We start from the raw sequence: 72,089 nt of genomic DNA, 5'->3' as shown, positions 1-72,089 counted from the left end.
CTTTTTATTGTATTTCTATAAGAGATACTTACGGTACTTGATTGTTAATTACTTTTTCAGCATTTATATGTGTTAAATAAGTTTCTAGTTTGATCGTTTACTAGTGAGATCACCATTTCCATATTGACCAAAGCACGAGAAACAAGAGCCATCAAAATGTCTGCACACCACCGAAGTTAAAATAATATAAGCTTTATTGGGAACATAATTAAAAACATCTAAAATCACACATACCCTCCGTGCAGATGCCCCTGTGAACACTGTATGCCACTATATATAGGTAAATAAACATATGAAATCTTACAGACGTGTCCCTGCCCTCTGCACTTAATATTATAATATAACTATATGTAGACAAAATGGAGAATGAACACGCTGTATACAACCATATAACAGCAAATATGCACACAGTCAAGTATGATACAAGCCACACAGCATGCAAATAGCATGCAACACCCCAACACAATATGCAGCTTTCAAAGGGAGCAGATAAAATAAACTGCCCTAGATATCCAAAGAAAGGGACAGAGGAAGATGTCCAAATATATAACCTGAAATACCCTGCATAGTCTGGTCCTAGGAGTGGTCAAAAGGTGAGGATAGTGCTGGAAAGAGCAACCTAGGATGAAACCTGCTGCAAGAGGCTGTGAGGCTGAATAGTCACAGGGCAAATGCGACCGGAGGGGAAGCCCAACGCGTGTCGCTGTTCTAAGACAGCTTCGTCAGGGGAAGTAGTGCAAATACCCCCAATAGCACTTAAATACCTTATAATCAATTGTGTGGTCAGGTCCGGTGTGTAGCTGGCAGAGCATGGGGGCCGGAAAACCGGAAGTGACTCACCAGGAAGAAGGGAAAATGAAAGTGTCCTGAATGCCACACTGAGCATGTGCCAATGGAAGGTCAAAACAGCAGAATGGATATAGGCAAAAAGTCTGAAGAAACGTAAGTGTTTGTGACAGCGCAGCTCCCGGGAGCAGATGTGGTGACAGTCCTGCGATGCATGACTGTCAGCCCATCAGATTTTAGATGTTTTTAATTATGTTCCCAATAAAGCTTATATTATTTTAACTTCGGTGGTGTGCAGACATTTTGATGGCTCTTGTTTCTCGTGCTTTGGTTAGTTTGCATTATTAGCCATCAGTCTTGCACCCCCTCTATATATCTACACATTGTAGTGGTGCGTCAGCTATCCCATATGTTACACCATTTCCATATTGACCGCGTTGACCATCCCCAAGCATTACTAGCTCATGGACAAATTATCCTTCATTACCTGGGATGAAAGTACTTTGGTTTCCCTAGATCAGATTTGCAGAGATGTAAATTTGTCTATTGGAATTGATTTTTAAATGCAATGTGTTGTCCAGCCTTAGTTTTTTGGTCTTTTATATGTGGTGCAGGCTTATGGAAATGATATCGATTATACTCACCTGTAATTGGATTTTATTATGAGCTGACAATAGCACATCCTTTCACATTTTGTGGTCTTTATATTTTCTATGATGATTGTATGATCAAGGGGCTATTCATTCTCTGCTTTCTATGCTTAAAGAGGCATGTAATTCTTCCTTTTATTACTGTTATCATGGTTACAGAACATTTGATTTCTTATTGCTATAATTATAATTTTTTTTGCAAATATTTCACAAAAGCACAAGTCTATGTAACAGATTTATTATAACTTCACTAAAATATTTGCCTTCAAGAAGTGTAAATGCAGTATTAAAAACAAGTAATATTTTAAACTTCATTGTTTATAAACTGTGGTGGTTTGTTTAATATTCTTGCCATAGTTGATAGAATACATAGATGCTCAATATGATTACGCCAAGTTTTTGTTCTTTTGTGGTTTCAAACATGATATGTATTAATAGCGCCAAAAAATAACTTTGTGTAAAGCAAAAGGTTACACATAGTCTAATGCTATATTCCCACAGTGAGCTTTTGGTCCGTTTTTGATGTTGCAGATTTTCTGCATGCACCCATGAAGTAAAATAGGTTCTTGCATTATTTAAAAAATAAGCAGCTTAAAAAACTCAGCAAAAACACATCGAGGGTACATAGCCTAAAGATTTTATGGAATAAATCTATGTTTAATGCACAATTATGCATAGTCTCAAAAAAAGTATATAGAAAATCAGGCTACTGCTTATGGCATATCAAAAACAAATAGAGTCATATTTACCTTTTCAAATCTCAAGCTAATCTAGCAACCAGCAAGGATCGCAATGTAATGAACTATGCTTGGCTTTCTATGGCTGTCCCATAGACAATGAATAGTAGGTCAGATCTTGATTGCTGCTCGATCAAGATCTGGCTCCATGTTCCAGAGTTTTAATTTTAGTTGTTGGGACCCCCAAGCAATCAATGAGCTGTTCCCGATCCGAAGATAGGGAAAAACATAATATATTGAAATAACCACTTAATTAAATACAAAATTGTGTTTGGTACTGTATATACACTGCTCAAAAAAATAAAGGGGACACTTAAACAAGAGAATATAACTCCAAGTAAATCAAATTTCTGTGAAATCGAACTGTCCACTTAGGAAGCAGCACTGTTTGACAATCAATTTCACATGCTGTTGTGCAAATGGAATAGATAACAGATGGAAATTATTGGCAATTATCAAGACACATTCAATAAAGGAGTGGTTCTGCAGGTGAGGACCACAGACCACATCTCAGTACCAATGCTTTCTGGCTTATGTTTTGGTCACTTTTGCATGTTGGTTGTGCTTTCATGATAGCATGAGATGGATTCTACAACCCACACAGGTGGCTTAGGTAGTGCAGCTCACCCAGGATGGCACATCAATGTGAGCTGTGGCAAGAAGGTTTGCTGTGTCTGTCAACGTAGTGTCCAGAGGCTGGAAGTGCTACCAGGGACAGGCCAGTACACCAGGAGACATGGAGGGGGCCATAGGAGGGCAACAACCCAGCAGCAGGACTGCTACCTTAACCTTTGTGCAAGGAGGAGCAGGAGGAGCACTGCCAGAGCTCTGCAAAATGACCTCCAGCAGGCCACAAATGTGCATATATCTGCACAAACGGTTGGAAACTGACTCCATGAGGATGGTCTGAGTGCCCGACATCTACAGATGGGGGTTGTGCCCACAGCCCAACACCATGCAGGACGATAGGTATTTGCCACAGAACACCAGGATTGGCAAATTCGCCACTGGCGCCCTGTGCTCTTCACAGATGAAAGCAGGTTCACACTGCACACATGTGACAGACGTGACAGAGTCTGGAGACGCTGAGGAGAGTGATCTGCTGCCTGTAACATCATTCAGAGTGACCGGTTTGGCAGTGGGTCAGTAATGGTTTGGGGTGGCATTTCTTTGGAGGGCCACACAGCCACACAGCCTTCCATGTGCTCGCCAGAGGTAGCCTGACTGCCATTAGGTACCGAGATGAGATCCTCAGACCCCTTGTGAGACCAGATGCTGGTGAGGTTGGCCCTGGGTTCCTCCTAATGTAGGACAATGCCAGACCTAATGTGGCTGGAGTGTGTCAGCAGTACCCGCAAGATGAAGGCATTGAAGCTATGGACTGGCACACCCGTTCCCAGACCTGAATCCGATTGAACACATCTGGGACATCATGTCTCGCTCCATCCACCAACGTCACGTTGCACCACAGACTGTCCAGGAGTTGGCGGATGCTTTAGTCCAGGTCTGGGAGGAGATCCCTCAGAAGACCATCTTCCGCCTCATCAGGAGCATGCCCAGGCATTGTAGGGAGGTCATACAGGCACATGGAGGCAACACACACACAACTGAACATCATTTCCTTGTCTTGAGGCATTTCCACTGAAGTTAGATCAGCCTGTAATTTGATTTTCCACTTTTATTTTGAGTATCATTCCAAATCCAGACTTCCATGGGATATTCATTTTGATTTACATTGATCATTTTTATTTTTTATTGTTCTCAACACATTCCACTATGTAATGAATAAAGATTTGAAACTGAAATATTTCATTCAGTGATATGTAGGATGTTGGATTTTAGTGTTCCCTTTTATTTTTTGAGCAGTGTATTTGCTATATAATATTATAAATATCTGGGATACAGGTCAATTGTATTATCTGTTTAATGGTGATTGAATTGAACATATAAGAGAGTGACTTGACTATATTTACACAGTACTCTTTAACTGATAATCACCGCTATGCAATTTATAATATACTAGCTGAAGAGCCCGCTGTTGCCTGGGCAAAGTAAATATCTGTGGTTAGTTATAGCACCTCACTTCTCTTATTTTCCCATCACACCTCTCATTTAGCACCTCACTTCTCTCATTTTCCCATCACGCCTCTCATTTTCCCCCTCACATCTCTCATTTTCTCCCTCAGGGCTCATTTCCACATGCGAGGCACACGTCCGTATCTCGCATGTGGAAACCAAGCTGTGGAGTCGGCACTACAGAGCGGAGCGTGCGGCCGCATAGGAACACATGGAGCTGCACGCTCTGCTCCAAAGTGCCGGCGCCACAGCTTGGTTTCCACATGCGAGATACGGACGTGTGCCTCGCATGTGGAAATGAGCCCTCACACCTCTCATTTTCCCCCTCACTCCTCTTATTTTCCCCCTCACTCCTCTCATTCCCCCCTAACACTTGTCATTTCGACCTCACATCTGTCATTTTCCGATCACTCCACTATTTTCCCTCATTCCTCTCATTTTGCACTCACACCTCTCATTTTCACCTCACACCTCTCATTTTCCCCTCAGTGTATACATGTTTGTCATCTCCCTTATATATAGTATACACCTGTATGTCATCTCCTGTATATAGTATATACCTGTATGTCATCTCCCCTGTATATAGTATATACCTGTATGTCATCTCCTCTGTAAATAGTATATACCTGCTGTATGTCATCTCCTCCTGTATATTGTATATACCTATGTGTCATCTCCTCCTATATATAGTATATACCTGTATGTCATCTCCTGTATATAGTATATACCTGTATGTCATCTCCCCTGCATATAGTATATACCTGCTGTATGTCATCTCCTCCTGTATATACCTATGTGTCATCTCCTCTTTTATATAGTATATACCTGTATGTCATCTCCTCCTATATATAGTATATATCTGTATGTCATCTCCTGTATATAGTATATACCTGTATGTCATCTCCCCTGTATATAGTATATACCTGCTGTATGTCATCTCCTCCTGTATACACCTATGTGTCATCTCTTTTATATAGTATATACCTGTATGTCATCTCCTCCTGTATATAGTATATACCTGTATGTCATCTCCTCCTATATATAGTATATACATGTATGTCATCTCCTCCTGTATATAGTAAATACCTGTAAGTCATCTCTTCCTGTATATAGTATATGCCTGTGTGTCATCTGCTCCTGTATATAGTATATACCTGTGTGTCATCTCCCCTGTATATAGAATATACCTGTATGTCATCTCCTCCTGTATATAGTATATATCTGTGTGTCTTCTCCTCCAGTATTAGACCTCGTTCACACGTTATTTGGTCAGTATTTTTACCTCAGTATTTGTAAGCTAAATTGGAAGCCTGATAAATCCCCAGCCAACAGGAAGCCCTCCACCCTGGCAGTATATATTAGCTCACACATACACATAATAGACTGACAGCTGCCATATTTCCTATATGGTACATTTGTTGCTCTTGTAGTTTGTCTGCTTATTCAGATTTTTATTTTTGAAGGATAATACCAGACTTGTGTGTGTTTTAGGGCGCGTTTCATGTGTCAAGTTGTGTGTGTTGAGTTGCGTGTAGCGACATGCATGTAGCGACTTTTGTGAGATGAGTTTTGGATGGCGACATGCGTGTAGCAACTTTTTGTGTGTTGCGTTGCATGTGAGAGGTTAGTGTAGCAAGTTGTGTGCAGCCAGTTTTGCGCATGGCAAGTTTTATGTGTGGTGCGTTTTGAGTATGTGCAAGTTTTGTGTGAGGCAACTTTTTGTATGTGTTGCATCTTTTGTGCATGTGGCAAATTTTCCGCTTGTGCAAGTTTTGCGTGTGGCGAGTTTTCCATGAGGTGAGTTTTGCACATGTGGCGAGTTTTGCGTGAGCCTAATTTTGCATGTGGCGGGTTTTGCATGTGGCGAATTTTGCGCGTGGTGAGTTTTGAGTGGCGACTTTTGTGTTTTGACTTTTATGTGGCGAGGTTGGTGTATGTGTGGTGAAATGTGTGCTGTATGTGTTCAAGCACGTGGTAATGTGTGGTGCATTTTGTGTGTATGTTCATATCCCCGTGTGTGGTGAGTATCCCATGTCGGGGCCCCACCTTAGCAACTGTATGGTATATAATCTTTGGCGCCATCGCTCTCATTCTTTAAGTCCCCCTTGTTCACATCTGGCAGCTGTCAATTTGCTTCCAACACGTTTCCTTTGATTTTTTTTCCCCATTATGTAGATAGGGGCAAAAATGTTTGGTGAATTGGAATGTGCGGGGTTAAAATTTCGCCTCACATCATAGCCTATATCGCGGGGTCCAGACGTGTGACTGTGCAAAATTTTGTGGCTGTAGCTGCGACGGTGCAGATGCCAATCCCGGACATACACACATACATACATACATACATACATACACACACACACACACATTCAGCTTTATACAGGTCCTTCTCAAAAAATTAGCATATAGTGTTAAATTTCATTATTTACCATAATGTAATGATTACAATTAAACTTTCATATATTATAGATTCATTATCCACCAACTGAAATTTGTCAGGTCTTTTATTGTTTTAATACTGATGATTTTGGCATACAACTCCTGATAACCCAAAAAACCTGTCTCAATAAATTAGCATATCAAGAAAAGGTTCTCTAAATGACCTATTACCCTAATCTTCTGAATCAACTAATTAACTCTAAACACATGCAAAAGATACCTGAGGCTTTTAAAAACTCCCTGCCTGGTTCATTACTCAAAACCCCCATCATGGGTAAGACTAGCGACCTGACAGATGTCAAGAAGGCCATCATTGACACCCTCAAGCAAGAGGGTAAGACCCAGAAAGAAATTTCTCAACAAATAGGCTGTTCCCAGAGTGCTGTATCAAGGCACCTTAATGGTAAGTCTGTTGGAAGGAAACAATGTGGCAGAAAACGCTGTACAACGAGAAGAGGTGACCGGACCCTGAGGAAGATTGTGGAGAAGGACCGATTCCAGACCTTGGGGAACCTGAGGAAACAGTGGACTGAGTCTGGTGTGGAAACATCCAGAGCCACCGTGCACAGGCGTGTGCAGGAAATGGGCTACAGGTGCCGCATTCCCCAGGTAAAGCCACTTTTGAACCATAAACAGCGGCAGAAGCGCCTGACCTGGGCTACAGAGAAGCAGCACTGGACTGTTGCTAAGTGGTCCCAAGTACTTTTTTCTGATGAAAGCAAATTTTGCATGTCATTCGGAAATCAAGGTGCCAGAGTCTGGAGGAAGACTGAGGAGAAGGAAATGCCAAAATGCCTGAAGTCCAGTGTCAAGTACCCACAGTCAGTGATGGTGTGGGGTGCCATGTCAGCTGCTGGTGTTGGTCCACTGTGTTTCATCAAGGGCAGGGTCAATGCAGCTAGCTATCAGGAGATTTTGGAGCACTTCATGCTTCCATCGGCTGAAATGCTTTATGGAGATGAAGATTTCATTTTTCAGCACGACCTGGCACCTGCTCACAGTGCCAAAACCACTGGTAAATGGTTTACTGACCATGGTATTACTGTGCTCAATTGGCCTGCCAACTCTCCTGACCTGAACCCCATAGAGAATCTGTGGGATATTGTGAAGAGAAAGTTGAGAGACGCAAGACCCAACACTCTGGATGAGCTTAAGGCCGCTATTGAAGCATCCTGGGCCTCCATAACATCTCAGCAGTGTCACAGGCTGATTGCCTCCATGCCACGCCGCATTGAAGCAGTCATTTCTGCCAAAGGATTCCCGACCAAGTATTGAGTGCATAACTGAACATTATTATTTGATGGTTTTTTTGTTTGTTATTAAAAAACACTTTTATTTGATTGGACAGGTGAAATATGCTAATTTATTGAGACAGGTTTTTTGGGTTATCAGGAGTTGTATGCCAAAATCATCAGTATTAAAACAATAAAAGACCTGACAAATTTCAGTTGGTGGATAATGAATCTATAATATATGAAAGTTTAATTGTAATCATTACATTATGGTAAATAATGAAATTTAACACTATATGCTAATTTTTTGAGAAGGACCTGTATATTAGATTATAAAATACTTTTCAGCTATCTTATTATTGTCAGGAGTGATTAGCATCCCCTTTATGAAGTATTCCCTTATTTTATTGACCATGTTTTAATTATGATTAACCTTCCTGACCAGGCCAGTTTTTTCTATTCTGACCAATGTCAATTTATGAGGTAATAACTCTGGGACGCTTTAATGGATCCCACTGATTCATGAAAGTTTTGTTCTTCATGATAGTGGCAAAATTTGTTCCATATGACTTATTATTTCATTATTTCATTTATTTGTGAAAAATATCGGAAATTGGCGAAAATATTTAAAATTTTGCAATTTCCACTTTTTTAATTTTTATGCCCTTAAATCAGAGCATTATGTCACACAAAAAAGTTAATAAATAACATTTACCACATGTCTATTTTACATCAGCACAATTTTTCAAGCACAATTTATTTTTGTGTTAGAAAGTTAGAAAAGTTAAAAGTTAATACACCATATGTGGTCAAAAACTAGTTTTGAGGCACAATGCAAGAAGCTCAGAAGGGAAGAAGCGCCATATTACAGTGCAGATTTTGCTGGACTGGTTTGAGGATGCCATGTCAAATTGGTAGATCTCCTGAGGTGCCAGAACCACAGAATCAACCATAAGTGACCCCACTTTACAAACTACACCTCTCAATTGGGGGTGCACCACAGGTGTGTCACAGAAATTTATACTGTTGGGCAGTGAAGAAAAAATAATTACATTTTTACCACCAAAATTTTGTTTTCGCCCCAGGTTTTACTTTTTCATACTGAGAAATGGGTAAAAATGGGACCACAATTTGTCCGACAATTTCTACTGAACGTGGCAATACCCCATATGTGCCTGTACAGTACTGCTTAGCCACACAGTGAGTCTAGGGAGGGACGGAGCGCTATTTGCCTCCTGGAGTGTAGATTTTGCTAGAATATTTTGCGGACACCATATAAAGAGCCCCAAAGTGCAAGAAGAGCAGAATCCCCCCTCAAATGACCCCTTTTTGGAAATACCCCCTTGGGAATTTATCTACAGATGTACTGACGATTTTGACTCCATGGGTGTTTTCCAGAAACAAGCAGAAGTGGTTGTTGCTGAGTGAAAATTGCAAACTGCCATTGTAATGTCCGTACATTGTAGCGTCCAGTACGTTGTAGTGACCAGCTCATGCTTCTGCAGACATGCATCTGTAAATTAGGCAGGCTGTCATCACTACAGAAATGCCAAATATGTGGGCGCTAAATGTGGCTTACGCACAGGGCCGGACTGGGACTAAAATTCAGCCCTGGCATTTGAAGTCACACAGGCCCACTTGTCACATGGTGACTGTATAATATCTTTGTACACTTGTAGGTTACAAGAAGTGAGGGGAGTGTAACATGACTATATAACATATAATTACAGCTGTATCCAGCATTACAGCTCAGTCCCCATATAATGTAATACAGCCAGCCCCCATAGAATGTAATGCAGCACAGCCCCCATAGAATGTAATACAGCCAGCCCCCATAGAATGTAATGCAGCACAGCCCCCATAGAATGTAATACAGCACAGCCCCCATAGAATGTAATGCAGCACAGTCCCCATAGAATGTAATGCAGCCAGCCCCCATAGAATGTAATGCAGCCAGTCCCCATAGAATGTAATGCAGCGCAACCCCCATATAATGTAATACAGCCAGCCCCCATAGAATGTAATACAGCACAGCCCTCATAGAATGTAATACAGCCAGCCCCCATAGAATGTAATACAGCACAGCCACCATAGAGAAAACTACTTGAAAGTGGGCACCATCTGTATCTATCTATGTGCTCAACCTGCTGCATGTCAACAATACCTCATAGACAAAACAGAAAAAGAAACATGCAAAAACTGCAGGGATCAACAAATATAACAATTTTTATTAGTTACAAGTCCTAACACAATACACTAGAAAAGTTAAAAACATTTAAAAAATCAATAGAAGAATTACCCAAGAAGACTAGTTTTTTCACACGGGGCCTAAAATCCTACAAAAATATACCTCTATAATACTGGGTTTATAGCTATAGCTAAAAGTCTGTAACTCAATACAAGCCACAAGATGAAGAAAAAGTAGCTGTAAGACCAAAATACAATTGTTGCATGAATATGCTCGCAGACTACTAGGCCTAGCCCCCATATAATGTAATACGGCACAGCCCCCATAGAATGTAATACAGCATAGTCCCCATAGAATGTAATGCAGCCAGCCCCCATAGAATGTAATGAAGCCAGTCCCCATAGAATATAATGCAGCACAACCCCCATAAAATGTAGTACAGCACAGCCCCCATAGAATGTAATACAGCCAGCCCCCATAGAATGTAATACAGCACAGCCCCCATAGAATGTAATACAGCACAGTCCCCATAGAATGTAATGCAGCCAGCCCCCATAGAATGTAATGCAGCCAGCCCCCATAGAATGTAATGCAGCACAGCCCCCATAGAATGTAATGGAGCCAGCCCCCATAGAATGTAATGCAGCACAACCCCCATAAAATGTAATACAGCCCCCATAGAATGCAATGCAGCACAGCCCCCATAGAATGTAATGCAGCACAGCCCCATAGAATGTAATACAGCACAGTCCCCATAGAATGTAATGCAGCCCCCCCCCAATATCCAGTTATTACTCATTGATATATAATAACAATAAAAAAAAAACACTCTACTCACCTTTCCTCGTGCCCTGTGCTGCTTCTGGCTCCGGTCTCCGCAGCTGTAGTCTGCCCGCCCAGTCACACAGCAGGTGCGTGATGATATGACGTCATCGCGCACCCGCAGTGTCAGCGGCAGGCAGATCGGGAATGATGGGAGAGGGAGCATCAACAGACGCTCTCTCCTCCATCATTACATTCAACTGTACCGGCGTCATTGACGCCAGTACAGTTGAATGAGGGACAGGAGTGTTCCGACAGCGGGGGGAGTGTGCCGACAGCGGCACACTCGAGCGGCCCACTACTGCCACCGGCCCTTCTGGCATTTTTCAGAACCGATGGCCAGTCCGGCCCTGCTTAGGCACACTGTGGGGCTCAGAAGGAAGGAAGGGGGCATTTGGATTTGTGAGCGCAGAATTTCCTGAATCTTTTTTGGGGGGCAAGGAGGCATAACGCTTTTCCAAAACCTTTGTGCTACCAGTAACATGGAAATCCCCTATATTTCTGTTAACAGATGACAGGGCTTGCTTTTTTTTGTGGATTGAGTTGAAGCTTTTGTTGAAAACATTTTACATAATGTAAAGGATTACATTTATCTGAATCATAGAAGGAAAAACGCAGCACTCACCGTTACCGTGGTCAAAATCTTCTTTATTACGGCATATATTGATACATCTTCACGGCACGGGGGAGTTTAGTGAGGCAGGAACATGTGAGGCGGGGATCATGAGAGGCCAAATGGATCATGAGAACACGAGCCACCGGCCCTGCCGGCTTTAACGACAGGACAGATATGTCTATTTTCCTGTAATTTAATATGCGTGCTATAAAAATGGATTGTCAATAATTCTCAATGTATCCCCTAAACTTGCGAACTAAGGTGGACTATAAATAGTTCTATGAACTTATATAAGTAATATATTAATTCCTAAATAGCTTAGAATGAAACTACCGAAGTAAGTTGCTTTTTCACTATGTTGCTGCAACCCTCTATTGCAGGAATGGAGATCTGCGTTTGTCCTGCCGGCTTTTAAGACAGGACAGATATACTTTTTCTGTTATGCAATACGTATGCTATAGACATGAATTGTCAGTAATTTTCTACGTATCCCCTAAATGTGCGAACTAAGGTGGATCATAAATAGTTTTATAAACTTATGTAACTAATATATTGACTCCCATATAGCTAAGAATGAAACTATCAAAGTATGTTGCGTCTTTACTATGTTGCTGCTAACCTCCATTGCAGAGACGAAGGTCTTTATTTGTCTATCTTCCCCCCCCTTTTTTGTCCTTTTTTGTATTTTTCTCTTTTTCTGCTTCTCCTATTCGCTCAGGACTCGGAATTATAGAGAGGTGCTTTATGTGACCTGTACTGCGTATTGATAGGTATGTTGAAAACGTGCATGTCTATGAGAAAAAAATACCGGTGTATGTTCTGTAGATTCACGAGATAAAAATATTGTTATATGTCCTGTTATGATTTAGTTTTTCCAACGTTGCTTTTAAAATTGTTTTTAATCTTACCTTTACACGTTGCACTTTTTTTCAGTCTGATCGGAGGTGACGCTGGAGGGGAGGAGTTTTCTCACCTTTTCTCCCGGCGGATCTTCCTCTCAGACTCAGACCCGTAGAAGCGCAATTGTCTAGCACGAAACGGCAGTCCCCGCCTCACATGTTCCTGCCTCACTAAACTCCCCCGTGCCGTGAAGATGTATCAATATATGCCGTAATAAAGAAGATTTTGACCACTGTAACGGTGAGTGCTGCATTTTTCCTTCTATGATTCAGTATTTGAGACTGTTATTCCAACGCTAGCACCGCTGTTTAGAATACGTCTGTGGATTTTCCGTTTACTCATATACACCCTGACAGATCCTCCGAAGTTGAGTTGTGCCACTTTACTTTTTTCCTGTGACTTTATTGGATTACATTTATCTTTCGCTCTGCACTAAGCACTTACATTAGGATTTACATCTAAATGCTGTTTTCAACCATATCATTTTTGATCATATTCATCTTTTTTATCAGGTTTTTTTCCATTTTTTAGTCGCGGATATGATCATAAAGCATACATTTTTGCCTAGTTTTTAATTATTTTTTTAACAGTGTTCATTGAAGGGGTTTACTAGTGGAACAGTTTTATAGGTCGGGATGTTGCTGATGCGGCAATATCAAATATGTGTATTTTTTATTTTTGTTTTTAAATAAATAAATAAATGTATTTATTGGAATATTTTTTCTTAATTTTGTTCATTTTGTGATTTTTTTTTTAATATTTTTACAACTTTTAGAACCTTTTTTCACTTTTTTGCATTGACCCAAAATGGGATATCAACTTTATACTGACGGATTGTCGATCTATTACTCTGCAATGCTTTTGCATTGTAGAGCATTAGATCAGTGTCTCTCACAGAAAAAGGAGTCGTTTCAGCTCCTGTTTTGAGCATGGGCTGACAGACCACCGTCCATGGGTGACCCTGCTGTCATCTTTTGGCCCTGGGTTTCCATGGAGATCTCAATCACATTGTGCCTATCTAAGGGGCTGGCCAAGGGCTGTAGTCATGGCCAAACACTCTGGTACATCAGTGCCCTGGTCTCCCAATACATGAAAACATTGTCCATTACTTTGTGTACCTGTGGCTCCATTCTCTGCGCCGTCAGGGTCACCTCTGCTTTGCTGCAGGTTCCCATCAATGGATGCAACAAAGATTGAGACACAGTTGTTTCCAACTTTCAAATCAAGAACTTTACTGCAAGCTTTACACACCACATCCAGACTCTTCACAGCATCAGAATCAGCATTACAGATTTCCCCCATCTTTCCCTGCACCTTCCTTCCTTTCACATAACACATACCCGTGTCGGACCGTGCCGCACGGGTCCTCAGTGTCCTCCCAATTCAGCTCTGCCATGGTTAGGCCTTTCTCAGTCTGCTTCACCTCAGACAAGAGTTTCCACCTCCGAAGCTAGCTGCCTTCTGGTGAGTGACCTGCCCTTCAGTACTGTGTTCTGTGGAGTCCCAACGATGTCCTTTTCCCAGCTTACTGCTTCTGGGTTCTGCTGCAGCCACCGTTTCACCCCTGTACTGAGGACATCTGCCCAAGCTATAAGCTGCCACATTCTAGGGCTATCTGTGCCCACGTTCTGTCCTCTTCAATAATGCTGTACTGGCCTCCGCTTTTCTGGCCTGATGCTGTGGATGGCTGGGCTCTCTCCTTTAGGTCAAATAACGTTGCATGGTAGCTGCTAATGTCCTGGGCCTAGAGCCCATGTGGACTGTCTGGGCGCCCGGCCCTTCTGACTAGATACAGGAAACACTCCGTCCCTTAGATGCAGCTGACCCCTCCTACAGTAACTGGTATTATGTACACTGAAGCACAACCATGCTAACCTAGGTGTACTAAAATGCCCCCATCTAGTGGTCAGAATTAATACAATATTGCCCTATATAACAGGCACACCATATGCAATATATACGTTTAGCAGAACAAGACTTGGTAATACACTTGATTGTGTAGCAGTACCAGTACAATTATATAAGAGGTGGTAATACACTTAAATCGTGTAACAATACCATCACACGTAACCCTCTATATAAACACTGATAACATACGGCACCTGGACGAGAGGGTGAGGCAAAGGCAATGACATATTTTACAATACCCCCTACACCTATGGGAGCTCAGAGGGAGCTCTCTCCCTCTGCGATGCCCCGTGATGTCGCTGTAACTATTGACAGCAATATCACAGGGGTTAAACACCCATTATCCTCTGAGCCGTATATATAAGGTCATCTGTGGGAACGCAGCTACCGCAGCACCATATATATGTCAGGAAAGAGTTAATAAAGATTGATTTTAGTATATTAATGGATTTCTTCTTTATTCTGGATAGTACGGGTTTAAAGTTAAAGTATGGGTTTAATTAGTTGCATGAAGTGCTATTAACCTAATTATATGGACATGGTGGTCATTTATATTATGATCATAGTAGTAATGAAGATGGCATTACTGACTGGAAACAATCTACTTTTAATATTAAATAACTTAAACTAAAGAGAGTGATACATTGATGGATTAGTAATTCAAATGAAATCAAGGAGACAGCATATAATTACAATATTGTTTTACAGAATATTCAACTGAGCTAAGGTTTAATATAAATATATAATAATAATTTTTATCAGTACATATAGAAAAAAAGAAGAAGAAGCTAACGCGAAACGTGTGTTAGGGATGTGCTTCTCTGATCTCTCCCTGGGTAAATGTACCATTTTTGGTCTCATTTGGAGTCTGTCTATTGTATATGTGTATGTGATTCTGTACACTATGTGCCTTACGCCTGCTACACCCCATATGTACATGATGATTTCGCCAATATACATGGAATTGCTTTCAGCATTTAATCTTATTGCACTGCTGTCACTTTATTTCATGCACACTAGATGAATGCGTATACATAGTGATGGTGTAACGTTACTCTGTATCTCTATTTGTGCCAAAATGTATACACCACCACAATGATATATTTGTGGCTTTATACACCTTAGTTTTTTATAGCTTTTTTTTTCAAAGTTTTTTCAGGATAGCCTTAGTAATTTTTCAGTTTGTTTAATGGTTTTTAACACTTGCAAATTGAATTTTTAGTAATGAATGCACATTTCGTGTGATGTTTTTATAACCAGCAGTTATTTAGACCTCCAGTAAATTTAGTACAGATCCTTCCATGTTATCTGCCTTGTTACTTTCATATTGAGTCATAATATATAATTGTATAACAAAATGTTTAAAGGTAATGTGCCTGTGGTTACATATGTGAGGATATGTCATTATTTAGATCTTCCATTTCCTAATAAAGAAATAAGTAAACTTTACATGAAATTAAATTATTAATTATATTTTTTATTGCAAAATATATTTCAATTTTTCAGTGACACAACTTCCAATAATAAAATAAAGAATATGTATAATTTAATAAATAATAATAATAATAATAATAATAATAATAATAAGTGATTTGGACATGTAACCTAGCAGACATCAAACAAGGTTTTGGTGTGCTTTTATGACAATTTAAATTGAGATCTACATATATGTATGTATGTGTGTGTATACACGCAAATATATTCATATATATATATACTGTATGGTGGAATTACTAGACACAAAGGGGGTTATCTATACATAAACAAAACGAATGTATGTGTATGTATGTGTGTATGATGTCACAATGGTTGCCATGGTGACGATGATGTCATAAAGGTTGCCATGGCGATGATGATACCATAATAGGTTGCAATGGTGACAGTTATGTCAGAATGGTTGCCATGGTGAAGATGATGTCATAATGGGTATATGGGTACAGAACTATGGGATGGAGGATGTGTGATGGGTATATGGGCATGGGACTATGGGATGGAGGATGTGTAATGGGTGTTTGGGCACGGGACTATGGGATGGAGGATGTGTGATGGGTGTATGGGCACGGGACTATGGGATGGAGGATATGAATGATGTGTATATGGGCACATGACTATGGGATGAGGATAATCATTATAATTTGTTATAACTAACCACAGTTAGTTACTACGCCCGGGCAACGCCCGGCTCTTCATTATAAGTGTCATCTCTAAAAAACTGGTGAATAGCACTTTGAAATGCAGAATTGTATTAAAAATGTGCATCTTTTGGCGTTTTCACACCAGTGTGAAACAGCTCTGCCAAAATGTGTGGAACTGGCGAGGGGCCGTAGATGGGATCGGGCATGATTACGCTCAAATTCATCAATATCAATAGAGCCGGTAGCTCCTTTAGAGATGCACAGAGATGCACACCACAGAGAAGATGCGCCACATTCATTAAGTGAAGTGCGCCATTTAATGAATTTGTAGCATCATACTGTAGGAAGCCCTTCATTTAAACTGGAGTGTGCAAAGCCAGAATTAATAAATCAGCCCCAAAAGGTCTACTGGTTGTAGGAGACAATGTAAGATAAATTGAGGTATGGAGGGAGCTATTGGCATGGATGACAACAACATGCTGATGTCTCTCCACGTTCTTACTGGTAAGATATTAGCAAGGATATCATGAGACACATTTACAAGATTGGGCAACCTATTAATACACAGCTATGCTATTTATTCAGTAGAGCATCCTGATTGCCTTGTGTGACATCCATATGCCTTTGGTCACACACACAATAGTTATCCAAATGAGAGAAATATTTTCAGCAAAATTCTCCAGTAAAATACATTTGATTGGAGTCCTTTAAGACTAATCGTACTGGAGTTATATGTAGTCCTTTTAATACTAATAATAGTAATAATATGATGAGATCTCAATGTATTGGGCCAAATAAAAAACTCAGCCCTGCTTATTTATAAATTAATGAGTAGTTATATCATGCATTCAGAATCACACCTTCCATAATTGTATTGCCACTACTTCCAAGTTTAAAAGTTACAGAGATAACCACAATAGTAATAATAATAATAATAATACAAAGTCATAATAAATAAAATAAATTAAAAGGTTGACTTTTTTTTCATTTTGCCACCTGTAGTGATGGGTCAAAGTAAATTTTATAAAGTTCATTAATTAAAAAATGAAGAAAAGTCCAAATTCTTGATTCATATAGAGCACTATAAGGTAATTTCAAAATAAACATGAAGACATGCTATTCTCCTAAACATTTTTTTTTCAGAAAATTACACCTATTAAATTTTGTCTCATTGGATGATCCACAATATCTTGTGTTTTGATAGCTTGAAATCATTTGCAGCTTTTACCAAGTTTTGTAAGAAACCAAATCAGTCTTTCAAAAAATATTCCAAGATTATTTTCTTCAGTTTCACATTCTCCCTGAAACAATAATAATTATAACTGTTATTATTCATCATTTCTTTTCATTATCAGGTTTCCACATTTTACAACTGGAAAGGTGAGGAAGGGAATAAGAAGAAAAGGAAGGACGCTTTTTCTAGTGTATGTGTTAAATGGAAAATGTACTGAATTACAATGACATGTTTTACTTATTATTTGCCTTAGTGCAGCCATAAAACTAAATTATTTCCATAGATTGCTTCACATTTTCATCCAGTTTTAAATAGATAAGCAGAACATGTGGGGCGAATAGAAAAAAGATTGATTGCAATTAGACAAATAGCTTATTACAGTAAAAGATATAATACATCCTCATCATTGTCCTGTGACTAAAATGTGATCCAGAGGATCTCGCTGTTCTAGAAGATTCATTAAGCCCATTTATTTCTTTAGACATTGAAAGCAATTCTCTACTCAAGAAATCTCCATGTTCTCAAAATATTTTCCTTTGCGCTCTTCATGGGGGGTTTCCAATGCTGAGTAGGTATCAAATGTCACAACTGTCGATGTAATGAATCACGATGTGACGTGCATTATGACAACACAACACATATTATGATGTGTCAGTTGACACACAGACTAAGCCTTGGATATGATGTCACAATGCACATCGTGAAAGAAGCCCAGTACCAAGTGGATAAGATGCAGCACTGAAAAGCCGACAAAGCGCTGGAGGAAGGGGAAAGATAAGAATGTTGAACCCATAATCCCCTGATAACACACAGTCTAGAGGCTATCAGGCACATCACATTTGCCCTTAATATGGCCTAGTGCCACTGCACAGCCTATTGAATTTTCTGTCCAAATGTATACTTACCCTGGTTATTGTTAATTTCCTTGATGAGGCCTTTGTAACAGGGACAAAACGCATAGGGAAGATTGACATTAATAGGGTTTCACTTGGGTACTGCCCTTTTTAGGGCAGTAGTCCTCACACGGGGCACAACAGGGGATTATAGGTTTAACATACTTATTTTCCCAAAGCTCCGATGCTTTGTTCCAATTGCTAAAGGATAAGAGTGAGATCTTCTCAATTTACTCTACCTGCACTGTTATTGCTATGGGCACCTTAGGGATTACTGTGTTTTGTATTGGCTGTATGTGTAATATGCATTGTTTTTTGAGTATTACTTTTAAACTATATTTGTTAGGATTAAGTTCTATGGCACTCCCTCCTTTCTATTGATAGAGACATTACCAGAGATTCTTTTGGTGATTATGATTATTTCTGATCACTTTTGCTCAACACTAGGGGTGTACTTACAGTTCTTTAATCATCAATGTGATATACCATGTAGGAATAAGGGTTATGTCATATCAGCCAAATGGTGGCACTAAAAGAGCATAGATCATCTACATGTTTATACAGGCAGACATGTGCATTGTAAAATCTGCAATAGATTGTTCACTGCACATAGGCTGCCATTGTTCTCAGTAGAGCAGGTCCTGTTTATTCAGGAGGATGAGCTGCCCAGAACAATGATCTTTTGGGAAAACCAAAAAATAAATTTGCCGAAAGAACAATTGTTTTGCTTATTCGCTGTGTGATCCTCATTCTGCTCAGACAGCACAATTATAGTGATAATTGTGCAGTAGAAATAGCCCCAATATGGAAGATAGTGAATAGAGTACATGAATAAATGCTTTTTCCACCCTCCCATATGATATAAAGGCATTTAAAATAGACTCACCTTGTGCTTAAGGTTAATTCTCAGAGTTTTTATTAGTCTTTGCAGGTTAGTGTTATTCACGTTTACTAGTCCATCATGATATAGTCCATTATGATATACCTCAACACATTTTAAACTCTGGAAGAAGAAAAAAAATCACATTAACAGAAAAACTATATCACTATGCTTGATGGCTACATTGTTCAAACTCATGTTTTTCAACTAACGGAATAAGTGACAGCTGAGTAATAACTCTTGAAAGATCTGTAATTGCGGTTGATTTGGTTGTCATCCATTTTCCCCCAAAATAATTATAAATAAAGGCAGTTACATTTGTATTTTATTATGAAATACATTTCCATCAAACTGTTATCAATTAGTCTTAAAGGTACACTCCCCTGATTTTTTTGTTTTGCATTTGCTGCTGGCAGCAATAGTTACCATATCAAACAGAACTTCGGAACAGTCTATTTAGTGTTCCTAAAATCACTTGTTCCTTAATGTACAGAGGGAAAAAAAGCATTTAGTCAGCCACCAATTGTGCAAGTTCTCCCACTTAAAAAGATGAGAAAGGCCTGTAATTGACATCATAAGTATACCACAACTATGAGAGTCAAAATGAGAAAACAAATTCAGAAAATGACCTTGTCTAATCTGGCAAGATTTATTTTTCAAATTATGGTGGAAAATAAGTATTTGCTCACTAACAAACGTTCATCCCAATATTTTGCTATATATTCTTTGTTGGCAATAACAGAGGTTAAACTTTTTCTGTAAGTCTTCACAAGGCTGGCACACACTGTTGGTGGTATGTTGGCCCATTTCTCCATATAGATCTCCTCTAGAACAGTGATGTTTTGTGCCTGTCGCTGGGCAACACGGACTTTCAACTCCCTCCAAAGGTTTTCTATGGGGTTGAGATCTGGAGACTGGCTAGGCCACTCCAGGACCTTCAAATGCTTCTTACGAAGCCACTCCTTTGTTGCCCTGGCGGTGTGCTTGGGATTATTATCATGCTGAAAGACCCATCCACATTTCATCTTCAATGCACTTGCTTGCTGATGGAAGGAAGTTTGCAATCAAAATCTCATTATACATGGCCCCATTCATTCTTTCATGTACACGGATCAGTCGTCCTGGTCCCTTTGCAGAGAAACAGCTCCAAAGCATGATGTTGCCAGCCCCATGCTTCACAGTAGGTATGGTGTTCTTTAGATGCAACTCAGCATTCTGTCTCTTTCAAACACGTCGAGTTTTGTTTCTACCAAACAGTTCTACTTTGGTTTCATCAGACCATATGACATTCTCCCAATACTCTTCTGGATAATCCATGTGCTCACTAGCAAACTTCAGATGGGCCCAGACATGTACTGGCTTAAGCAGGATGACACATCTGGCACAGGAGGATCTGAGTCCCTGGCGGCGTAGTGTGTTACTGAGGGTAGCATTTGTTACGGTGGTCCCAGCTCTATGCAGGTCATACACTAGGTCCCCCGTGTGGTTCTGGGATTTTTGCTCACCGTTCTTGTGATCATTTGGGTGAGATCTTGCATGGAGCTCCAGATCGCAGGAGATTATCAATGGTCTTGTATGTCTTCCATTTTCTTATTATTGCTCCAACAGTTGATTTCATCACACTTCCCAGCCTGGTGCAGGGCAACAATTTTGTTTCTGGTGTCCTTCGACAGCTCTTTAGTCTTCAACATAGTGGAGTTTGGAGTGTGACTGTTTGAGGTTGTGGACAGGTGTGTTTTTTACACTGATAACAAGTTCAAACAGGTGCCATTAATACAGGTAATGAGTGGAGGACAGAGGAGCCTCTTAAAGAAGAAGTTACAGGTCTGTGAGAGCCAGAAATCTTGCATGTTTTTAGACGACCAAATATTTATTTTTCACCATAATTTGCAAAATAAATCTTGCCAAATCAGGCAAAGTGATTTTCTGGATTTGTTTTCTCATGTTTGACTCTCATAGTTATGGTCTACCTATGGTGTCAATTACAGGCCTCTCTCATCTTTTTAAGTGGGAGAACTTGCACAATTGGTGGCTGACTAAATACTTTTGTTCCCCACTGTAGGCATATTTAAGTAGGCTTGCTATTACTCGCTAATTGAGGAAAACACTCATTTGTCTTGTGAATACAAGTGAAGTGATATTCTATGCACACAGAATAATCATTCTGGGCTCATAGGATCCTTGTCAGCCATTAGACGAATGCCAGTCATCTTGTAAGTAGGCAATCTGCTGTAGTTAATAGCCAGGTTCTTACCATAGAAATGCATCATTAGTCTTAGCAATTAAACTACCCTGTCTAATGCCACGTCTCACTCAGCTACTAAACATTTTGATTGGGGGGCAGCTGACAGATTGATACTTCAAATCTAGCAACAAGAATCGTGTGCAACCTGCCTGTTTCTGAATCTTTTCGATACTGTGTTTGGAATAACAATTGTGTATTGTTCTCTAACATATGACACGTCTAAAAAAATGTATTCTCCATTAATACTCTAAAATGCACAGAAGACAGAAAAGAACAGAGACAGAAATGCTACAGTCTTTCTTTTGGGCACTTTGCTGTCATTGAGTATCTTTAAGGCCTCAATCATCATTAGTGTGAGTGTCCAAAAATTATCTCTTTCAAGCATTATATGCTGAAGACATGATTATTTTTATATACAAATAGTTTCTTTGTAAATAAATGTAAATATCCCTTACATACTACAGTTTAGATACTCAGTAAAATGTATATCTAATAGTAACTAATCTACAATATGCTGCTGCTTGTTCAATATCATGTATGTTTGGCTATCTAGTTATGTGAGTACTTGATACACTGCTTTTATGGTTCATGGTTTTTATTGTTACCATTTTGGGGTAGATGAGATGATCGTTTCTCTTGCATTTCATATGTAGCTACAGCGAATAAAAAAACGCAAGTCTGGCATTTTGATTTTTTGTCTCTTATGGCATTTACAGATAAGGTTAATTAACACTATATTTTGATAAATTTGGCTTTTACAGATGCAGCGATACTACATAGATGTTTTCTTTTCTTCTTAAACCTTTTTTTGCGTTTTTTTTTTGTCCTTGAGTGAATTTTAACCTGCAAACATCTGATTGCTTATACTATACATTGCAAATCCAGTGTATTGCAGTATATAGTACAAATTACAATTTTATTGTTTACTGTACGTTGCTAAGGTTACTGGCCACTGCTGCAGTCTATCAGTAGTGGTCCGTCTCCTAGAGAAGGAGAGCATCACATTCAAGCTCTGTTCTGTAGAGCTTGTAAGCACTGCTCTGAAGCTGGTGAGATGGCTGGATCTAGCCAACGGTGATGTCTCTGCGGTGCACCAATGCTGCAGAGGCAAAGTTACTTATGCATGCATCATCAGAGAAGCAAGTGCGCTACTGCAGGAGAAGTTGAGAAATGCCTTTATTTAATTACGTGTCCAGAATTATTGTATGTAAATATAAGCAATTGCAACACTCAACTATAAAAGTTAAAAAAAAGAACAGTAAAATATAGTTTTACTTACAGTGCTAAAGTCTTCAGTTGGAGTTGGAATTCCCTAAAACAAAAAACCCCCACAAAGTTAATAAAATAATAGTTTTCATGAAAAAGTAATACAATTGCCGTATAAATTATCCTAATCTAATTTAGTAGAAAACATAAATTCTCAGCAGTAAATCTTGCTTAAGTTAAAACAATATAAAACCAAGCACAAAAATAATTATTACCGTCACTGAAGCAAATGAAATATTTTCTCTTTGCAGTGAATACATTCCCTCTGCAACAAGTTTGCATGAAACAGATGTGGCAGGAGTAGGGAGACAATAGGCTCCACAGGCACATAGTGCAAACATAGTCAGACACAGTAGGATCTTCATCATTAGCAGTTTGATGCTATTTGTGACTTTCAAGCATTATTTTCAGTCATTTTAAATGTTTTTGCTTGAGGAAATACCATAAATGGCATAAGATAAGTTGTAAAACGTCCTCCTTACTTGGAAATGGGTGCCTCTAAATACTTTTAATTTTGGTAAATTTCACTGATGATGATGGAATTTAAAAAGGTGGAAAACCACAAATGCATTACCAATCGTGATCATTGATAGATCATTTTAGATAGCAGATAGTAAGTGTCTGAAGGTCATACACTCTGAGTATTATGTGTTTTTACATAGATTAGTATCTTAAGAGAGATGTCAGACTTTTACGGTACCTTGAAGAAATAAAAAAATAAGCTAAAAAGCAATGACATAAACAAAAAGGCTTTTAAATAGTTTGCAAAGTTGATAAGTTTGAAAATAATTGCATCAAGTCCAACGTACGCTCCTAATTGGTTATGTAAAGTTACATTGGTTCGAAAAAAAGACATCGATGTGTCCATTTCAACCTTTCTCCACCAGTTATACATTCTCTTTCGATAGATTATTTATATCCATAATGACATTTACTATGTGAAAAGCATCCAGCCTTTTTTTAAATGCTGATATAGTGTCTGCCATTACTATTTCTTGTTTAGGGCATTCCACAGTCTGACTGCTCTGACTGTAAAGAATCCTTTCCTCTTTTTCTGTCACAATCACCTTTCCTCCACAAGTAATGAATGTCCCCTGATCATTTGTAAGATCCTTGGGTGGAATGAATCACATGCCAGTCCTTTCTATTGACCACACATGTATTTATACATATAAATAAGATCAATTCTGAGGCATGTTGTTTTCTGAGCTAAAGGAGCCTAATATTTCTAACCCCTCACTATAGGAGAGACATTACATCCCAGGTTATAACCTAGTTGAACCACCTTTGATTGGACTCAAACCTCCCAATATCCTATTTAAAATGTGGAGCCAAATACTGGATCCAATATTCAAGATGTGGCCTAACAAGCTATATAAAGAAGAGTATTAATACATTTGGATTATGGGATTTTCTCTTATTTTATTTTTTTTCCCCAAATTATTAAGATATCTTGAAGGTGGAATAATTGGTGCATTATTAGGGAAATATCTTGTTGTAATTTTTTTCCAAAATTATTAAGAAATTTTGAGGGCAGAAGAAATGGCATATTAAAGCTTCTTCATATGTGCTACCTGCAAACGAGCCAAACTAGCTGATAATAATATCTCTTCAAGTGAGTAATGGTACATAGGGACAGCTTAGAACCAGTGCCTCAGAGCGCCCTATAATTGCAGCCTACTTATGGAGTCAGAATAGTTTTATACAATGGATACTGTCATAAAAGACCAGGACTTTACTTCCTACATCTCAGTAACTGCTGTTTGCAAAGGTCATAAAAAAGTGTGGTAAATAATTTAAAGAAGCACTGCCATCCAAGTTTTAATCCTATTAATATATTGCAATCATCATGTTATATATCACTGTGTACTTACAATTGCTCATTTTGCTTATCTATCCAGTCAATTCTTCTCTATTGTCTACGCCATTTTGCATCTGCCAATGCCGATGGACCACACTCTACCAGGCATCTACTCATGTTCTATCATGTCATCTATACTGTAGTACCACTGCTGTCAGGGCTGCTGTTGCTGGCCCTAAATTTCTAACCATTTCATGGCCTGCCCTATCCATTCTACTGTGCTGCTCCTGCCACAGCCACATCAAAGCTACACCAGCCACACACTTCCTGGCTGCCCACTGTGCTTCTTAGTGCTATATTTTACTGCTACTGCTGTGAGTGTTACTTCTGGCCCTAAACTGAAAGGCATTCTTGCTGCCCACTGTGTTATATAGTGCTGGACAGTTTAACTGATGCTGGGAAACATACTCATGTTTTTATACCTTCAAGAAACTGTTGTGAAAATAGTGCTATTTTTAAAAAATATTGGTCACAACAAGCCATAACTTCCTCACGTTCAAAACAGAGCAACTGTTTTGTCTCCAGTAAAAAGGGGATAATTTTTAGACAGCCTGATAATAAGTCTTTGTAATTGCCTAATCATTTGGTGATTACTTTAGCAAACCAGTTGCAAATCCCAAAAAAGGAGTATTTTTTTTCTTCTTCTATTTGAGAGCCCATTACTTCTTTATATTAAAAACAGTACAGTACACCTGTTTGGTCTCTCTAATTAAAGAGATAATGTTTGGACAGCTCATGAAAAAGCTATCACTTTTCAATTTAGCAAAGTGCAAAACTTTTTATACTCCCCAAACAGGGATAATTGTTGCACCCAATCGCATGGAAAATGCCACAGCTTCTTCCATTTGTACCACCATTTGAAACGACAGCAATACATGCATCTGTCCTCCATAAAGGATTTTAAACACTTTAGGTAACCTGAAACGTCTGTAACTGCAGTGTATTTTTAGATATGCTGTTGGTTACCTCTGTTGTTATCCATTTTCCCTTAGCCAGATAGTTTGAATTTGGACATTAAAAGTCTTTTGTTTGCATTGCAGAGCTCAAAACATGTTCAATTGACTCCAAATGGAATTCACAGAGTTCTATACATATTTTCCAGGCAATTAGAGGCTTTTAATTATGAAATTGGCTCAAATTTATATGCTGCAAATTTTAAATGCTCTGGGAAATGCGGAGAAGCAGACAAATTTGAAAAGTATAATGTTACAGGTTATATATACTAGATTCCTTGATAGGGCGTTGATCCAGGGAACTAGTCTGATTGCCGTATGTGGAGTCGGGAAGGAATTTTTTTTACCTCAATGTGGAGCTTACTCTTTGCTACATGGGGTTTCTTTGCCTTCCTCTGGATCAACATGTTAGGGCATGTTAGGTTAGGCTTGGGGTTGAACTAGATGGTCTTAAAGTCTTCCTTCAACCTTAATAACTATGTAACTATGTAAATTTGAATTTCAAAATATCTGCTCATTTCTACTATTTAACCATAATGGCTTATTTTTTATTACTGCACATTTTGTTACCAGAGGGTATTAGCTTACTACGGGATTCTAGTAATATACCTTTTATCACTCCCCATTTAAGTTCGATTTTCCCATTTATCAGGACACAATCTCAATCTACGAGATGAAGGTCTTCTCTAAGTCAACTAACTGTAACCTAAAGTTCCAGGTCTTTGTATTTCCCCTCTGTAATGTTTTGTTGAATATTACTTTGGAACTTACCACATTATGGTTGCTGCTGCCGAAGTGCTCAAGGGCCTATAGATTTGATATTGTATGTGGTCTATTTGACAGAACCAGATGCAGCAAATTATCTCCTTTATTCACTAGTTGTCATGAATGTAATGCTTTTAGCACAACAAGCAGATTATATGTCCCAACGAATGTCGTGATAGTTAAAGGGAACCTATCACCCTCAAAATGGAAGTTGAGCTAAGCCCACCGGCATCAGGGGCTTATCTACAGCATTCTGGAATGCTGTAGATAAGCCCCCAATGTATCCTGAAAGATGAGAAAAAGAGGTTAGATTATACTCACCCAGGGGCGGTCCCGCTGCGGTCCGTTCTGATGGGTGTCGCAGTCCGGTTCGGGGCCTCCCATCTTCATAGGATGACGTCCTCTTCTTGTCTTCATGCTGCAGCCCCGACGCAGGCGTACTTTGTCTGCCCTGTTGAGGGCAGAGCAAAGTACTGCAGTGCGCATGCACCAGGCCTCTCTGACCTTTCCCAGCGCATGCACACTGCAGTACTTTGCTCTGCCCTCAACAGGGCAGACAAAGTACGCCTGTGCCAGAGCTACGGCGTGAAGACAAGAAGAGGACGTGATCTTAAGAAGATGGGAGGCCCCAGACCACGACGCCCACCGCAGCGGGACCGCCCCTTGGTGAGTATAATCTAACCTCTTTTTCTCATCTTTCAGGTTACATTGGGGGCTTATCTACAGCATTACAGAATGCTATAGATAAGCCCCTGATGCCGGTGGGCTTAGCTCAACTTCCATTTTGGGGGTGACAGGTTCCCTTTAAGAATCCTCCATAATAAGAACCCTGTTATTATTTGCTGCCTTTTCCATTTGTCATAGCATTTCATACTCTCTATGTTTAGCTATGTTTGGAGGTGAATTGTAAACTCCATTATTAGCATTACATTATTGTCAGCCTCAAGGATATTTACCCATGCTGATCTTTCATAGTCTCAGCTCCTCCTGTCACAGGGTTACCACGACAGTGTGGAGCCAGAAGACCACAGCGCTTCATTTTAAATTTGTTTATTTCTTCTGGCAGAACAGGGGTTAATCGGCCATGTTGGAAATGCCTGTATTCACAGCTGAGCTCGGTTAGCCACTCCCTTCCCCTTTATAATCTGGGCTCAATAACAAATCCTTGTCAGAGCAAGCATTTGATGCATGGCTAACGGAGGGAGGAGTTCATATGAGATTGAGAGTTGGAGGAGTTATCTGTTTGTTTGGTTTGTATGCGTGTAAGGAGGAAGACTGGACTGCAGGTACCTGTACCAAGCCGGGTCGGTAACTTTTGAGGCTGCCTCCCTTGCTGCCTCGGGGAAGGAATGAGAAGCCGGACCGACCTCATGATCCGGGTAGGAGGGGCAGCTTAAAAATCAAAGTATGTATAGCTGCAGGCAGTTTGGCGCAAATTAGTAGCATTGTGCAGCCGGGTGAGCAGCGTGCTCTGTCCGCTGAGCACCAGCACTGCGACTGGCTGCTTTGTTTGGTCCCTGCCACCTCCAGCGGGACCGAAGCAGAGAGAAGTGCTGTGTGCTCAGTAGCTGCCAGAGACAGATGTGCCGTGTTCTCAGTGACTGTGAGTACAGTGCACATGCAGAGGAGAGAAGGCCGAGTACTGGACAGACTTTTGCGGCCTAACCTGCCATTTGCTTCCCTCCTGTTTACCTTTGAATTTGAGAGTGCCGCAGCCTTGTTTGACTCGGCCGCATGTGCTTATGGACTAGGGGCTCAGCGGAAGGTACAACCCCTGCGGATCATCTGCAACAGAGGACCATATAGGACACGATAAGTTCTTTCATTGGACTGCTATTATTTTACAGTTACTACCCCTATTATCCCTCCTTTAACCATTAACCTCCCTGTGAGGAGTGAATACCTTGTTTTATTAAATTGTTACATCTTGTTAACCCTTGCTCTGCCTCCTGTCTGTCACTGCATCCCGCAATCTGCTTAAATACGTGGTAATTCCTTATCCTTCTCTGTTTTGGTTTATTCCCCCTACCTTCACACCCCAATGTATTCCTTTGTTATAAGTGTGTGAATATTTTGTATGCCTTGAGTTTTTTGTTAACCCTTGTTTGTGTTGCCTTGTTTGCACAGTAGCGCCCCCTCTTCCCTAGATGGAGGAAGAGAGCAGATGGAGGGCTAGCTCAGGAGATAAGGCAAGGGAGGAGGCCCCGGCATCTTCGCCATCTGAAGTATTCCGGGGAGCAGGGCATGCTAGAGTGTCCCCTAGTGTTAGGGACAGAGAAGGAGCCCCTGGTCCCGGGTCACACGACAGCTGTGCCATGACATTGCAGCACCCTGATACATCTGGTGTGGGACTCCCATCTCCCTGGCAAACCATAGTGGAGCACAAGATCATTTTGCCCGACAGGTTCTCTGGGGGGCGTGACAAGTTTGCTGTGTTCCAAGACGCCTGTAAACTGTACTTCAGGTTACGGCCGGTTTCCTCAGGTACAGAGGAGCAAAAAGTAGGGATAGTAATCTTGCTCTTCCAGGTGGACCCACAAGCATGGGCATTTTCTCTCCCATCTGACTGTCAGTCGCTTCAGATGGTGGAGGAATTTTTTTCGGGCACTGGTCCTTATATATGATGACCCCAATCACGTCTCCTTAACTGAGTCCACACTGCAGCAATTTCAACAAGGAGACCGGCTAGCAGAGGAATATTGCTCTGCATTCCAGAGGTGGACAATGGACACCAAGTGAAATGACCCTGCCATCTTTAGTCAGTTCTGTGAGGGGCTCATAGTAAGAATGAAGAATGCCTTAGCTCTGCATGAGACTCCTGACTCCCTTGAGGCAGCTATGTCTGTGGTGATTTGGGTTGATCGCCATCTTAGCCAGACACATAGGGGGCCACCTCTGTATGCGGGACATCTAGGGTCAAAGGAGGTCAGCACTGAGCCGACTGTGGAACCCATGCAGGTGGGGGTGGCACCTCACTCGGGTAAACTAATCTTTATCTGGTGTAAGGTGCATGTGTGTTTCAATTGTGATAAAAAGGGCCATTTTGTGCCAGTTAACATACCAGGAAAACTAGGTGGCGCGGGTTGCAGGGAGGTTAGCAACCCGGATGTCCTCATCACTAGATATGGGCGAACCTGACCAGTAAAGTTCAGTGTACGAACCGAACACCTACTGTTTGGGCACAGACACCCACCACGGACTACATCAGGATGTTCAAGGTCGGCTGCCCGAACACCGGGTGTTTTTCACGCTGTCATGTGCACAACATTGCAGCAAAAAATGCTTCTCATCGGCAGTGAAAGTGAGAGCCATGGTTCCCATGCTGTCAAAAGACAGCTCTAAGCTGTGATCGGAGGTATAAAGTTCACCTCCGGTCACTGGTGTCAGCAGATGGGACTACAGCTCCCATCATCCGACACGTGCTGCCGCTAATAACAGCGAGAGCAGGAGCAACTGATGGGTGAATTCATTAGCTGGCTCCTGCCCTGTAAATAAATAATAAAAAACAGTGGGTGTTCCTCTGTGTTTTTGATAACCAGCAAGGCAAAACTCACAGCTGGGGGCTTCAACCCTTAGCTCTCTACTTCGACAAGGCTGGTTATCAAGAATAGAGGGGTCCCCACGCAGTATTTTCTAACTATTTAAATAAATAATTAAATAAAATGGCATGAGGTCCCCTGATTTTTGACAACCAGCCTTGCTAAAGCAGACAGCTGGGGGCTGGTACAGTGCCTTGCGAAAGTATTCAGCTCCCTGAAACGTTTCAACCTTTTCCCACATATCATGCTTCAAACATAAAGATACCAAATGTAAATTTTTGGTGAAGAATCAACAACAAGTGGAACACAATTTTGAAGTTGAACAAAATTTATTGGTTATTTTAAATTTTTGTGAAAATTCAAAAACTGAAAAGTGGGGCGTGCAATATTATTTGGCCCCTTTACTTTTAGTGCAGCAAACTCACTCCAGAAATTCATTGTGGATCTCTGAATGATCCAATGTTGTCCTAAATGCCTAATGATGATAAATGTAATTCACTTGTGTGTAATCAAGTCTCTGTATAAATGCACCTGCTCTGTGATAGTCTCAGGGTACTGTTTGAAGCACAGAGAGCATCATGAAGACCAAGGAACACAACAGGCAGGTCCGTGATACTGTTGTGGAGAAGTGTAAAGCTGGATTTGGATACAAAATTATTTCCAAAACTTTAAACATCCCAAGGAGCACTGTTATGGTCTGGTGATTAAGAAGCGACATGCGACTAGCTCTGAGCAGGTGGTAACTATACCAACCGCAGTTCCTAATCTTAACACAGACACTAGCAGTAGCCGTGGGATGTTCCTGTCACTCCCTAGACACCTCATCACAGCCGGAGATCTAGCTACCCCTAAAGGTAGAAACAGGAAAGCTATCTTGCCTCAGAAAAAATCCCCAAAGGATAGGACAGTCCCCCACAAATAATGACTGTGAGAGGAGATGACATACGTAGTATGAAACAAGATTTAGCAAAGGAGGCCACTACTAGCTAGACAGAATTAGTACAGAACAGAAAACTGTGCGGTCAGTAATAAAAACTAGAAAAAGTCCACCGCAGAGAAATGCAAAAATCTCCACACCTGACTAAAGGTGTGGAGGGCAAACTCTGCTGCCCAGAGCTTCCAGCTTAGCTGACTAGATCCATACTGATAAGCTGGACAAATGAGCAAAACATAGAAAATGCCAAACAACAAAGTCCACAACAAATGAACTGCAAAAAGACAAGCAAGGACTTAGCTTTGCTGAAATGGTCAGAGTGGCAGGGAAATCCTCAGAGAGCCATGACTCCAAGCTCAACAATTGACAACTGGCATTGAATTAGAAATAAGGCCAGACTAATATAGCTGAGCCAGAAAGACGATCAGTGAGAACAGCTGCAGATGCTAAATCCAAGAAGCAGCCATACCACTCAAAACCACAGGAGGGAGCCCAAGAGCAGAATTCACAAAAATGCTACTTATAACCACCAGAGGGAGCCCAAGAGCGGAATTCACAACAGTACCCCCCCCCTTGAGGAGGGGTCACCGAACCCTCACCAGATCCCCCAGGCCGATCAGGACGAGCCAAATGGAAAGCACGAACCAAATCGGCGGCATGGACATCGGAGGCAACCACCCAAGAATTATCCTCCTGGCCATAACCCTTCCACTTGACAAGATACTGAAGCCTCCGCCTCGAAAAACGAGAATCCCAAATTTTCTCAACCACATATTCCAACTCCCCCTCAACCAACACCGGGGCAGGAGGATCAACAGATGGAACAACGGGTACCACATATCTCCGCAACAAAGATCTATGGAAAACATTGTGGATGGCAAAAGAGGCTGGAAGGGCCAAACGAAAAGACACTGGATTGATAATCTCAGAAATCTTATAAGGACCAATAAACTGAGGCTTGAACTTAGGGGAAGAAACCTTCATAGGAACATGACGAGAGGATAACCAGACCAAATCCCCCACACGAAGCCGAGGACCAACACACCGTCGGCGGCTAGCAAAACGCTGAGCCTTTTCCTGAGACAACGTCAAATTGTCTACCACATGAGTCCAAATCTGCTGTAACCTGTCCATCATGGAATCCACACCAGAACAATGAGAAGGCTCAACCTGCCCTGAAGAAAAACGAGGATGGAAACCAAAATTACAAAAGAAAGGCGAAACCAAAGTAGCCGAACTGGCCCGATTATTAAGGGCAAACTCGGCCAATGGCAAGAAAGCCACCCAGTCATCCTGATCAGCAGACACAAAGCATCTCAAATAGGTTTCCAAGGTTTGATTCGTTCGCTCAGTTTGGCCATTTGTCTGAGGATGGAACGCCGAAGAAAAAGACAAATTAATGCCCACCTTAGCACAAAAGGCCCGCCAAAACCTGGAAACAAACTGGGAACCTCTGTCAGACACAATATTCTCTGGAATGCCATGCAAATGAACCACATGCTGAAAAAATAATGGAACCAAATCAGAGGAGGAAGGCAATTTAGGCAAAGGTACCAAATGGACCATTTTAGAGAACCGGTCACAAACCACCCAGATAACAGACATCCTCTGGGACACAGGAAGATCCGAAATAAAATCCATGGAAATATGCGTCCAAGGCCTCTCCGGGACAGGCAAAGGCAAAAGCAACCCACTAGCGAGGGAACAGCAAGGCTTAGCCCGGGCACAAGTCCCACAGGACTGCACAAAAGAACGCACATCCCGCGACAAGGAAGGCCACCAAAAGGACCTAGCAACCAATTCTCTGGTACCAAAAATCCCAGGATGACCGGCCAACACAGAACAATGGACCTCAGAAATTACCTTACTTGTCCATCTATCAGGAACAAACAGCTTCTCCACAGGACAGCGGTCAGGTTTATCAGCCTGAAATTCCTGAAGCGCCCGCTGCAAATCAGGGGAGATGGCAGACAGAATCACCCCTTCCCTAAGAATGCCAACCGGCTCAAGGACTCCAGGAGAATCAGGCAAAAAACTCCTAGAGAGGGCATCCGCCTTAACATTCTTAGATCCTGGAAGATATGAGACCACAAAATCTAAAACGGGAGAAAAACAGGGACCACCGAGCCTGTCTAGGGTTCAGCCGCTTGGCCGACTCGAGGTAAATCAGATTCTTATGATCGGTCAAGACCACAATGCGGTGCTTGGCTCCCTCAAGCCAATGTCACCATTCCTCAAATGCCCACTTCATAGCCAACAACTCCCGATTGCCGACATCATAATTGCGTCCCGCAGGCGAAAACTTTCGGGAAAAGAAGGCACATGGCTTCATCAAGGAACCATCAGAATTCCTCTGTGACAAAACGGCCCCTGCCCCAATCTCAGAAGCGTCAACCTCAACCTGAAAAGGAAGAGAAACATCCGGCTGACGCAAGACAGGGGCAGAAGTAAATCGGCGTTTAAGCTCCTGAAAGGCCTCAACAGCCTCAGAGGACCAATTAGTCACATCAGCGCCTTTCTTCGTCAAATCGGTCAGGGGTTTAACCACACTAGAGAAGTTGGCAATGAAACGGCGATAAAAATTAGCAAAGCCCAAAAATTTCTGAAGGCTCTTCACAGATGTGGGTTGAATCCAGTCATGAATGGCTTGGACCTTAACAGGATCCATTTCTATAGACGAAGGAGAAAAAATAAACCCCAAAAAAGAGACCTTCTGAACTCCAAATAGGCACTTAGACCCCTTCACATATAGAGCATTATCACGAAGGATCTGGAATACCATCCTGACCTGCTTCACATGAGACTCCCAATCATTGGAAAAAATCAAAATATCATCCAAATACACAATCAAGAATTTGTCAAGATAACTGCGGAAAATATCATGCATAAAGGACTGAAATACCGAAGGAGCATTAGAAAGCCCGAAAAGCATCACCAGGTATTCAAAATGGCCTTCGGGCGTATTAAATGCAGTTTTCCATTCGTCACCCTGTTTAATACGAACAAGATTATATGCCCCTCGAAGGTCAATCTTGGTAAACCAACTAGCCCCCTTAATCCGAGCAAACAAATCAGAGAGCAAAGGTAAAGGGTATTGGAATTTGACTGTGATCTTATTAAGAAGACGATAATCAATACAGGGTCTCAAGGAGTCATCCTTCTTGGCAACAAAAAAGAATCCCGCTCCCAATGGTGACGAGGACGGCCGAATATGCCCCTTCTCTAAAGACTCCTTTACATAGCTCCGCATGGCTGCATGCTCTGGCACAGACAGATTGAAAAGTCGGCCCTTAGGGAACTTACAGCCAGGAATCAAGTCAATAGCACAATCACAGTCCCTATGCGGAGGAAGGGAACTGGACTTGGGCTCATCAAATACATCCTGGAAATCTGACAAAAATTCAGTAACATCAGAAGAGGGGGAAGAGGAAATTGACATTAAAGGAACGTCACTATGTACCCCTTGACAACCCCAACTAGTCACAGACATTGATTTCCAATCCAGCACTGGATTGTGTACTTGTAACTAGTGTTGAGCATTCCGATACCGCAAGTATCGGGTATCGGCCGATATTTGCTGTATCGGAATACCGATACCGAGATCCGATACTTTTGTGGTATCGGGTATCGGTATCGAAACAACATTAATGTGTAAAATAAAGAATTAAAATAAAAAATATTGCTATACTCACCTCTCCGACGCAGCCTGGACTTCAGCGAGGGAACCGGCAGCGTTGTTTGCTTAAAATTCGCGCTTTAACTTCCTTACTTGAAGTCCCGGCTTGTGATTGGTCGCGCGCCGCCCATGTGACCGCGACGCGACCAATCACAGCAAGCCGTGACGTAATTTTAGGTCCTTCAGGATTTTAAAATTACGTTCCGGCATTGTGATTGGTTGCGTCGCGGTCACATGGGCGACGCGACCAATCACAAGCCGTGACGTCACGGGAGGCAGGAGATGCGCGCATTTTAAAATGCGCGCGTGTCCTGCCTCCCGTGACGTCACGGCTTGTGATTGGTCGCGTCGCCCATGTGACCGCGACGCAACCAATCACAACGCCGGAACGTAATTTTAAAATCCTGAAGGACCTAAAATTACGTCACGGCTTGCTGTGATTGGTCGCGTCGCGGTCACATGGGCGGCGTGCGACCAATCACAAGCCGGGACTTCAAGTAAGGAAGTTAAAGAGCGAATTTTAAGCAAACAATGCTGCCGGTTCCCTCGCTGAAGTCCAGGCTGCATCAGAGAGGTGAGTATAGCAATATTTTTTATTTTTATTCTTTATTTTACACATTAATATGGTTCCCAGGGCCTGAAGGAGAGTTTCCTCTCCTTCAGACCCTGGGAACCATCAGGAATACCGTCCGATACATGAGTCCCATTGACTTGTATTGGTATCGGGTATCGGTATCGGATTAGATCCGATACTTTGCCGGTATCGGCCGATACTTTCCGATACCGATACTTTCAAGTATCGGACAGTATCGCTCAACACTACTTGTAACCATGGAAAACCCAGTACAACAACATCATGTAAATTATGCAACACCAGAAAACGACAATCTTCCTGATGTGCTGGAGCCATGCACATAGTCAGCTGAGTCCAATACTGAGGTTTATTCTTGGCCAACGGTGTAGCATCAATACCCCTTAAGGGTATGGGACTCTGCAAAGGCTGCAAAGAAAAACCACAGCGCCTAGCGAATTCTAAGTCCATTAAGTTCAGAGCAGCGCCCGAATCCACAAATGCCATGACAGAAAAAGATGACAATGAGCAAATCAGGGTCACAGACAGGAGAAACTTAGGCTGCACAGTACTAATGGTAACAGATCTAGCGACCCTCTTAATACGCTTAGGGCAATCAGAAATAGCATGAGCAGAATCCCCACAGTAAAAACACAGCCCATTCTGACATCTGTATCCCCTCTGTTCCGCTCTAGTCAAAATCCTATCACATTGCATAGGCTCAGGACTCTGCTCAGAGGACGCTGCCATATGGTGCACCACTTTGCGTTCGCGCAGTCGCCGATCAATCTGAATGCCCAGAGACATAGACTCGCTCAAACCAACAGGCGTGGGGAACCCCACCATAACATCTTTAAGGGCTTCAGAAAGACCCTTTCTGAAAATTGCTGCCAGAGCGTCCTCATTCCGTTTAGTGAGCACAGACCATTTTCTAAATTTCTGGCAGTATAATTCTGCCGCTTCCTGACCCTGACACAGGGCCAACAGTGTTTTCTCAGCATGCTCTACAGAGTTAGGTTCGTCATACAATAATCCGAGCGATTGAAAAAATGCATCTACATTAAGCAATGCCGGATCCCCTGACTCAAGGGAGAATGCCCAGTCCTGAGGGTCACCACGCAGCAGAGAAATAACTATTTTTACTTGCTGAATGGGGTCACCAGAGGAACGGGGTTTCAGAGCAAAAAACAATTTGCAGTTATTTTTAAAGTTCAAAAACTTAGGTCTATCCCCGTAAAACAAATCCGGAGTAGGAATTCTAGGCTCTAAGGCCGGAGTCTGAACAACATAATATTGAATACTCTGTACTCTTGCAGCAAGCTGATCCACACGAGAAAACAAACCCTGAACATCCATGCCCGCATCCAAATCCTGAATCACCCAGAGATTAAGAGGAAGGAAAAAGACAAAACAGACTAAAGAAAAAAAAAATGGCTCGGAACTCTTTTTCTTTTCCTTCTTTTGAGATGCATTCAGCTCATTTTTGGCCAGTTGTACTGTTATGGTCTGGTGATTAAGGAGCGACATGCGACTAGCTCTGAGCAGGTGGTAACTATACCGATCGCAGTTCCTAATCTTAACACAGACACTAGCAGTAGCCGTGGGATGTTCCTGTCACTCCCTAGACACCTCGTCACAGCCGGAGATCTAGCTACCCCTAAAGGTAGAAACAGGAAAGCTATCTTGCCTCAGAGAAAATCCCCAAAGGATAGGACAGCCCCCCACAAATAATGACTGTGAGAGGAGAAGGAAATGACATACTTAGTATGAAACAAGATTTAGCAAAGGAGGCCACTACTAGCTAGACAGAATTAGTACAGAACAGAAAACTGTGCGGTCAGTAATAAAAACTAGAAAAAGTCCACCGCAGAGAAATGCAAAAATCTCCACACCTGACTAAAGGTGTGGAGGGCAAACTCTGCTGCCCAGAGCTTCCAGCTTAGCTAAATAGACCCACACTGATAAGCTGGACAAATGAACAAAACATAGAAAATGCCAAACAACAAAGTCCACAACAAGTGAACTGCAAAAAGACAAGCAAGGACTTAGCTTTGCTGAAATGGTCAGAGTGGCAGGAAATCCTCAGAGAGCCATGACTCCAAGCTCAACAATTGACAACTGGCATTGAATTAGGGATAAGGCCAGACTAATATAGCCGAGCCAGAAAGACGATCAGTGAGAACAGCTGCAGATGCTAAATCCAAGAAGCAGCCATACCACTCAAAACCACAGGAGGGAGCCCAAGAGCAGACTTCACAGAAATGCTACTTATAACCACGGGAGGGAGCCCAAGAGCGGAATTCACAACAGAGCACTGTGCAAGCGATCATATTGAAATGGAAGGAGTATCATACCACTACAAATCTACCAAGACCCGGCCGTCCCTCTAAACTTTCATCTAAAACAAGGAGAAGACTGATCAGAGATGCAGCCAAGAGGCCCATGATCTGTCTGGATGAACTGCAGAGATCTACAGCTGAGGTGGGACAGTCTGTCCATAGGACAACAATCAGTCGTACACTGCACAAATCTGGCATTTATGGAAGAGAGGCAAGAAGAAATCCATTTCTGGAAGATATCCATAAAAAGTGTCATTTAAAGTTTGCAGCAAGCCACCTGGGAGACACACCAAACATGTGGAAGAAGGTGCTCTGGTCAAATGAAACAAAAATCGAACTTTTTAGCTACAATGCCAAGCAATATGTTTGGCTTAAAGGCAACACAGTTCATCACCCTGAACACACCATCCCCACTGTCAAACATGGTGGTGGCAGCATCATGGTTTGGGCCTGCTTTTCTTCAGCAGGGACAGGGAAGATGGTTAAAATTGATGGGAAGATGAATGGAGCCAAATACAGAACCATTCTAGAAGAAAACCTGCTTAAGTCTGCAAAAGACCTGAGACTGAGACGGAGATTTGTCTTCCAACAAGACAATGATCCCAAACATAAAGCAAAATCTACAATGGAATGGTTCACAAATAAACGTATCCAGGTGTTAGAATGGCCAAGTCAAAGTTTAGACCTCAATCCAATCGAGAATCTGTGGAAAGAGCTGAAAACTGCTGTTCACAAACGATCGCCATCAAACCTCACTGAGATCGAACTGTTTGCCATGGAAGAATGGGCAAGAATTTCAGTCTCCTGATGTACAAAACTGATTGAGACATACCCTAACCGACTTGTAGCTGTAATCGCAGCAAAAGGTGGTGCAACAAAGTATTAAGTTAAAGTGGCCGAATAATATTGCATGCCCCACTTTTCAGTTTTTGAATTTCCACAAAAATGTAAAATAACCAATAAATGTTGTTCAACTTCACAATTGTGTTCCACTTGTTGTTGATTCTTCACCAAAAATTTACATTTAGTATCTTTATGTTTGAAGCATGATATGTGGGAAAAGGTTGAAAAGTTCCAAGGAGCTGAATACTTTCGCAAGGCACTGTATTCTCAGGCTGTTAAGGGGCCAATGATATTGCCCCCCAGCCTAAAAATAGCAGCCTGCAGCTGCCCAGTAAAGGCTCATCTATTAGATGTGCCAATTCTGGCACTTTTTCCAGCTCTTCCCACTTGCCCTGTAGCGGTGGCAAGTGGGGTTCATATTTGTGGGGTTGATGTCACCTTTGTATTGTCAGGTGACATCAAGCCCATGGTTTAGTAATGGAGAGGTGTCAATAAAACACCTATCCATTACTAATCCTATAGTTGTATTGTAAATAAAGACAGAATAAAGTCTTTATTAGAAATAAAACAAAACACACTTTTACTATTTTATTTTAAAATAACAATATAGTTATATTCACCAAACACCTATTCCACTGAAGCCCTCGTTCTCCTGTAATAAACCAAAATTATAAAAACAACAATATCAGTGAGTTTTTCTCATGGTGTAGGCAGGCATCTCACTGAGGTCACAGCAGTTAAGCCCAGCTGGGAACACAGCCTCAGTAACTAGAGATATTCTCAATGACGTCACCATTGGTAACTGAGTCTGCACACGCAGCAGTGACCGGCAGTGATGCCCTGCCCCCCCCGGGAGGCCATCTGAAGTATCTTGGAGGCAGGGCGAGCTTAGATGCCCCTTAGTGTTAGGAAAAGGGAAGCAGCCGCTGTTCCCGGGTCATCCGACAGCTGTGCCGTGACACCTCCCCAATGTCATCATTGAGCACAGGTTTTAAGTTGGATTCACAAGAGTATACAATCATCCTCCAATATTGTCTTTTCTGTACTTTTATGAATGTGTCAAAACACTCCATTTTTTGTCAACTAGACATGGCTTTTGTACAGTAAGGTTTCTGTAATGTCCACAACATCCAATATGTAGCTGATATTAGAGTCAAAAATTCATAAATTTTTCTTGAAAGACTTCTTGCATTCGCCAGCAGACATTTATTAATCCTTGTCAACTCCCTGCTTTGCTTGTCAATCTGATGATTTTCCCCCTTCATAGTCGAAGATGACCATGACTTCAGGGTTAGAAGAGAGTTAGTAGTTATGGGTTCGGAGGTGGCTGATGAGTCCAATCCGGGCCCTGAAGGTTCGCCCACATACTTGACATAGCCCCATCTTTAAGTGGGGCTGTTTCTGCCATTTTGGTAAGGGTCAGATCCCATTATGGCGATTTCTATTAAACAATTTTTATAATTGCCATCTACTTATGTGATATTCAGGTCCACAGTACTATTCCCTAGTACGGCTGCTTCTTACTGAAGCAGTTGATATAATTCAGTATATTCCTGGTGCGATTGTGGTTGCGCTGACCGTATGATCCCTATGCGCCTGCGCGCTTCCGCGGTGGCTGTTGGTCGCTTCGGATCACCTGGGGCCCCAGTGATCTTCGGCTTCCTTCGGCTCTTCTCAGACGCTGCCGGCGCTGTGGTTTCCATGGTGCCGCGTGACTACTTCCGGTTGTCACGCCCCTTTACTTCCTGTGTATGCGGACGCTGTCTTTAGTTTCTACGTTGCCGCATGGGCATTCTTGGCCGCTGCACCCTTACATTTCCGGTTCGGGTGCTTTTAAACTCCATGCGCACACACTTTCTATGCCCCCTGACGAAGGTGTGATCGCCGAAACGCGCGTTGGGGCGGAAGCGCGTCTCCAGTACTCCAGTCCTCTGTGCGGTGGGTACCTTGCTGCAGCAGCATTTATTATTTTGGTTAGATAGGCTATGGCACACACATGTGGCAGTATCATAGCGGCTTTTGTCTGTTTGCCTATGTATATTTTGTGAACGGTTGCTGGTAGCTCGGTTCCCCCCGTTGCATGATCTATTTATTATTTTTTGGTTTATTTAGTTTTTTATATATTATGTTTTCCTATTTTTGCTTATTTTTTCTATCTCTACATATACATAATTCTTAAACCTGGAGGACTGTTAGTCCTGGTGGCGCTCTTCCTGCTAATCTTTCAGCAGTGTTTTCTGTGTTGCTACTACCTTCCCTCCCTCCACCTGGTTTTAATATTGTCTAATATTATCAATAAAGTTTATAGTGTTTTTTATTACATTTGGTTTGACCAGTTATCATCTTTTTTTTGTTTGGTGTTTGTCTATCTTTGATGATAGGTCTTGTTGGTCATTTTCACATATGGTACAGACTACTGCTATATTATGTGTTACCATGGTGATTAGTCATATAAGTTGGTATTCATAAGGAAGCAGATGTGGTCAGTACACCAGATTCTACTTGTGCCTTGCGGACAGCACGCTTTCTTTTTGTGTCAAAGATTTTCCTATCTTCTGCTGCACGTGCTCCTGAGTTGATCCTGCCCCGCCAACCTGGACGATCCAGGGCAAGCTCTTCCCATTTATTGATGTTGACTTCCAGGTTTTTGAAAGACACCTTAAGGCAGTCTTTGTAACGTTTCTTCTGCCCCCCAACTGCTCGCTTTCCTTGGCACAGTTCTCCGTACAGCAGTTGTTTTGGTAGTCGGGTGTCAGGCATTCTAACCATGTGTGCAGCCCACCTGGCTTGGACTTTAGGCAGGAAAGTGTAAACGCTGCAGAGCCCAGTTTGTTCCAGAATTGCCACATCCGGGACATTGTCTTGCCACCTGATGTGGAGGAGACTGCGGAGGTAACTCATGTGGAAATGATTAAGCTGCTTAGCATGCCAGCTGTACACTGTCCAGATCTCGCTAGCATAGAGAAGTGTGGTGAGGACCACCATGCAATAGACCTTCAGCTTGTTGGTAGGGCTGAGTTCCCTTCGCTCCCATACGTTCTTACGCAGGCTCCTGAAGGCTGCACTGGCTTTAGCAATTCTATTATTAACCTCAGCTTCTATGGTTATGAAGCGATAGCCGGGGGACCACCACTGTGCAGGAAGACTACTGTACACAAGATGAGGTGCAAACAACAAAGGGTAGATTTATTGGGAGACAGGGAATGAAGGGAATGAGGAAGATGCAAACAGGGGTTAACAATAGCAAAAGACAATATAAATGAGTAATCTTGTCCGGAAAATAGCAGGGTGCTCCAACAATTACAGACTCAGAATTTATCTCATAAGCAACGTTAAACAATAAAACCAATAACGATGCTACTCTATGTATAACCTCCCTGGCCTTTACTAAGCAGGCCACACAGCTCCCGTGTTGTGACTACTGAAGCCTGCACTAGGCCCTAACAGGTGCACCATACAGGAACAAACTCACGGTGATGTTGGGGACACAGTTCCAGTCCCAGGGGGCCCCCAGAAGTCCAACACGGTGGTGCGCACGGATTCCTGTCAGCTCTGTGAAGCGTTTTCTTCTCCTTGTTTCTGGATACTGTAAGTCCCTTTCTCAGTATCTTCGTGGCTTCACAAACTAGCACAGAACAGCCACCTTTGCTGTAAAGTCTTGCAAATTTCAGAAGTTCACTCTGTCCCAGCCTGGGACCTTTCTTGTAGCAAATAACACACAGATCTCTCTAGAAGCTTCACCTCTCACACGCAGCACAGGCTCAGCTCCTCCCCTCAAGCTAGGGCAGTTCATCTTCACAGCCTTAAGCAGGGGAAAAGCAGAACATTTCATCTTACACCAGACAAGGGGGTGCAGTCTCTTAAAGTGACAGCGTGTTCCTTACTGTCCATAAGAGCACCACCCTCTTACATGCCTCCCTTCTTAATGATGGTCGTCCTCGGCCATCACAGCATCAGGGTCAAAGTGTAATGGAGGAACATGCAATGCGGAAATAGCACCTATAGGGGAGGCAACAAAGGTGTAAAAACAGACAGAGCACACTGTTCCACATATCGGACTGGTGGAACCCCTGCATTAGAGCTCTGGGATCTCCGAAGCTCTTGGCTGTCAGGCAAGGCTTGACTATCTTCCAGAGGAACACTTGTTGCAGGGGACATTGTGAGCTCTTGTCTGGTCTCATCCTCGCATGGCGGTACTGGTACATCCATGGGATTACCGTCTCTGGGCAGCTGAGGACCCCCTACTGTGTCAGGGACGGTCCACCACTCCTCAACGATTTGGCCATCAAGCATGACAGATTCAGGAAGTGGAGTGGCGCCTTCAGGCAACAATGGCGTAGAACAGACCTCAGACCGGCAAGGCCGCAACATATTTCGGTGAAGTACTCTAGGGGCAGATGCCCCATTCTCAATCTGTACCTTGTAGACAGGGCCATTAGCATACACTCGCTCGATAACCTTGTATGGCTGTACTTCCCATCTCTCACTTAGTTTTCCCTTAGGGCATTTCTCTCTGACCAATACTCGGTCTCCAGTTTGGAGCGGTAACTCTTGAGTCGGTTTGCGGGCCGTATGTTCTTTTTCTTGCAGTTGCTGACCCGCCAACCGCCGTATCGTTTCCAATCGTTGCCGATGCTCTTTCACCCATGAGGTGACAGTTCGCTCCATCAGCTCCTCTGGCTGTTCCAAATTCAGCTCAATGATCTCTCGTCCAGCTCTTCCAAACAACAGTAGATAGGGGGTATAACCCGTGGTGGAGTGGACCCGATTGTTGTAGGTCCAGACCAATTCTGTCAGATAGTCTGGCCAACACGCCTTCTTATCCTCCTCCAACATTCTCAGCATCTGAAGCAAGGTTCTGTTGAAGCGTTCACAAGCTCCATTGCCTTGAGGGTGGTAAGGGGTGGTCCGGGACCGCTCGATGCCATACATGCCATACAATTCTTCCATCACCTTGCCTTGAAAACATGCGCCTTGGTCAGAGTGGATGCGCTTTGGGCACCCATATACCCAGATGAAGTCTTGACAGATGGCTCGCGCCGCCGATTCCGCAGTCTGGTCTCTAGTCGGAGTGACTACTGCAAACTTAGAGAAATGGTCGGTCATCACCAAACAGTATTGCAGCCCCCGGGCCGAATGCCCCATGAGGAGATAGTCGATCATCAAGACTTCCAGTGGTTCCTTAGTTTGTATGGTCTGGAAGGGGGCCCTCTGTTCAGTACTCTTAATGAGGTCACATACTCGACATTGCCGGCAAACCTCTTCCACCACAAGCTCCAACCGGGGGCAATACACATACCGCTGCAACCATTGGTAGGTCTTTCTGGAGCCGAAGTGCGCTCCGAATTCATGGGCTTCTTTAGCTATTTCTAGAGCCATTCTTCCTGGGATGACCACTTGCCACCTTACTTCCATATCTTTTGGCTGTTGCCGCTTACGATATAGTACTGACTCTCGCACTTCAAGTCTATCCCACTGGTGCAACACACTCCTCATTTCAGAGTCCAGATGATCTCTCTCTTGTTTGCCAGGCTTCCGCTTTTGCGTTACCCACCATTTCATCTGTCTCAGCCCTTCGTCTTCATCCTGAATGTGTCCCCATTCCTCATTGGTTCTCCCCAGAGACCGGGGTAATGTGCAGGCCTCCCTTCTTGACTGGGCCACAACCATTGGGGGCTTAAACTTATTAAAGTCTGGGGTTTCCTCCTCTTCGAGTTGCTCATCAAGATCCCCCACTTGAGTCTCCACAGGCACTCTTGACAGCCCATCCGCATTTGCGTTTTCGGTAGCAGAGTGATAACGGATGGTAAAGTCGAACTTGGCTAGGTGAGCCATCCACCGTTGTTCTAAGGCCCCCAATTTAGCATTCTCAAGGTGGGCCAGGGGATTATTGTCTGTCCGAACTTGAATTTTGGTACCTGTCAGGAAGCCTGCAAACTTTTCTGTCATGGCCCACACCAGGGCCAGGAGCTCTAGCCGGAAGGAGCTGTAATTGTGAGGGTTTCTTTCGCTGTCTCGCAGGGACCTGCTAGCATACCCGATGACTCTCTCATGTCCATCCTGTATCTGAGAAAATACTGCACCGAGTCCATGAAGGCTACCATCGGTGTACAACAGGAACGGTTGATCGAAGTCTGCGTAGGCCAAAATCGGGGCCGAAGTAAGGGCATTATTTATAGCCTGGAAGGCCTCGTGTTGTCCCTGTGCCCAGGGGATGTGCTGAGTCTTTGGCACTCCCGCGGTCCCCCTCAGCAACTCATTGAGAGGACCTGCCACCTTTGCGAAGTCTTTAACAAACCGGCGGTAGTACGCAGTGAGTCCCAGGAAGGCCTGGAGTTCTCTCACTGTTTGAGGGACTGGCCACATCTGGATAGCAGCCACTTTTTCTGGCGAGGGTAGAACTCCATCTTGTGACACTATGTGGCCTAGGTACTCGATCTCTCTCTTGAAGAGGTGGCATTTTTTTGGCTTCACCTTCAGGTTATGAGCCCGCAGTCTTCCGAGTACCTGTCCAAGCCGGGCAAGGTGGTCTTCGAATGAGGCTGAAAACACAATAATGTCATCCAGATAGATCAGGGTAGCCTCAAAATTTAAATCTCCCAAACATTTTTCCATCAGCCGTTGAAAGGTGCCTGGGGCATTGGAGAGCCCGAAGGGCATCCGGTTAAACTCGAACAGCCCCATAGGGAGGATGAAGGCAGTTTTCTCTCTGTCTTTCTCTGCCACGGCTACTTGCTAGTATCCGCTTGCTAGGTCCAGGGTGGAGAAGTACTTGGCTTTCCCCAATGCTGTCAAGGATTCCTCGATGCGGGGCAATGGATACGAGTCTCGAACAGTGCAGGCATTGAGTTTCCTGTAATCTACACAGAACCGGATGGTCCCATCCTTTTTCTTGAGGAGCAACACCGGGGCTGCCCAAGGGCTCTGACTACTCTGCACCACTCCCGAATCCAGCATCTGCGTCAGTAATGTCTTCACCTCTTGATACATCTTGGGCGGGATCTGCCGGTATCGTTCTCGAATTGGACGAGCTTCCCCAGTCGGTATCTCATGCGTGATGGCTTCAGTACAGCCGAAATCTTCGGCGTGACGGGCGAATGTGGCCTGATTTTCCCACAGCATAGCTTCTATTGCTTGTACATGCTCAGGGCCCATAGCCTTCACATCCACTTCCATTTGATCAAGGATGACCCGTCCACTCCACTCCGGGGATGGTGTCTTTTCATCTCCCGCAGCAACTGCTAGGGTCCACCCCACGCCTTCTTTCGGTGATAAAGACATCTCCTTCTGACTCACCACTTCACCCTTATGTAGGTACACCAGGGCCAGATCTGTCCCTCGTGGCAAGGTGACCTCCCTGGGGCTCACATTCAAAGCTCTTATGGGGACTGTTGTGAATTTGGATTCTGGGCTCCCCCGGTGGCTACTGGTGGAATTGAACTGGTGTCTTCATCTTCTCTGTTCACCTGTTCCCATCAAGATGTGGGAGTCGCTATATAACCTTGCTGCTCTGTTAGTTGCTTGCCGGTCAACAATGTTATCAGAAGCCTCTCTGTGCTTGTTCCTGCTCCTAGACAACTACTAGATAAGTTGGACTCTTGTCCATGTTTGTTTTTGCATTTTGTTCCAGTTCACAGCTGTAGTTTCGTTACTGTGTCTGGAAAGCTCTTGTGAACGGGAATTGCCACTCTGGTGTTATGAGTTAATGCCAGAGTTTTAAAGTAATTTCTGGATGGTGTTTTTTGATAGGGTTTTCAGCTGACCATGAAAGTGTCCTTTCTGTCTTCTGCTATGTAGTAAGTGGACCTCAAATTTGCTAAACCTATTTTCATACTACGTTTGTTATTTCATCTCAACTCACCGCCAATACATGTGGGGGGCCTCTGTCTCCTTTCGGGGTATTTCTCTAGAGGTGAGCTAGGACTAATATTTTCCTCTGCTAGCTTTATTTAGTCCTCCGGCTGGGCTGGGCATCTAGAATCAACGTAGGCATGCTACCCGGCCACTGCTAGTTGTGCGTTAGGTTTAGTTCATGGTCAGCTCAGTTCCCATCTTCCAAGAGCTAGTTCCTATATATGCTTATGCTATGTTCTCTTGCCATTGAGATCATGACAGTTTGACCGGCCCGCAAAGTGTTAATTGTTTGGGCTGAAGCAGGAGAAAAAGAAGTGTTGAAGGGAAATTTTTTTTTTTTTTCCCCTCAGAGTTTGGCTGCCTAGCCCTTAATTGCTGTCTAGCTGCTTCTTACCTCCTCTTAACCCTTGAATGGCTCTGTGTCCACCTGTTTGTAATGGATCTTCAGAGTGTAACTGCAGGTTTGAATAATCTCGCCACGAAGGTACAAAATTTGCAAGATTTTGTTTGTCATGCACCTGTATCTGAGCCGAGAATTCCTTTGCCGGAATTTTTCTCGGGGAATAGATCCGGGTTTCAGAATTTTCGAAATAATTGCAAATTATTTTTGTCTCTGAAATCTCGCTCTGCCGGAGACCCTGCACAGCAGGTCAGGATTGTGATTTCCTTGCTCCGGGGCGACCCTCAAGACTGGGCTTTTTCATTGACACCAGGGGATCCTGCGTTGCTCAATGTGGATGCGTTTTTTCTGGCCTTGGGGTTGCTTTATGACGAACCTCATTTGGAGCTTCAGGCAGAAAAAACTTTGATGTCCCTATCTCAGGGGCAAGATGAAGCGGAAATTTACTGCCAAAGATTCCGTAAATGGTCTGTGCTTACTCAGTGGAATGAGTGCGCCCTGGCGGCGACTTTCAGAGAGGGTCTCTCTGATGCCATTAAGGATGTTATGGTGGGGTTCCCTGTGCCTGCGGGTCTGAATGAGTCCATGACAATGGCTATTCAGATCGATAGGCGTTTGCGGGAGCGCAAACCAGTGCACCATCTGGCGGTGTCCACTGAGAAGTCGCCAGAGAGTATGCAGTGTGATAGAATTCTGTCCCGAAGCGAGCGGCAGAATTTTAGACGGAAAAATGGGTTGTGTTTCTATTGTGGTGATTCTACTCATGTTATATCAGCATGCTCTAAGCGCACTAAAAAGCTTGGTAAATCTGTTTCCATTTGCACCTTACCGTCTAAATTTATTCTATCTGTGACCCTGATTTGCTCTTTGTCATCTATTACCACGGACGCCTATGTCGACTCTGGCGCCGCTTTGAGTCTTATGGATTGGTCCTTTGCCAAACGCTGTGGGTATGATTTAGAGCCTTTGGAGACTTCTATTCCTCTGAAGGGGATTGACTCCACCCCATTGGCTAATAATAAACCACAATACTGGACACAAGTAACTATGCGTATTAATCCGGATCACCAGGAGATTATTCGCTTTCTGGTGCTGTATAATCTACATGATGATTTGGTGCTAGGATTGCCTTGGCTGCAATCTCACAACCCAGTCCTCGACTGGAGAGCTATGTCTGTGTTGAGCTGGGGATGTAAGGGGGCTCATGGGGATGTACCTGTGGTTTCCATTTCATCATCCATTCCCTCTGAAATTCCTGAGTTCCTGTCTGACTATCGTGACGTCTTTGAAGAATCCAAGCTTGGTTCGTTACCTCCGCACCGAGAGTGCGATTGTGCCATAGATTTAATCCCGGGTAGTAAATACCCAAAGGGTCGTTTATTTAATCTGTCTGTGCCTGAACATGCTGCTATGCGAGAATATATAAAGGAGTCCTTGGAAAAGGGACATATTCGTCCATCGTCATCTCCCTTAGGAGCCGGTTTTTTCTTTGTGTCAAAAAAAGACGGCTCTTTGAGACCATGTATTGATTATCGGCTTTTGAATAAAATCACTGTTAAATATCAATACCCATTGCCGTTGCTGACTGATTTGTTTGCTCGCATAAAGGGGGCCAAGTGGTTCTCTAAGATTGACCTTCGTGGGGCGTATAATTTGGTGCGAATCAGGCAGGGGGATGAGTGGAAAACCGCATTTAATACGCCCGAGGGCCACTTTGAGTATTTAGTGCTGCCTTTTGGTCTTTCTAATGCTCCGTCAGTTTTCCAGTCCTTTATGCATGATATTTTTCGCGATTATTTGGATAAATTTATGATTGTGTATCTGGATGATATTCTGATTTTTTCGGATGACTGGGACTCTCATGTCCAGCAAGTCAGGAGGGTTTTTCAGGTTTTGCGGTCTAATTCTTTGTGTGTGAAGGGTTCTAAGTGTGTTTTTGGGGTACAGAGGATTTCCTTTTTGGGATATATTTTTTCCCCCTCTTCCATTGAAATGGATCCTGTCAAGGTTCAAGCTATTTGTGATTGGACGCAGCCCTCTTCTCTTAAGAGTCTTCAGAAATTTTTGGGCTTTGCTAACTTTTATCGTCGATTTATTGCTGGTTTTTCGGATATTGCTAAGCCATTGACCGATTTGACTAAGAAGGGTGCTGATGTTGCTGATTGGTCCCCTGATGCTGTGGAGGCCTTTCGGGAGCTTAAGCGCCGTTTTTCCTCTGCCCCTGTGTTGCGTCAGCCTGATGTTGCTCTACCTTTTCAGGTTGAGGTCGACGCTTCTGAGATCGGAGCTGGGGCAGTGTTGTCGCAGAAAAGTTCTGACTGCTCCGTGATGAGGCCTTGTGCCTTCTTTTCCCGTAAATTTTCGCCCGCTGAGCGGAATTATGATGTTGGGAATCGGGAGCTTTTGGCCATGAAGTGGGCTTTTGAGGAGTGGCGCCATTGGCTCGAGGGGGCCAGACATCAGGTGGTGGTATTGACTGACCACAAAAATTTGATTTATCTTGAGACCGCCAGGCGCCTGAATCCTAGACAGGCGCGCTGGTCATTATTTTTCTCTCGGTTTAATTTTGTGGTGTCATACCTACCGGGTTCTAAGAATGTTAAGGCGGATGCCCTTTCTAGGAGTTTTGAGCCTGACTCGCCTGGTAACTCTGAGCCCACAGGTATCCTTAAGGATGGAGTGGTATTGTCAGCCGTTTCTCCAGACCTGCGGCGGGCCTTGCAGGAGTTTCAGGCGGAGAGACCTGATCGTTGCCCACCTGATAAACTGTTTGTTCCTGATGATTGGACCAGTAGAGTCATCTCTGAGGTTCATTCTTCTGCGTTGGCAGGTCATCCTGGCATTTTTGGTACCAGGGATTTGGTGGCAAGGTCCTTCTGGTGGCCTTCCCTGTCACGAGATGTGCGAGGCTTTGTGCAGTCTTGTGACGTTTGTGCTCGGGCCAAGCCTTGTTGTTCTCGGGCTAGTGGATTATTGTTGCCCTTGCCTATTCCTAAGAGGCCTTGGACGCACATCTCGATGGATTTTATTTCAGATCTGCCTGTTTCTCAGAAGATGTCTGTCATCTGGGTGGTGTGTGACCGTTTTTCTAAGATGGTCCATTTGGTTCCTCTGCCCAAGTTACCTTCTTCTTCCGAGTTGGTTCCTCTGTTTTTTCAAAATGTTGTTCGTTTGCATGGTATTCCTGAGAATATCGTTTCTGACAGAGGGACCCAATTCGTGTCTAGATTTTGGCGGGCATTCTGTGCTAGGATGGGCATAGATTTATCTTTTTCGTCCGCTTTCCATCCTCAGACGAATGGCCAGACCGAGCGGATTAATCAGACCCTGGAGACATATCTGAGGTGTTTTGTGTCTGCTGACCAGGATGATTGGGTTGCTTTTTTGCCATTGGCGGAGTTCGCTCTCAATAATCGGGCCAGCTCTGCCACTTTGGTGTCCCCGTTTTTCTGTAATTCGGGGTTTCATCCTCGATTTTCCTCTGGTCAGGTGGAATCTTCGGATTGTCCTGGAGTGGATGCTCTGGTGGAGAGATTGCATCAGATCTGGGGGCAGGTGGTGGACAATTTGAGGTTGTCCCAGGAGAAGACTCAGCTTTTTGCCAACCGCCACCGTCGTGTTGGTCCTCGGCTTTCTGTTGGGGATTTGGTGTGGTTGTCTTCTCGTTTTGTCCCTATGAGGGTCTCTTCTCCTAAGTTTAAGCCTCGGTTTATCGGCCCGTATAAGATATTGGAGATTCTTAACCCTGTTTCCTTCCGTTTGGACCTCCCTGCATCCTTTTCTATTCATAACGTTTTTCATCGGTCATTATTGCGCAGGTATGAGGTACCGGTTGTGCCTTCCGTTGAGCCTCCTGCTCCGGTGTTGGTTGAGGGTGAGTTGGAGTACGTTGTGGAGAAAATCTTGGACTCTCGTGTTTCCAGACGGAGACTCCAGTATCTGGTCAAGTGGAAGGGATACGGCCAGGAGGATAATTCTTGGGTGAATGCATCTGATGTTCATGCCTCCGATCTGGTTCGTGCCTTTCATAGGGCCCATCCTGATCGCCCTGGTGGTTCTGGTGAGGGTTCGGTGCCCCCTCCTTGAGGGGGGGGTACTGTTGTGAATTTGGATTCTGGGCTCCCCCGGTGGCTACTGGTGGAATTGAACTGGTGTCTTCATCTTCTCTGTTCACCTGTTCCCATCAAGATGTGGGAGTCGCTATATAACCTTGCTGCTCTGTTAGTTGCTTGCCGGTCAACAATGTTATCAGAAGCCTCTCTGTGCTTGTTCCTGCTCCTAGACAACTACTAGATAAGTTGGACTCTTGTCCATGTTTGTTTTTGCATTTTGTTCCAGTTCACAGCTGTAGTTTCGTTACTGTGTCTGGAAAGCTCTTGTGAACGGGAATTGCCACTCTGGTGTTATGAGTTAATGCCAGAGTTTTAAAGTAATTTCTGGATGGTGTTTTTTGATAGGGTTTTCAGCTGACCATGAAAGTGTCCTTTCTGTCTTCTGCTATGTAGTAAGTGGACCTCAAATTTGCTAAACCTATTTTCATACTACGTTTGTTATTTCATCTCAACTCACCGCCAATACATGTGGAGGGCCTCTGTCTCCTTTCGGGGTATTTCTCTAGAGGTGAGCTAGGACTAATATTTTCCTCTGCTAGCTTTATTTAGTCCTCCGGCTGGGCTGGGCATCTAGAATCAACGTAGGCATGCTACCCGGCCACTGCTAGTTGTGCGTTAGGTTTAGTTCATGGTCAGCTCAGTTCCCATCTTCCAAGAGCTAGTTCCTATATATGCTTATGCTATGTTCTCTTGCCATTGAGATCATGACAGGGGACATGTCCTCGCTGGACCACAGCTATCGTACGAGCTATCATGACTTCTTGGTCCACTCCTCCACCTACCACAGGCTGAACAACCACTTCCAACCAATCAAGGTTGCGGTGAGTCCCCACTGGAAGGTATACTATAGTTTCTCGCTTGGGAGGTAGGATTACAGGTTCTTTACCAGGAGCCCTGATGACCCCTACCGTCTGGTAAGATGGCACACTCTTCTGCGTCCCACAGACGCGGATCAGTCATTGAAGGGCTTCCTGAGTAGGCTTATGTGGAGTAGCCTTCTTCCAATATCCAGGTCCCCATTTGGTAAACATAATCTGATCGAGTTCACGTAGGATATTCATTCCCAGCACTACAGGCACATCTTCCTTGATAGGCTCAGGGACTAGCAGGATCCCTTTTCTCCCAACTTCTTGCCCACAGATTCGAATATTCATCCACACGACCCCTGTGACCGGAATCAGTTGTTGGTTGGCAGCAAACAACCGAATCAATGTCTCTTTTTCTGGCTTGGCCAGGTCCTGGAAATGCTGCTTGAAGTACGCTTCGGGCATCGTTGTCACTTGTGACCCGGTATCTATCAGGCAATCCACCAGAACTCCTTCAAATTCAGCACGTAGGATGGGGCTCCCAGCAATCAAGTGTTCATTATGATATGGAGCGGCCTCTCTTCTCACCTCCCCCACAGAGTGCCGCACTACTGCGGGGGTTGGTAGTTTAACGGCGGCTTCCACTGGCCTTGAGTATTGTTCCGACAGTCTCTGGCAAGGTGCCCCCGTCCTCCACACTCCCAGCATTGAATGCCTCCTCCTCGCTGGGGGGTACGTCGAGCCTGTCCTTGTGCCTCTGATGCCTGACGGGAGGGGGCTTGTTCCCACTGATCCCTTGTCGATAGAGCTGAAGAATGGTTGCATGAGTATGGTGGGTCAGTCTCTTGTAGTTCCCCCACTCTTTGCTCCATCTGGGTCAGTTTCTCTTGCACGTTAACAAGGGACCGCTGCAAGTCTTGCACTACCTGGACCAGAACCTCTTGATTGTTTGGGTCCCCTCTGGAATTGGCACCCTGGACAAGCATCACCCCAGACGCATAGCTTTCTTCTTTACTTCGGGCCAATGTTTCCGCCAGGACTTGACAAAACATAAGGGCTGGATCTGCCCGGACCCGTTCTGACAGTGCTCGCCTCAAGGATGTGCTGTGTAGTCCCAGAATGAATTGCTCCCGGAGTATCCTGTCTTTAGAGCCCATGCCGCCAAATCCATCTGCCTCCTTTCTCTGCACCTCTGCGAACACTTCTTGCAGTGCTGTTGCATACTGAGAAATTCTTTCTTCTAACCGCTGCAGCCTAGAGAAAAATTTGGCGCGAAGGTGTCCCGCGCTAGCAGTCTCGCCATAGATCTCTTCCAGGAACTTCACTAGCTCCTTCAGGGTACTGCAGGTGACTTCTGGTTGTAGGCAGAAGTTTCTGCGGGCTTCCCCCTCTAAGGCAGTCATTGCAATGTCCGCTTCAAGGTCTGGGCTGATGTTATAAATCTTCAGTGTGTTTTGCAGCCGGGACACACAGTCGGACAGTGGCATATTCTTGCCGTCAAACTTTGGGAGCACACTAAATATGGTGCCCATAGGGTGTGTCCTTTCAGGGGTTCCACCAATGCCCACAGCATCCCTATTCATGTTAGCATTCCCGCCATTGCTGTCTGCTGCCTCCATCTTGGTGACAGTACCCTGCTCGTAGCGCCACTTGAAGCGATGGCCGGGGGACCACCACTGTGCAGGAAGACTACTGTACACAAGATGAGGTGCAAACAACAAAGGGTAGATTTATTGGGAGACAGGGAATGAAGGGAATGAGGAAGATGCAAACAGGGGTTAACAATAGCAAAAGACAATATAAATGAGTAATCTTGTCCAGAAAATAGCACGGTGCTCCAACAATTACAGACTCAGAATTTATCTCACAAGCAACGTTAAACAATAAAACCAATAACGATACTACTCTATGTATAACCTCCCTGGCCTTTACTAAGCAGGCCACACGGCTCCCGTGTTCTGACTACTGAAGCCTGCACTAGGCCCTAACAGGTGCACCATACAGGAACAAACTCACGGTGATATTGGGGACACAGGTCCAGTCCCAGGGGGCCCCCAGAAGTCCAACACGGTGGTGCGCACGGATTCCTGTCAGCTCTGCGAAGCGTGGTCTTCTCCTTGTTTCTGGATACTGTAAGTCCCTTTCTCAGTATCTTCATGGCTTCACAAACTAGCACAGAACAGCCACCTTTGCTGTAAAGTCTTGCAAATTTCAGAAGTTCACTCTGTCCCAGCCTGGGACCTTTCTTGTAGCAAACAACACACAGATCTCTCTAGAAGCTTCTCCTCTCACACGCAGCACAGGCTCAGCTCCTCCCCTCAAGCTAGGGCAGTTCATCTTCACAGCCTTAAGCAGGGGAAAAGCAGAACATTCCATCTCACACCAGACAAGGGGGTGCAGTCTCTTAAAGTGACAGCGTGTTCCTTACTGTCCATAACAGCACCACCCTCTTACAGTTACTTCATGGGAAAGTGTGCTGCCTAAGTAGAAGTTATCAACTGCTTTGAGGTTTTGCTCTTTTTTTACCGTGATATGTGGCTCCTTGTATAGCTTTCCTGGAACAGGTTGATACATGACTTCGGTTTTTCTAATTTTGATCTCGAGACCAAAACTGTCGCAAGCTTGCAAAAAACAGTCTATGTCATGCTGCATCTGCTGTTCCGTGCTAGCATTAAGTGCACAGTCATCGGCAAATAATAATTCAAGGATAACAGTCTCATGCACTTTCGTAAACACCTTCAGGCATTTTGGGTTGAACAGCTTGCCATCAGTCCTGTGCCTAAACAGGATTCCATCTTCACAGTTGTTAAAGGCATCACTTAGCATTGCAGAGAATAGCATACTGAACAGGGATGGAGCAAGCACACAGCCTTGTTTTACGCCGTTTGTTACTGGGAAAGCCTCAGATTCGTCTCCATTGTTCCGAACCTTCACCATCATGCCATCATGGAACTGCCAGAGGATTGAGATGAACTTGCTCGGGCAGCCAAATTTTGCTGTGATCTTCCACAGGCTGTCTCTACTGACTGTGTCGAAAGCCTTGGTCAAATTAACAAAAGTTACATAAAGGTCACAGTGTTGCTCCTGGCACTTTTCCTGAAGTTGACGTGCTGAAAAGACCATATCTACTGTTCCACATTTAGCACGGAAACCACACTGGCTTTCGGGTAATAAGCCTTGCTCAAGATAATGTAAAAGGCGGTTGAGCAAGAGACAAGCCAATATCTTGCCTGCAGTGGACAGAAGGGAGATGCCTCTATGGTTGTCACAAGATTGGCGATTACCTTTCCTCTTGTATATGTAAATTATGCTGGCATCTTTCATCTGTTGTGGAACCGGTTCCTATTTCCACATATACTGGAATAGTTTGGTCACCGTTTGCATCAGAGCAGGGCCGCCAGCTTTATATACCTCAGCAGGTATAGCATAATTTCCGAGTGCTTTTCCACAAGAAAGTTGTTTTACTGCTTTCCTGACTTCACCTTTACTTGGAAGAACCTCAAGGTCCTTGTTGATTTCTACATGGGGCAAGCAAGCAATAGCATCATCATTGATATTGGCAGGGCGATTAAGAATATTATTAAAGTGCTCAGCCCACCGTTCCAGAATTTGTTTCTTTTCTGTCAGCAGCTTTGTTCCATCTGCGTTAAGCAGAGATGAAGATCTTGATGACTGGGGTCCATATACAGCTTTGAGCGCATCATAGAAGCGTTTCTGGTCATTGGTATCTGCATAGCCCTGAATTTCATCGGCCTTCTTGCTAAACCAGTTATCCTGAATCTCACGTAGCTTGATCTGTACCTTTCTTTTTATGTTGGTAAAGGCACCTTTCTTAGCTAACGACGTGGGGTCATTTTGATACACCTTGTACAGCTGATGTTTCTCTTCTAGGAGTGTCTTTATTTCCTCGTCGTTTTCATTGAACTAGTCTTGATTATTTCTGGCTGCTGATCCGAGATGATCCAGAGCAGTATTATAAACAGCATCTCTCAGAATTGTCCACTGTTCCTCAACGCCGATCTCCTCTGCCTGCAGTATATTTAACAGTCTGCCATCAAGGTCATGGGAAAATTCCCTTGCAATTCTTTATATTTTGCAGTTTATAGATATTCAGCCTCTTTGTCATTTTCTGCCCTTGGGGTCTCCTCGCAGGCAGGATGCGGAGCCTGCACTTAGACAAAATTAGGTGATGGTCAGTACAGCAGTATGCACCGCACATGGCCCTCGTCACTCTAAAGTCCATCTCATCCCTTTTCCTGGCAATGATGTAATCAATAAGATGCCAATGCCTCAAGCGTGGGTGCATCCATGATGTCTTCTTGCGTGTGGGTAAGCGGAATAAAGTGTTGGTGATGACAAGTTCATGTGTGGCACACATGTTGAGGAGCAGCAGGCCATTACTGTTACACTTGCCAGTGCCATGACTCCCAATGACCCCTTCCCAGTTTTTATGGTCTGTTCCCACTCTGGCATTAAAATCTCCAAGTATAATGAGCTTGTCTGCCTGTGGGATTGCTGAAATAAGTGTGTCAAGTTCATCGTAGAACTTATCTTTAATGTCATCTGGATTAGTCATCGTGGGAGCATAGGCACTGATCAGAGTCGCGTGTTTCTTGCTTGTAAGTGGGAGCTGAAATGTCATCAGACGATCGTTGATGCCCTCTGGAAGCCTGGTAAGTTTAAGAGCAAGATGAGTTTTGATAGCAAATTCCACGCCTGCTTCTCGTTTTTCAGAGCTGCCTCGACCACTCCAGAAGAATGTATATCCACCACTATGCTCTGTCAATTGATCCTTGTCTGCCCGGCGTGTTTCGCTGAGAGCTGCTATATCAACCTTGTAACGAGCTAGCTCCCAAGCAACCAATGCCGTTCTTGTCTCTGGTCTGTCTGCTTTAGTATTATCCAGCAGAGTTCTCAAATTCCATGTGCCACGGTTGAGTACCATCATTTTCCTTTTCTTTATTCTGTGTTGACTGCTGTATGGGAAACCCACCAGCTGCAGTAGGCTGGCCAGGTGAAATAAAGCAGACTATGTTTGAGGCACCTTTTCTAGCCCCGTCCTCGATTGAGGTGAGCAGAGTGATCCTGAACAGGACTGCTCAGACACCCAGGAGGCTGCCAAACTCTACTGCTGCTTTGGTCCAGTGGGGAGCGACCATATGGCCTGGGCTGCCTGCGTGCAGGTTCGTGACTACAGCTTCCAGTGACTCCACACCTGTTGCTTTGCCACTCTCCCATCGCCACAGGACTTTAGAGATGCAGTGGTTGAAGTCATGACTTGCGCTTGACTTGGATTAAAGTGAGGAAGAGTTGCGCAGTCGTCAACCTCACTCTTTCGCCCGTACCTATCGAGCCCCAGTGGCAAGAACTAGGTGAGACAACTGGAGATAAGTCAGGGTGTAGTGGATGGCCAGCAGTGTCCTATATGTGCCTCGCTGTGCCCTCTCAGCGCTCCACAACGCTGTGCTGGGAATTGCTTGTCTGTCCGTTGAATCTTGGTTTCTTCCGCACAGTCTGCCATATCCAGTATTCACATGCAAGGGTAGGCAAACCCTTGAAAATCACCGTAGGTCTCAAAGAAACCCAACAGTTCCGAGATGTACCCGCTGCCGCATGCTAGCAGCTACTTGGAGGTACAGGTGAGAGTTGAGCATCAGATGAGGACCAAAGATGGAAGAGCTGTCCAGAAAGGACACGGCAAGCCCTCCACCAGAGGTGCTACCTCGATCTAGATACCCCATATACCCCAATCTTGTCAATCTAAATACACATTAACTACTATTGTATATGTAATGTGTTCACCCAGATGAGGAGGTAGAAACAATTATGAGTTGGATACCAAATATGCCTCCTATTTGGGGGGAGGGGGAATTTCCTTCAACTCCAATTATGACAATTAGAATAAATCTTTTGATCAATGCTCCATCTCCAGAAATGTAGTACCAATAACTTATTTTATCATAACTTTCAAGAAAGACATGCAGTAGTGATGAGTAAATGTGCTCATCACTACTTGTAACTTGCTTGAGCATCAGTGTGCTTATGATGCTCGTTACTTGGAGAGTATTTTTTTAAAGTTCAAACAGAAGCTTGAGTCCCTGCCCTGCAAGTTTGGCACTTTTTAGACAGCCAATAAACATGTGAGGATTGCCTGTAATGCCTTAGTCATCTTGGTTGTGGCATTACTATTATTGGCTGGCCGCACAGTGTCATCGGGTCTATACAAGACCCCTGACGCTATGCTCAGCACACTAACCAAGAAAAGGGCAGAGCAGGGAGATGTGCTGCTGAAAGAGGGCCAGAATTGTTGTGGCATATAGGCAGGGATTCAACCACGTTTATATTTCTTTCAACTAAAACAACAGCCCCTTTTAGCACTAATTATAATCAATATTAAAACTGTTGTTAGCAGCACTTAGGGAGAGATTATGCTGACAGTATTGTGTAGGACTGGGTAGAGCTAACTGCACTTCCTTTCTGCTGCAACTCATAGCAGAAGCCGTTCACAGAGCAACTAATATTAATTTTGGTTAGGCATTCCCAAGTCTGGTGCTTTTTTGAAAGACAGTCAAATTAACCCAAAAAAGGCCTTTTGCAACATCTGCCATGTCAGCATCAGCAAGGGCAGCACAACTACCAGCATGCTCAGGCATATAACAGTGAAGCACCCGACTAGTTGAGCATGAATGCCAGGGTACAGAAGCAGTGTCTGTGGTGGACCTCACTGCCTGTTTCCCTGTTCTATGTCCACACCATTCCCCTATCCAAAGATGCCTCCAACCCTGCACCTGTCGTTGCACACTTGCAACCACTATCAGCATCTCTGTCCACATCCTTGTCCCAGCACAGCATTCAGTTGTCCTTACCCCAATCCTTCAAATGCAATCATAAATATGCAGCCACCCAACCGCAGGCCACACTACTAATTGGCCATATTTCCAGACTGCTTGCCCTGGAAATGTTACCATTTAGACTTGTGGAGACAGAACCTTTCCGCAATCTCACAGCAGCGGCCATCCCTCAGTGCTTGGTCTACAGCCTCCACGATTTCTCCCAGTGTGCTCTCCCCGCCTTACACAAGCACATGTCCCATAACTAGTGATGGACAAGCACTAAAATGCTCGGGTGCTCGTTGCTTGGATCGAGCAAATTGGAAAGCTCTGGTGCTCGAACCGAGCAATGAGCCTAATGTGAGTCTATGGGAAACTCGAGCAATTTGTAGTGGCACCTCCAGTGGTCTGCAGAGGGTCTAGAAATTGCGGAAATCAATGGGAACAGTGCTCAAATGACATGGGAATGTAAGAGGTGCGGGGGGCCAGTTGAATGCCCTGCACTCCTTGCATACGTCCCTTGTATATTTCATATGTCATGTAATGTTTATATATTGTGTATTCCATTGTACTTATGTTCATGTGTTGTAAAGATATAGGGATAGTGTAGGATTTAGAAACACCAGAACACAGGCAAATGTGCTTACCTGTCCAGGCCTCTAAACAAATGCACTAACAGGGTGCAGCGGACCCAAGTAAAGATGGCGACTACACAGATGCAGTAATACTAATGAGGCAGCCAGCCTACAATCAGGGATTGGCCGCTTGGCACACCAGTGCAAACAAATAATCTGTATGCGGCAATGTTCACACAGAAAATGCAGAGCATCTGGCTCACAGCCTATTAATGACGCCATATGGCGGGCTGACTAGTGCTAACTATAAAGCATCCAGTGTGAAGAGAGGCCACAGTTTACAGAGCCATCTGGGCCCAGCTGCACCCTGAAAAATAGATAAAGTGCACAAAAACATATAGTAATATATGTAAGGTATTAGTTAATATTATGGCCACAATGCGTAAGCTAGCAACCCACGTCAAGAGTCCTCACACTTACCAGTCCTACTCTCACAACAAATACCACCAAAAGAGGAAAAATACTCCACTATTATAGACAAAAAATACCAGAACACAGGCAAAGGTGCTTATCTGTCCAGGCCTCTAGACAAATGCACTGACAGGGTGCAGCGGACCCAAGTAAAGATGGCGACTGCACAGGTGCCGTAATACCAATGAGGCAGCCAGCCTACAATCAGGGATTGGCTGCTTGGCACACCAGTGCAAACAAATAATTTGTATGCGGCGATGTTCACACAGAAAATGCAGAGCATCTGGCTCACAGCCTATTAATGACGCCATATGGTGAGCTGACCAGTGCTAACTATAATGCATCCATGGAGAACAGAGGGACAACACAGCCTCTTGTAGGTAGGACACTAACCCGTATGACAGGTGGCTCGAGCCTTTTTACAGGGCCTCTATCATGACCCGGGCTCTATGTGGAGCACCCCCACTGTCGCAGGGCCGAGGGGTACCCGGTACCGGGCCTCTCTGTCTCGGTTCTGGGATTGTCACGGTGGCTAGACCCGGCCCGTGACCCTGCTAAGGGGCGTCCAGTAAAAGTTGGGAGTGATGATGTGGGGTGCAGGGTGCGACGAATAACGAGGACACAGGGTTGCAGTCTCTTTACCTCTTTACTGAAGGCTTCAGGATCCTCAGTCCAGAGTATGGTTAACAGGGCTGTCTGAGACCGGCCGGTCCGATGGCACCTCCAGAGTTCCCTTTGCAGGTGGAAATCTGTGCCTTCCTTCTAGCGCTTGTGTGTTGTAGTCCTTCCCTGCTGAGCACCACGGGACAGTCCTCACAACTGTTGTGTCTGTTTCTGATGTTCCCTCACAACTGATTCTGATGTTCTTCTCTGTCCCACAGATGATATGGCTATGACGCACCCGTATGATGGGTAGGCCTGGAGTTCTTCCGGGACCCTAGAGTCGCCCCTCTCCCACTGTTGCCCCTATGTCTGCTAAGGTGATTTAGGTGAGACAGCCCGCCTATAACTGACTGTCCTGCCGTAGGTTTGAAGTAAGGCTTGGAGCCAGTACTTCCTCGGCGTTTCCGGCTACGCGCCTCAGTAGGATGTTGCCTCGATCTTACAGCACGACTACTACTGGTGTTTTCTCCTTGTTGCGTTGATCTCGTTTCTCACTCTTCACAATAAACCTCGCTTCTTGTCCTTTCTTGGGGTACCGCCGCAATGAAGTGCAGGTGCGGTCCCGTAACGTTCTTTCTGTTTGCTAGGCCTCTGTCAGGATCCCACCCCTGACAGGGACCTCCCTGAATCTTCCCCTGCAACACCCTCTGCCACAGGATGTTGCCTGGTTCCAACCCAGTCAGCTTCTAACTAACTTCCTATCTAACCCCCAGTTTTACCAGACTGTGAGGAGTGGCCTAATACATAGCACCCTTAGCTCCCACTGGAGGCCAGACTGTGAAGTGTATTGTTGTCTGTGATACCTGGTCAGGTGAACTCCTTCAGTGCCATCAGACGTACCATAGCCCCCCTTAGTGGCGGAGCAACAGTACTGCAACGACCAGGACTCTGGGGCGCTGCATATGCGCCATTGTGTCTCCAGGTGTCAGGGCGGAGAGGTGACTTGTAATCCAGCTGTCCTGCCGGTTTGTGCTGTGAGCCATGCAGTCCCTCACAACCTCGGTCTTCCGGCTACCGGTGTCTGTGCTCTGTAGGGAGGTAGACCAGTCACACCTATTCTCTCCAGTTCCCACTCTCCTGTGCTTCACTTCTCCTACATGCTCTTTACAATCCATTTGGCTTTCTCTTTCTCTCTTTCTAGCAGCTAGAGCACTTCTCGTGGCTGCATGTCCTCTCTACTCCCTTCTCCTCTGTCTCTCTGACAGGAACTCCCTCACTTTCCTTCCAGACCAGAATATATATAAAGGAGCGACCCACAAGCTGGATCAGAGCTCCCCCTTCTGGCCTGGAGTGTGAATATGCTTGTGTCTTCCTTATAAAGAAGATCCTTCCTCGCTCCCAAGCGTGACATCACTCTCCCTGTGAGGAAAGCAATGCCACTCTTACAACCAGGAACCTGGGGTGTCACACTTCCCCCCCCATTAAATCCAGTTCTCCTCAACTGGGAAAAGAAAAACAGCAATAACAGGTTAGGAAAAGGTCTCATGAAAAAAATGTTCCCATTATTAGGAAGTGGGTCTCCCATAGTGTTTGCCTATGCAGTGAATGCAAGGGCTGACAAAAATTTGGAGGCACTCCAAATTCCCCTTGGAAGAGACGTGGAGGAGGAAATCATAAAAAATGTTCCCATTAGAAAGGAGCGGGTTTCCTAAACTTGTAATGCCCATGCACTAAAGGTACCGTCACATTAAGCGACGCTGCAGCGATAGCGACAACGATGCCGATCGCTGCAGCGTCGCTGTTTGATCGCTGGAGAGCTGTCACACAGACCGCTCTCCAGCGACCAACGATGCCGAGGTCCCCGGGTAACCAGGGTAAACATCGGGTTGCTAAGCGCAGGGCCGCGCTTAGTAACCCGATGTTTACCCTGGTTACCAGCGTAAAAGTAAAAAAAACAAACAGTACATGCTCACCTGCGCGTCTCCCAGCGTCTGCTTCCTGACACTGACTGAGCTCCGGCCCTAACAGCACAGCGGTGACATCACCGCTGTGCTTTCACTTTCACTTTAGGGCCGGATCTCAGTCAGAGCAGGAAGCAGACGCTGGGGGACGCGCAGGTGAGTATGTACTGTTTGTTTTTTTTACTTTTACGCTGGTAACCAGGGTAAACATCGGGTTACTAAGCGCGGCCCTGCGCTTAGTAACCCGATGTTTACCCTGGTTACCAGTGTAAAACATCGCTGGTATCGTTGCTTTTGGTGTCAAACACAACGATACACGGCGATCGGACGACCAAATAAAGTTCTGGACTTTATTCAGCGACCAGCGACATCACAGCAGGATCCTGATCGCTGCTGCGTGTCAAACTAAACGATATCGCTAGCGAGGACGCTGTAACGTCACGGATCGCTAGCGATATCGTTTAGTGTGACGGTACCTTTAGTGTATGGGCCAACAAACATTAACCCCTGGCGGGTATACATGAATATACTGTTCTACCAATTTTTTTATGGGCATCATAAACACTCTTTGATTTGATTGTGAGCAGAGCGCATTTCAGAACACAAAAAAGCGGGAAAGTGCCGCTAATTATGGCGTCATCGCTGCTCACCATCTTGGTGGAATCCTCAAAGTTTTGGAGGATGGTACATATGTCTGAAATCCATGTCCACTCCTGAGGTCTTATATGTGGTGTCTGAACTGAATACCGATGGCCTTGTTGCTGGTAGTCAACAACTGACCTTCACTGCTCACAAATCCTTTCCAACATCTGCCATGTAGAGTTCCAATGGGTAGGGACATCACACAACAGTCAGTGAGCCGGAAGCTGCAAACACTGCTGAAGCACGGCAAGGGCAGCAGAAGCTGTAGCTGACTTTCTAAAATGGGCAAACAAGCGGCGTACTTTGACAAGCAGATCCAGCAGCTCCGGGTAGGTTTTGAGAAACTGCTGAACCTCGAGGTTAAGCACATGGGCCAAGCATGGTACATGTATGAGCTCGCCTCAGAGCCGCCACAAGGTTATGGCAATTGTCACACATGACCATGCCTGGCTGTAGGATCAGCGGTGTCATCCACAGATCTGCTTACTCTTTCACATCTGTCCACAACTCTTCAGCATTGTGCAGTTTGTTACCTAAGCATACTAGCTTCAGCACAGCCTGTTGCCACTTGGCTGAGGCAGTGCTGCAGTGCTCCAACTTGCGACTGATGTGGTAATTTCGGAGATGGAGGTTGAAGAGGAGGAGGAGAAAGAGGTGGTGCAGGAGCTGTAGACTGTGGGGGCAACCCTGATTGACCTAGGGCCCACAATCCTCAGCGTCGGGAGGACGTGTTCCATCCCAAGGTCCGGCTGGGTCCCGGCTTCCACTCTGTTAACCCAGTGAGCCGTCAGCGAGATGTACCGCCCTTGCCCACAAGCACTTGTCCATGTGTCCGTGGTTAGGTGGACTTTCCCAGTAACTGGATTGTTGAGGGCATGGCTAATGTTGTGGGACATGTGCTTGTGTAATGCGGGGACAGCACACAGGGAGAAATAGTGGCGGCTGGGGACTGAGTACCGAGGGTTGGGCGACACCATCAGTTTGAGTAAATCTTCCATCTCAACAAGCCTAAAAGGCAACATTTCGAGCGCAAGCAGTCACAAAATGTGTGAATTTAGTGTGGCATGTGGGGTGTTAGCTGTGTATTTGCGCTTGCGTTCCAAGGACTGCGGTATGGACAACTGAATGCTGCGCTGGGACAAGGACATGGATGTGCTTACTGACAGTGCTAATTGAGTGTGTGCAACGACAGGTGCAAGGTAGGAGGCATCATCGCATGCACCATGGACAGGAGATTGGCTTGCACACACAACAGCAGAAGAAGTAGTGGCCTGGCAGGTGGTGCAAATGGCTTTTGTGTGGATATCGGCAGAGTCTTTACAAAACAACCAGACTCGGGAAGACCTAACAGTTGGACTGGCAACTTCCATCATGTTGGTGTTATGGAGAACGGTTGCCCGCCATCTGTCTGCGGCCACCACACTGCTTCTTCCTGCCTGTCCGAGTGCTACGCCTCCCTCCCTCTATGTGCTGCTGTCCTCGCTCTGCATATCCTCCTGCCAGGTTGGGTCAGTTACTATATCATCCACCACCTCGTCTTCCACTTCTGCACCTTGGCCCTCCTCCTGACTTTCTGGCAATTGTGTCATCGTCCACCTCTTGTCACACTTCCCCACCATTGCCTTTGTGTGACCGTGGCTGCTCAAACATTTGGGCATTGCAACATGCGATCTACTCTTGCCTTGCTTCAGGTGGACTGGGCAAGAGGTCCGAATCTATAAATGGAAAAGTGAGCAGCTCTTCTGAGTTTCCAAGTGTAGGATCAGAACAACCTTTTCTCCTGTTACCATTTTGAAAATGAAAAAACTGGGGGTAAAAAATAATTTTTGTGAAAAAATTGTATGTTTTTTTTTTATTTTCACAACTCAACGTTATAATTTTTTGTGAACATCTAGATAAGTTCCTTGATGAGTCTAGATTCCAAAATGGTGTCACTTGTTGGAGATTTGTACTGTTTAGGCTGACCAGGGGCTCTTCAATGCAACAGGGCATCCGCTCTCAATTCCAGCCAGTTTTGCATTCAAAAACTCAAACGGTGCTCCTTCCATTAGGATGAATCCAGTCAAGATGAATTCAATCAAGTATCAGTAAATCCCAGAAGAAGAAGAAAAAGTCATACCTGTGAGAACGCTGAAGCTTGTGCATCATTGGACCTTCCAATAGGACAATAATTAGGGATCGATGAACCCAAACTGTAAACTCTTGTTACAGTTCGGATCCAGTTTGGGCTGTAAAAAAAGGCAGAAAATTAATAATAAACATTATAATTATACTTACCTGTCCAGCGATGCATTCTCCCGTCCCACTGTCTCCCGGCCGCATCTGCTTCCGGGGCCGCTCATTAACTGCTGGCAGTATTCACTGCACTCAGCAGTGTTCGGCTTTTTCTGACAGTGTTCGTGCAGCAGAACGTAGAGGCAGAACTCAAGTCAAGTAAAGCTAGAAAAAATCCTTTCATCAATGGAAAGCAAAGGAGAGCCAGGCTGAAGTTTGCCAAAGACCATAAGGATTGGACCATAGAGGACTGGAGTAAGGTAATCTTCTCTGATGAGTCTAATTTTCAGCTTTTCCCAACATCTGGTCATCTAATGGTTAGTCGGAGACCTGAAGAAGCATACAAGTCACAGTGTCTTGCACCCACTGTGAAATTTGGAAAAACAGTTGATTCCTTCCGCTCAAGCAATGTTCCCCATCTCTGAGGACTGTTTTTTTCCAGCAGGACAATGTGCCATGCCACACAGCTAGGTCAATCAAGGTGTGGATTAAGGACCACCACATCAAATCCCTGTCATGGCCATCCCAATCTCCGGACCTCTGATTGAAAACCTCTGGGATGTAATCAAGAGGAAGATGGATAGTCACAAGCCATCAAAGAAGAGCTGCTTAAATATTTGTACCTGGAGTGGCAAAAGATCATTCAAAAGCAGTGTGAAAGACTGGTGGAAAGCATGCCAAGATGCATGAAAGCTATGATTAAAAATCATGGTTATACCACAAAATATTGATTTCTGAACTCTGCCTGAGTTAAAACATTAGTATTGTTGTTTCGAAATGATTATGAACTTGTTTTTTTTGCATTATTTGAGGTCTGCAAGCAATGCATTTTTTTGTTATTTTGACCATTTCTCATTTTCAGAAAATAAATACAAAATGTATTGCTTGGAACTTCGGAGACATGTTGTCACTAGAGTTGAGTGACTTTTACTTTTTTAGGATCGAGTCGGGTTTCGCAAAACGGTTTCGAGTCGGATCGGGTGAAATCGGCCGATTATTGCGAAAAGTCGGGGGCCGACTGAAACACGAAACCCAATGCAAGTCAATGGGGAATCAAAGTTGGCAGAGAGTGGAGGACAGAAAAACACCAACAGTGCCCATTTTAATGCCAAAAACATCAATTCTTGTTACTTAAGCTTGTCAATCTTAATTTACCTTATAATAATAGTTAGGCATTGAAAATTGGGGGTCATTTGGCTAAAGTTGTGGGGAAGTAGGGCTGGCGCAAGTTTTTCGTGGGCCCAGGAAACGTGGACTACATCACGGCGGTGGAGCAGGGAGAGGTAAGTATTTAAACTTTGCAAGTGCTGTGATCCTGAGCAAGCAGGGGGGGCCCACTCATTCGCATTGGCACTGGCACAGGGCCCCTCAAAGTACGGTGTAGTGTTTGACGGCGGGGGCGCCTCCCACCGGCAGAGACACTTTTGCGTGCTATGAGGGGCCCTGTGCCAGTGACGTCGCCAACGAGTATGCCCCCCACCTGATGAAGGAACCTTCACTTTCATCTGCACCTTCCTCTATGTCCCCGTGTAAGGTGGTAGAGTATGCGGGAAGGGGAACCAGACTTTCAGCAGGGTCAGATACTGGCTGTGTAGAGTGCAAGGGGAATGTAGTGGTCTGGGTCAATGTACCAGCAGACTCATCTAGCAGTGGCTGGGCAATGGGCAGGATGAGGAGGAAACACAGATATAGGCCCAAATAATAAAGTAGGCTAAATGCAGTTCAAAATTGGTAACAGGAATAAACAGGCGGCATTGCTTTGTTCAGTGGAGGAAAACTGTAATGAGTGACAGACACAGTTAGTAGGCCCAAGTAATAAAGTGGGCCAAATGCAGTTCAAAATTGGTAACAGGAGTAAACAGGCGGCATTGCTTTGTTCAGTGGAGGAGAACAACAAGCAGCGGCAGACACCATTAGTAGGCCCAACCAAACAAGTAGGCCAAATGCAGTTTAATATTTGATATAGGCTGAAAATTGAAGCTCAGCTTTGTTCAGTGGAGGAGAACAACAAGCAGCGGCAGACACCGTTAGTAGGCCCCACCAAACATGTAGGCCAAATGCAGTTTAATATTTGATATAGGCTGAAAATTGAAGCTCAGCTTTGTTCAGTGGAGGAGAATAGCAAAGAGCGTCAGACACCGTTATTTGGCCCAACCAAACAAGTAGGCCAAATGCAGTTTAATATTTGTTATAGGCTGAAAATTGAAGCTCAGCTAAGTTCAGTGGAGGAGAACAACAAGCAGCGGCAGACACCGTTAGTAGGCCCAACCAAACAAGTAGGCCAAATGCAGTTTAATATTTGATATAGGCTGAAAATTGAAGCTCAGCTTTGTTCAGTGAAGGAGAACAACAAGCAGTGGCAGACACCGTTAGTAGGCCCAACCAAACAAGTAGGCCAAATGCAGTTTAATATTTGATATAGGCTGAAAATTGAAGCTCAGCTTTGTTCAGAGGAGGAGAACAACAAGCAGCAGCAGACACCATTAGTAGGCCCAACCAAACAAGTAGGCCAAATGCAGTTTAATATTTGATATAGGCTGAAAATTGAAGCTCAGCTTTGTTCAGTGGAGGAGAACAACAAGCAGCGGCAGACACCGTTAGTAGGCCCCACCAAACATGTAGGCCAAATGCAGTTTAATATTTGATATAGGCTGAAAATTGAAGCTCAGCTTTGTTCAGTGGAGGAGAACAACAAGAAGCGGCAGACACCATTAGTAGGCCCAACCAAACAAGTATGCTAAATGCAGTTTAATATTTGATATAGGCTGAAAATTGAAGCTCAGCTTTGTTCAGTGGAGGAGAATAGCAAAGAGCGGCAGACACCGTTATTTGGCCCAACCAAACAAGTAGGCCAAATGCAGTTTAATATTTGTTATAGGCTGAAAATTGAAGCTCAGCTAAGTTCAGTGGAGGAGAACAACAAACAGCGGCAGACACCGTTAGTAGGCCCAACCAAACAAGTAGGCCAAATGCAGTTTAATATTTGATATAGGCTGAAAATTGAAGCTCAGCTTTGTTCAGTGGAGGAGAACAACAAGCAGTGGCAGACACCGTTAGTAGGCCCAACCAAACAAGTAGGCCAAATGCAGTTTAATATTTGATATAGGCTGAAAATTGAAGCTCAGCTTTGTTCAGAGGAGGAGAACAACAAGCAGCAGCAGACACCATTAGTAGGCCCAACCAAACAAGTAGGCCAAATGCAGTTTAATATTTGATATAGGCTGAAAATTGAAGCTCAGCTTTGTTCAGTGGAGGAGAACAACAAGCAGCGGCAGACACCGTTACTAGGCCCAACCAAACAAGTAGGCAAAATGCAGTTTAATATTCGAAACAGGATGAAAATTGAGGCTCAGCTTTGTTCAGTGGAGGACAGCTGTTTTGAGTGGCGCAGACAGACACGTGTAGTAGGCCTAAAATAAAAAGTAGGCTAAATGCAGTTCAAAATTGGTAACTGGAGTACACAGGCGGCATAGCCTTGTGCAGTGGAGGACAGCTGTATTGAGTGGCGCAGACAGGCACATGTAGTAGGCCTAAAGTAAAAAAGTAGGCTAAATGCAGTTCAACATTGGTAACTGGAGTACACAGGCGGCATAGCCGTGTGCAGTGGGGACTGCTGTATTGAGTGGCGCAGACAGACACAGTTAGTAGGCCTAAAATAAAAAAGTAGGCTCAATGCAGTTCAAAATTAGTTACAGGAGTACACAGGCGGCATAGCGTTGTTTAGAGGAGGACGATTGTAAGGAGTGGTGCAGACAGACACAGGTAGTAGGCCTAAAATAAAAAAATAGGCTCAATGCAGTTCAAAATTGGTAACTGGAGTACACAGGCTGCATAGCCTTGAGCAGTGGAGGACAGCTGTATTGAGTGGAGCAGACAGGCACAGGTAGTAGGCCTAAAATAAAAAAGTAGGCTAAATGCCGTTCAACATTGGTAACTGGAGTACACAGGTGGCATAGCTTTGTGCAGTGGAGGACAACTGTAAGGAGTGGCGCAGACAGACACATGTAGTAGGCCCAAATGATAAAGTAGGCTAAATGCAGTTCAAAATTTGTAACTGGAGTACACAGGCGGCATTGCTTTGTTCGGTGGAGGACAACTGGAAGGAGTGGCTGACACAGTTAGTAGGTCAAAATAGTAAAGTGGGCTAAATGTCTGCCACAACAATGTTCCTAAATAAACAGGTGGCATAGCTAGGTACAGGGTGTTGTGAATTCTGCTTTTGGGTTCCCTCCGGTGGTGGTAGGTGGTAATGCAGATGTCCCTGAGTTGCAGTCCGGGTCAGGTGTTTCTGCTGATTGCAGTTCTGACTGGGGTATTTAGGTGTGCAGGATCCATTATTCCTTGCCAGTTGCCAATTGTTGGGAGGTGTTGGACCTCTCCCTGGTTCCTCCTGCCTTTCTGCCAAATCAGCAAAGATAAGTGTCTGTTTTTTTTTCTGTGGCACACATGCTGTGTGCTTCATGATTCAGTGCTATTATTTTGTGTTTTCTTGTCCAGCTTAGATTGTGTCAGTATTTTCTCAGTCTTGTTGGATTCTCTGGAGTGGCAGATATACATTCCATGTCTTTAGTTAGATTGTGGAACTTTTTGTAGTATCTGCTGTGGATATTTTTGGAAGGGTTTTAATACTGACCGCTTAGTATTCTGTCCTATCCTTTCCTATTTAGCTAGAGTGGCCTCTTTTGCTAAATCTTGTTTTCTGCCTGCGTGTGTCTTTTCTTCTCCTAATCACAGTCAATATTCGTGGGGGCTGCCTATCCTTTGGGGTTCTGCTCTGAGGCAAGGTAGTATTCCTATTTCCATCTATAGGGGTATTTAGTCCTCCGGCTGTGTCGAGGTGTCTAGGGTTTGTTAGGCACACCCCGCGGCTACTTCTAGTTGCGGTGTTAGTTCAGGATCTGCGGTCAGTATAGTTTCCACCTACTCCAGAGAAAGTTTCATGTGGCTCCAAGGTCACCGGATCATAACAGTACAACTGGCCAATAATGAGCTAAATGCATCTCAGAAGAAGGGAAGAAAGGTGTTGAGCCATTTTTTTTTCTGCAGTCTGTTTTGTCTTTTTTTCCCTCTTTATCTATGGGTGGCTGAGGAGTCTTGTGCTAGCATGGATGTTCAGGAATTAGCTTCTCGTGTAGACCAGCTTGCTGCTAGGGTACAGGGTATTTCTGATTTTATTGTTCAGACTCCTGTTTTAAAACCGAAGATTCCTACTCCTGATTTGTTTTTTGGTGACAGGTCCAAATTTTTGAGTTTTAAAAACAATTGTAAACTGTTTTTTGCTTTGAGACCTCGATCGTCATCTCCCTGCTGCGTGGTGATCCACAGGATTGGGCATTTTCCCTGGAATCTGGGAATCCTGCTTTGCTTAATGTAGACTCCTTTTTTCAGGCTTTAGGATTATTATATGATGAACCAAATTCTGTGGATCAAGCGGAGAAGACCTTGTTGGCCCTGTCTCAGGGTCAAGAGGCGGCAGAATTGTATTGTCAGAAATTTAGAAAATGGTCTGTGTTGACTAAATGGAATGATGATGCTTTGGCGGCAATTTTCAGAAAGGGTCTTTCTGAATCCGTTAAAGATGTTATGGTGGGGTTTCCCACGCCTTCCGGTCTGAGTGATTCTATTTCTCTGGCCATTCAGATAGATCGGGATTTTTTTTTGTTGCTAAGAAGGATGGCTCCTTGAGACCTTGTATTGATTATCGCCTCTTGAATAAGATCACGGTCAAGTTTCAATACCCTTTACCTTTGCTTTCTGATTTGTTTGCTAGGATTAAGGGGGCTAGTTGGTTTACTAAGATTGACCTTCGGGGGGCATATAATCTTGTTCGTATTAAACAGGGTGATGAATGGAAAACTGCGTTTAATACGCCTGAAGGCCATTTTGAATACCTTGTGATGCCATTCGGGCTCACTAATGCTCCATCGGTTTTTCAATCCTTCATGCATGATATCTTCCGGACTTATATTGATAAATTCTTGATTGTATATTTGGACGATATTTTGATTTTTTTCTGATGATTGGGAGTCTCCTGTGGAACAGGTCAGGATGGTATTTCAGATCCTTCGTGACAATGCTTTGTTTGTGAAGGGGTCTAAGTGCCTCTTTGGGGTGCAGAAGGTTTCTTTTTTGGGCTTCATTTTTTCTCCCTCATCTATGGAGATGGATCCGGTTAAGGTTCAGGCCATTTATGATTGGATTCAACCTACATCCGTGAAGAGCCTTCAGAAATTTTTGGGTTTTGCAAATTTTTATCGCCGTTTCATTGCTAATTTCTCCAGCGTGGTTAAACCCTTGACCGATTTGACGAAGAAAGGCGCTGATGTGGCGAATTGGTCCTCTGCGGCTGTCTCTGCCTTTCAGGAGCTTAAACGCCGATTTACTTCTGCTCCAATGTTGCGCCAACCGGATGTTTCCCTTCCGTTTCAGGTTGAGATTGACGCCTCTGAGATTGGGGCAGGGGCCGTTTTGTCTCAGAGGGATTCTGTGGGTTCCTTGATGAAACCGTGTGCCTTCTTCTCCCGCAAGTTTTCGCCTGCTGAACGCAATTATGATGTCGGCAATCGGGAGTTGTTGGCTATGAAGTGGGCGTTTGAGGAGTGGCGACATTGGCTTGAGGGAGCTAAGCATCGTATTGTGGTCCTGACTGATCATAAGAATCTGATTTACCTCGAGTCTGCCAAACGGCTGAGTCCTAGACTGGCTCGATGGTCCTTGTTTTTTTCCCATTTTGATTTTGTGGTTTCGTATCTTCCGGGTTCTAAGAATATTAAGGCTGATGCCCTTTCTAGGAGTTTTTTGCCTGATTCTCCTGAGGTCCTTGAACCGGTCGGCATTCTGAAAGAAGGGGTGGTCCTTTCTGCCATTTCCCCTGATTTACGGCGGGTTCTTCAGGAATTTCAGGCTGACAGACCTGACCGCTGTCCTGTGGGGAAATTGTTTGTTCCTGACAGATGGACTAGTAGAGTGATTTCTGAGGTTCACTGTTCCGTGTTGGCTGGTCATCCTGGTATTTTTGGTACCAGAGATTTGGTTGGTAGGTCCTTTTGGTGGCCTTCCTTGTTGCGTGATGTGCG

The 72,089-nt window shown here is 44.1% G+C and overlaps 1 pseudogene; it reads right to left on the bottom strand.

The window, feature by feature from the left end:
- Positions 1-17,697: 17,697 nt before the first annotated feature.
- Positions 17,698-56,602, bottom strand: LOC143775103 (uncharacterized; annotated as a pseudogene).
- Between the last annotated feature and the right edge of the window lie 15,487 nt (positions 56,603-72,089).

The sequence above is a fragment of the Ranitomeya variabilis genome, chromosome 5 (assembly GCF_051348905.1).
Source record: "Ranitomeya variabilis isolate aRanVar5 chromosome 5, aRanVar5.hap1, whole genome shotgun sequence".
NCBI lineage: Eukaryota > Metazoa > Chordata > Amphibia > Anura > Dendrobatidae > Ranitomeya > Ranitomeya variabilis.
This window is presented reverse-complemented; position numbering and strand designations above follow the sequence as displayed.